This window comes from Amborella trichopoda, chromosome 13 (assembly GCF_054954075.1).
Source record: "Amborella trichopoda isolate Santa Cruz 75 chromosome 13, AtrichopodaSantaCruz75HAP2 v2.0, whole genome shotgun sequence".
NCBI lineage: Eukaryota > Viridiplantae > Streptophyta > Magnoliopsida > Amborellales > Amborellaceae > Amborella > Amborella trichopoda.
The window spans coordinates 17,052,465-17,124,553 of record NC_142348.1 but is presented as its reverse complement, the minus strand read 5'-3'; the positions used below and the strand labels follow the sequence as shown (position 1 = coordinate 17,124,553).

Below are 72,089 nucleotides of genomic sequence, written 5' to 3'. Positions count from 1 at the left end.
TCTGCACCGAGGGGAGCTAGGGAAAAGAAAGGACCCTTGTCTTCGGCAGAGAAGTCTTCCATGGTGTTCTTTTTTTTGCCTTGAGAACCAAGGGAAGTTTTGGATCGGTGCATGTGTGCACATTGCTTAGGTGTCCCTTGGGCAGGCGAGGGGATTGGCGCATGTGCGTCCTCTGTAGAAGGACTTCGGGCGACCTGATGGTCAACCGGAGCTCTAGTAGCATGTCCAACCTTAAGAGGCTCGGTGTCGTGAGCATGTGTGTGACAGAATGGCCATGTGACCATCCCTCATAGAGTGAACTGTCATGTGCTGAGAAGGCAGACTAGGAGGTTCCCCTTCGTGTGCTCGAGCAGGCGCAACAATAAAGCTGCCCCGAGGAGTGCAGTGCATATGCAAGGGGTGTGCAGGGCCTGGTCCAAGAAGAGCCCAACCCTGATAATGTTCGAGGTAACCTGAGGGTTGCCCCAAGGATGTGCAGGTGCAAGTCCAAGTCCAAGTAGACCCAAACCCAGAAAGTGTGCTGAGGTAACCTGAGGGTCGCCCCGAGTGGTGCAGTGTGCATGAAAAAGAGGTGCAGGGCCAAGTCTAAGAAGACCGGAACCCTGATCGTGTATCCGGGTAACCTGAGGGTTGCCCTGAGTGGTAGCTAGAATTGATGGTCCACTAGCTTTGATGGGTGTGTGTGAGATGGTGGCTTCCGAGCCACCTCCTCCTGATGTCGAGCCTCCTGTTACAAGGGCCTGTAGTGATAGAGAATGGGGGGTAGCCTCGCGGTGATCCGCAGAAACAACGACAAGTAAACAATCAGTCGTGGGATAGGGAAAGGAAACCTCCAAGCTGCCCCAAGCAATGAGACCGACAAGGGACTCTTTAGTAGCAGAGTGCACGCTGTGTGTGGTGGCGTGTATGCCACCAATGCAAGGTACGTTGGTGAAGGGTCCACTTTTACAAGGAGATAGGGAATGAAGGACTTATTGGTTCATCCTCACCTCTATCCAAGTGAAGACCTGGGAGCGTGACAACGCGACATAGGGTCGATGCTCAAGAGAAAGATCGGGAACGAGGTCCGCAGAACCTGTTGCTGATGAAGACTCACAAGTACAAGGATTATGAAACCTCCGACTTGGATGAAGGGATAAAATAACCCCAAAAATAAGTGTGTGTATAGTGAGCAGGAATAAAAAGAAAAGAAAGTTAAATAAGAACGATCCAATGATGGGGCAGCATGTCCCCGGTGGAGTCATCAAGCTAGCTAGGTGCCTCAATCTCGCCCTCCGGATCCTGGAGGATCAGATGGCGCGCATCTCGAGTTTTGAGGGAGACCCGGGATGTTTATGAGATCACTCTCTTGGGAACCTCGTTTGAAAATGGGGGCAGGTGTTACCAACCGGTGAGAGAGGAATTTTGAAGGTAGGTTCGAGACTTACTTGGGCTAACTCGTGTGGGTGCCCTCTTAGATCATAAAGAAAGCCCCCCAGTAATAAAACTGGTTCGGAATCGCTTCCCTTGGCTCGTATTCTTTTTATTTTCTGCTTTTCTGCAATCACACACGTATATTGCAAAGGTTATGGGACAGGTGGGTCAGACCTCACCCTTTTCCTCTCTAATTAGCGTACACAAGCATGCGCATTCAAAAAGAAGAAAGAAAGACGGAGGGATAGAAGAATTTTACCACACGAGAAGATCAGAGCAGTGGTTAGGTTTGTTGATAATTGGCCTAACGTGGTAGCAAAATGGGCTCGGTAACAAAGACCAGCTCATAGAATCACCACTAGATGTTATTACCAATATCGATCAGCTAAGCACGATGGTCGGTCTGTCATGGCAGTAAAGCAGGCCAAGTGATCCTAGCGCAACAACATTACGACTAAACGACAGGCTTGCCATGAGACGCTAACCTCAATTCCTCTTAGTCGAACGTAAGAGTAACAAAGGAATGCATAAAGAGAAGAAGGGATCAGATAGAAGGATAGAGAAAAAGGAAGAGAGGAGGGAGAAGAAGGGAGAGAAGATGCAGTTAGCGCTAGACATTGCCAACTATTTTAAGAGATGAGAGAGAGTAAGTTGTTGACGCTAAGTCTCATCAACTGACAAAAGAAGAAATAGAAAACCAGTCGGCGTTAGGTCTCACCGACTGACAAAGGAAGAGAGATAAAACCAATTGGTGTGAGGTCTCACCGACTAACAAAGGAAGAGAGAGAAAACCAGTCGACATTAGGTCTCACCAACTGACAGAGGAAATGAGAGAAAACCAATCGGTTCTAAGTTTTATCAACTGATAGAGGAAGTGAGAGACACCTAGTCAGTGGTAGGTCTCGTCGATTGATAGAGGAAGAGAGAGAAAACCAATCGACATTAGGTCTCATCAACTAACAGAGGAAGAGAGAGAAAACTAGTTGGTGCTAGGTCTCATCGACTAACAAAGGAAGATAGAGAAACCCAGTCGGTGCTGCATCCCGTCGACTAACAAAAGAAGAGAAAGAAAACCCGTCGGTGCTAGGTCTCATCCACTGACAGAGGAAGATAAAGAAAATAAATCGGTATTAGGTCTCAACAACTGACAGAGGAAGAGAAAGAAAACCAGTCGACGCTAAGTCTTACTGACTAACAGAGGAAGAGAGAGAACCCGATCGGCGTTAGGTCTCCTCGACTGACAATCGGTGCTGTGTCCTCTATTGCATCAGAAGGGGATAAATGGAGATAGAGATGGGGATAGAAGAAAGAGAAAAAGATAAAGAAGAGAGAGAGAAAGATAGAAGAGAGAGAAAAGAATGAGAGAGAGGGGAAAGAGAGGGAAAGAGAGAAGAGAGAGAAAAGAGTGAGAGAGAGGGGGAAGTGAGAGAAAGAGGGGGAAGCGAGAGAAAGAGAGAAGAGAGAGAAAAGAATAACAGAGAGAGGGAAGAGACAGAAAGAGAGAAGAGAGAGAAAAGAGAGAGAAAAGAAGGAGAGAGAAAGTGAGGAGAGAGAAAGTTGACTACCTGAAGGGTACCAACCCTTTTCTTCTCTCTCCTCTCTCTCTCCAAGATATACTCACAGGCTCAAGCAAGGAATCAAAATTTTAATTCAATCTTCAAACCATCAACTAAAGGCTAAGGGATCCCCTTACAATGAAGCAGTGCCTATTTATATATAATTATGCCCAAACCTGGATGGATTGATCAAAATTAGACTTAATTGTGAAAATTTAAGATTTAATTGAACTAAAAGAAATTTTAAAAATGGGTGCAAAAGGATTGTTTTGCCCCTCCCTATGTAGATTTTCGTAACAATCTCTACTGCTGCCCGAGAACTTGTGTGATCTTTTGTGGCTGACTTAGGGTTGCTTTGATGCCTTTTTTATCTAAAGATGAGTGCTTTCTTGTAGGGCTCGACAGAGCGATCGTTTTGATACCAATTTCGAGCCATGAATCATGTTTTTATGCCATGATCACGAGACTTGAAATTTGTTTGAATCTTAAAAACTTATGATCGATAGTACAATCGTTCCTTGATGTTTTTCCATAATTTTTTTGTTATAGTGCACTAAGAATGCCATCATGATCGCATGGGAGCAAACGGGACGCGATTTTGAGCCCGAATGAAGATTTTGTAACTTTTTACTTTTGGCCGAAATTTCTGTTACTTTGCCAGCTTCATGCATGAAATCCGATCGTCCATGGGAAGAGTGTGCGACCCCTCCTATGTCAATGTTTTTCTTATATCTTTATCATGGAGTGTCCGATTAAGACGAAACCTGGCCCATTGGTGTTTCCGATTGTGCTAGATCTAATGGCGATGGTCTCACAATGATTTGAGACACCAAAAATGTAGTTCCAATTGTAGGGTCCGTTTCAGGATGCTAGAAGCCATTTTTCCAAAAGCTGTTCCTTTTTGTTCACTGCCTTAGACATGTCAAAATGTAATGAAACTTGGCAGGTGGTCTTTTGGATTTCTAATGATGATCTTGACCAATTCTGATGCCATTTTGAGACTGTCAATAATTTTCACCCTTTTGTGGGCTTTATTGACTTGCTTCCAACCAGAGACCAAGGTGTTGAAAAATACGTTCGAACAATCAAGGTGCTGAAAAATACATTCAAATACATACAAGAGTCGAGTTCAGTCAGGGCATGCTGGCCCTCAACTGACTGACCTACCACGTGCTACCCGTCAAGTTCGCAAGCCTTCAGTTGCCACTAACATTGACTTCCATAGAGAAACGGTCAGCGTAATAGTTATAAGCGAGCCTGGTGATGCGCGGGAAGAGTGCATGAACAAATTTGAGGATATGGTGCATGTGATGATGGAAAATATCGATCGTATCAACATTGTATGCCAGTCGGCTAACCATGAGGTCAATTCCCATCACTCTGATGGCGCACCTGCACGGCAGCCCCCTCCCTCTACCTCACAGGACAATTATGTCCCTCATCCCGTATCTCAGATAGACATTGATGCTATGGTCACCCATAGCCTAAAGAACATAAAAATCTCAAGGATACAGGGTACGACACCTTATCAAAGGCCATACCCCTCATATATGGATCAGGTCCCATTTCCCTAAGATTATAAGAAAAGGAAGTTTCCTTTATTTAACAGAAGCACATCCCCAAATCAGCATATTGCCCAATTTTAGGCAACATGTCGTGAAACAGCGACTGACGGGAGACTTCTTCTCTGACAGTTCGTTGAGACCCTCGATGGCCCAGTATTTCAATAGTATGCTCGACTTCCTCCAAACTCAATCCATACATGGGAGGAGATGGAGAAACTATTCTATGAACTCTTCTATGAGGTCGAGAGAGAGGTTCAAACCATCGAACTTCTCATCCTGACGCAAGAACCCGATGCGCCCATGGATCAGTTCATATCAAGATGGAGAAACTTGCCTTCCCACCATTCTAATACTATACTTGAGAAGGAAGCAGTCCAAACTTGTATGCAGAACATGGTACCCGAGATCACTCTACATGTCGAGGCATCTAATCCGACCTCCATGTCAGAGTTGATCTCTAAATCAGTTCGCATGGAAAGTTTATCTTGCCATCATGGTGGGACACGACAATCATCGACAAGCTCAGAAAACAACCGAGGCAATGATATCTTTCGAAATAACACACGGGGCAGCCAACAGAAAGGGGTAATCAGTGCAGCCGTCATGGTCACTGATTCAGAGAAGGCTCCCTCCCAAACTTTGAACCTCACTAAAGGGGTAAGCACGACAAAGGTAACACCCCAGGCTGGCAAGCAACAATAGTTGTACAATTGGGTACCCCCACTAGCCAAACCTGATCGGGGTGATTATTTCATCATGCATCGGAACAAGGTCTATCCCTTTGGGAAGGAATGGGTCCCTACGCTGTTCTTGTTATTATTGGAACAAAATATAATCCAGCTTCTAGAAGCCAAGTCCCCCGAGCAACCTGGCCTTGACAGGCGAATTCTTCTGCTTACCATCAGTGGATCAATCATCCCACAAATGACTACTACATGCTGAAGGACATTATTGAGGCCCTGATTCAGAAGGTTCAGATAAAGCTTGAAGACTTAAAGAAGGCCTTTGGGGCAGCCGAGGCCTCCCATGTCGTAACCATCAAAGAGGAAGACGAAATGCCTAGTGTCCTTTATGCCTTCTTCATTATAATACTTCAAAAATGCATAATCACACTGAAGCAGGCAAGGCAAACCCGTCGCCTTGCTAAGGGGACTGAAGATTGTTGGTGCCCGTATCATCAGATAAGTGGCCATTACTTGTCAGAATGCACAAGTTTCCTTGATATATTCACAAAGAAAATGTGGGAGTGTCAGGAGTTTTACAATCTTCCCGTAAGTGATCCCTAAGTCATTCCTCTATCGGGGCAAGAAGAAGTCACAAAGCAGGACCTTCCTATCAATGACTCGGACTCCGTCGAATCGTTGACTTTCGAGCCATGGATAGTCTACCATGGCCAAAGCAGACTCAAGTCCTTAAGGAGAGAAGCAGTTCGTCAAGCTAGAATTGTACACAAGCTCAGTGAGACAAATCAAACATCACCTCAAAAAACCAGAAAGAGATAGCCATCAAGGGCTACTCGCAGAAGAAACAAGACCGCTCAACCCACAATCGAGCAGGAATTTCTCTGGCCCCTTCCTCCAATTCCAACTTTACAAGACTTCATCCCTAGCACAATCCTTCTTCCTTCTTCATCCTGTCAAGAAGACATTCCCGTTCCATCTCCCACTCAACATACGTCTAATGAGAGTGACGACGTCAAAAGCACTCCCCAATGCTCTAAGCAAGGGAAAGACCTAAAAGACTTGCTGCACCCCTCCAACCTTGGTAATGACGTAAATGCTGCCCAGATCGGTCTGATGAGGGGAACGACCTTAAAAGTCCCCCACCTTCTAACCCTTCTCCTCCTTCTTTTCCTGCTTCTCATTCTCCCTCTTCTACGTCCCCTGTAGATACAACCTTGATGTGCTCGGACTTCAAGGCTCTCGACTAAGAATTCGAAGGGATCAATACAAACAGGATGCAGTGGAAATGATTGAGAAAGACCATGGCACAGGAAGCAAGATTCTTAACAGTTGTTGATGCCTTGGTAGCTAAAGTCAAGGCAGGGCCACCTTCTCCAAAGAAGCACAAGAAGTCAAAGCCAAAGAAACCCCAGTGGCCCCTTGAGCTTGACTTCGAGCAGAGACTTAGAGAGTACCAGTCAGCACAGGTCAAACACTACAGATAGCTACTCAAATAACGTGTGATCTGCACTGGCACACTTCTTGCACTCCAATCGTTGAATCTTAAATTCGTTGTAATCCCCAAGTCGAACTCCTGCAATCCGAGAAACAATCTCTATTCCCCGAAGACCCTTCCATTCCTCAATTTGGGGATGTTGCAGAAATTATGATCCACTTTGGACCTTTGGCGAAGGCAGAAATGTCAGGATCATGGGTCTCTGCACTTGAGGTCAATCAAAAGTTCTCTGAAAACAATGATGAAGAGTTGTAAGGGGCTCCAGAAGAATGGGGAGAACGTGGTCAGGCCACTGCTGACGAACTCGAAGAAATAAATCTTGAAGATGAAGCGGACCTCAGACCCACTTTCATTTAAGCGAATATGTCTCCAGAAGAGAAAGAAGACTTCACTGGACGTCTTTGCTTGGCATTACCATGAGATGCCTGGTTTAGATCCTCTAATCGTTGTTCACCATCTCGGCATTGATCCAACTATCAAACCTGTCAAATAGAAATCAAGAAGGTTTAAGCCTGACCTTGAAATGCAGATTGATGCCAAGATAACCAAACTCAGACAAGCAGGTTTCATCTATGTAGTCAAGTTCCTGAAATGACTAGAAAATGTCATTCCGATCAAGAAGAAGAATGATCAAGTCAGGGTGTGTATTGATTTCATTATTTGAATACCGCCTGTCCCAAGGATGACTTCCCTTTGCCATTCACTGAGATGCTCATCGACTCTACTGCTCACTATCAAATATTTTCCTTCATCTGTCAAATATTTTCCTCCATGGATGGATACTCCAGGTATAATCAGATAAGAATGGCACTTGAAGATGAAGATGCCACTGCATTCTTAACTTCAAAAGGGGTCTTCTATTACACAATGATGCCTTTTGGATTAAATATTGTTGGCACTAAGTATGAGAGAGAAATGACTACCATTTTCAAAGACATGATGCACAAAGAGGTGGAGTGTTATGTAGATGACTCGGTGGTAAAATTCGAAGATAAGGATGCTCACATGAGAGACCCTGAAAAGGTATTTAAGTGATTACGCCTTCATCAACTTAAAATTAACCCATTGAAGTGTGCCTTTAGCGTACGTTGGAGAAAGTTCTTGGGGTTCATTGTCAGACATCTAGGGCTTGAAGTTGAGCCAGTCAAGATCAAGGTGATCTAGGAGATGCCATCACCAACTATACTTCGAGAGTTGCGCTCTCTCCAAGGGCAACTAGCATACATTCGTAGATTCATCTCGAACCTCTCAGGTCACTGTAAACCCTTAACACACCTGCTAAAGAAAGATACCCCATTCATCTGGGATGAAGCATATCATGCAGCCCTTGACGATATAAAGCATTATTTACTCAACCCTCCAGTGCTCTCTACACCAGTATTGGGAAAACCGCTCATTCTATACGGGACTGCTTTAGACAAGTCACTCGGAGCATTGTTGGAACAAAACAATGAAGAGAGAAAAGAGAATGCGCTATATTACCTCAGCCGCAGGATGCAAGGGGCTGAGAAAAATTATCCCCCTATTGAGAAGATGTGCTTGACCCTGATCTTCGCCGTATAAAAACTCCACCATTATTTTCTTGGTCCTGAAGTTTAACGTATATCGAAAGCTAATCCTGTAAAGTTTCTCATGACACGCCCATGTCTGTCGGGACACCTTGCTAAATGAGCATTATTGCTGATGGAGTTCGACATCATGTATGTCTCACAAAAGACCATCAAGGGCCAGGCCTTGGCTGACTTTCTCGCAGCGCATGAAGAAGTATTCTATGTTGACCTTGTTCATGTGTGGGAATTGAACTTTGATGTAGCCTTCCAATCAGATCGAGGAGGTGCCGGAGTAGTATTCTTAATCCCGAAACGAGGAATATGGCCACTTTATTTCTCCCTCACCCAAGCCGGTTCTCACAATGAGACAGAATATCAGGCCCTTATAATTGGACTCGAGATAACCTTCGACCTAGATTTGGGGCAGCTCAAGATCTATGGTGACTCTGAGTTGGTTATCCGACAACTCAAATGGATTTATGATGTAAGGAAAGACACTGTCAAGCCTTATCACGATACTGCAAAATTGTATGTGGCCCAATTTGAAAACGTATCCCTGAGTCACATCCCCAAGAGGCTAAACTCGCAGGCATATTCACTTGCGAAACTCGGCGCAACAATTCAGTTGTCCTCATCAGGACCCACGCTTGTTTGGGTGACAGAATGGAAATACATAGAACTAAGAACCGAGGCCGATGCGGATGACGAGAGAAATATCTTCCCCAAGTGCCCTCCTAATCCATTCGGTGCACTTCTATCAGCTAAAAAGGTAATCAAGACTGAACCAAAAATAGCACAGAGTCAAGGAGCTAAGTGTCAAAACCAAGAACCATAATTCTTTGACCCAATATGCATAGAAATTGAGCAGGTAGAAGATTGGAGAAAGCCCATTACTAGTTTCCTAAAACATGGAGGGCTCCATGAAAATCGCGCCAAACGTAATAGCATACGTCGAATGTCTACCAAGTATACCCTCCTTGAAGGCGACGATCTTTTCAGACGGTCATTTGACAGCATTCTACTTAGTTGTGTAGATATCCAAGAAGCAATAATGGTGTTAGAAGAAGTCCACTCAAGCATTTGTGGACTACACCAATCCCGTCCTAAGCTCTATGAATTAATATGCATGTTGGGATACTATTGGCCTTCCATGATTTCTGATTCCTTAAGCTACGCTAAAACTTCCAAGTACGTCAAATACACTTTAACTTATCCAGAGCCCTTACACCCTACGGTTGCATCATCGCCCTTCTCACAATGGGGTATAGACATCGTAGGGCCTATTGACCATCCTTTCACAATGGGCGATGTATTTATCCTAGTTGCAATAGATTATTTCTCTAAGTGGGATGAAGCGGTCCCCCTCAAGTACGTTACTGAGACAACGGTGGCCTACTTTTTTTGACATCATATCATAAATCGCTACAAAGTGCCTGACCGGATAATATCTGACAACGGTCCTCAATTTAGGAGTCATCACCTTGATCGCTTAGTTAACCAATTTGGTTTCGAATGGAGGTACTCAACTATGTACCACCCTCGGGCATATGGATTAGCTTAAGCTTTCAATAAGACTCTGTGCAACATTTTAAGAAAGTCAGTATCAAAAACAAGGAAGAACTAGCATGAGAAGCTTCTTGAAGCACTATGGGCTTATTGTATTACTATGTGAAATGCTTCTGATTCCACTCCTTATTCTCTGGTCTATGGGGGTGAAGCACTTTTACCTCTTGAAATATAAATCCCTTCACTGCGAGTCGTTATTCACCAAGGAATAACCAAAGATGAGAGAGTCAAGCTCCAGTATCAAGAGTTGGATGCACTCGATGGAAAGAGGCTAGAGGCTCAACAGAACCTTGAAATCAACCAAGGGACAATTAAGAGGGCTTTGACAGGTCTATCAAGATCAGCTCGTTCACCTATGGCGATTTAGCCTTAGTTGTTAAGAGGCCTATTGTTATGCATGGCTAGCATAAATGGAACTTTGAGCCTAACTGGGAAGGTCCCCTTAGAGTCAAAATGGTCTCGCTCAATAGAGCTTACTTACTGACACCTCCCGAAGGAGGGGAAGCAATGCCCCCTATCAATGGACTATACTTAAAGAAGTATTATCGTGATGCGTATTCAAAAGAAAGGGACTCAATGTGAAAATAAGCAAGATAGCCTAAACAAATTCTAACTCTTTTTATTACAATAAAAATGAGTTATAAGCTAAAGAAGCCCATTATTAGGGAGGTTACAAGTCTCTCGCATTTAACGATAAGAGGACAGTTAAAACCAAAACGTGTAGTTTCGCTCTTGCATCTAAGGATAAGAGGACGATAGGATAAAACAAATGCCTGCTCTATGAAGAAGAAGCGAAACCACTTGGAGAAGTTAGCTTCAGTTCATATGACGAGTAAGAGGGCGGTTACAGGCCAGAAGACGAAGCGAAACCACTCGAAGAAGGTAACTTCAGTTCATCAGACGTGTCTATCAAACATACAAGCAAAATATCTCATCTGACATGTATATCGAATATACAATGTTGGATTCATTCGACGTGTGTATCAAACATACAAGGAGGGCTAGACCTGACAAGGAACTTTCCTATGATGAAAAGCATACCATGTTGACAATGGATGCCCTTCCACAGAACAACATGGACCTCACTATTGTGCTGGAGGATTTGGCTTCCAACAGGTACTACAAGCCATGCCTTATCATCATTCACCACTTCTTGCCCTCCTATGAACATCACCACACGTAGCTCATCGCCAAACATCGCAAATCCCGCATGTGACATACTGCCACATGCGAGCATTACTCTCTGCATTATGACAGACCACACTGCTGAGCGCCATCTAAAGTAAGTGCCGGCTGTGTCTTCCAAAGGCTAACAACGGCGGAACTTCCAATGTCGGTTGCCTTTCTTGAGGATCAACGCCGGTTGTCTCAGCACAAGTTACACTTCTAAACCATCAGTGTCGATTGCCCTAGTGCAAGCTATACTGCTATTAGTGTCGGACCCGTCGTGACTGTTCGCTTCCCAAGACTCCTCATTTTTTAAGCTTAATTTTTGCATCTCCTTAATGGTCGCATGATTTTCTAGGGCAACCATCCACCTCCTGTAACCGTACACATTCCACGATGATCCACCTCCCGTGACCTGTCTCTCACCAGAACGTCTTCTACATGGCCGAAAACCCACTGAAAAACTTTCTCGCCTGTGTTTTTGACCGGGATGTCACCAAAACCTCACCAAAAACTTGTGTAAACTTTCCTAAGTCCTCGAAAACCTCTGCAACACCACTAACAACATCAGAAAGTTACCACAAACCTTAGGAAACCCCGTAAAACTCCCTTAAAAACTCCCAAGATGTGCGAAAATGCTCACTGGTCCACTTCCCGCCTCTTCTACAAAAAACAAAACTACAGTCGGAACCTCTTCTGTTTCCAAAAAACCTCCCTAAAGAACTCTCCTTTCCTGCTCCTTTCCTGTCAACTTCACTAAATTCTTGGCTAAGTTCGCTCACCGAAGGCCTTCCCTGTAAAACTACTTGGAGTCCCACTGTTTGCCGAAAACCTTCTCTGCCAAACGTTTGCTGGAGTCCCACTTCTTACCGGAACTTTAACTGAGCACCCTCTCCTCACTGTTAAGAAAATGTTTGCTTAAGTTTTTACCCTTGGTGAAAAGTGAAGAAAATGGGGTCTTACCCCTCTTATGTAGCCTGCACTACCCTGGAATGCCCCTCACAAACTAGGAATTCCAGTCACATCCAAGGGAAGCCAAGCGACGATGAGCCAGGTCGGGCTTTGACTCGTTGCCTGAGGTAACTCCTATTGATCCATGCCCAGTGCCGGGTGAATTCCAAACAACCCTAGTTTCAGTTGACTTGGCATCGGGTGAATTCCAAACAACCTTAGTGTCGGTCGACTTCGTGCCGAGTGAATTCAAAACATTCCTAGCATCGGTCAACTTAGCACTGGGTAAGTATTGAAACGACCCTAGCACCAGTTAACTTTGTGCCGGTTGTGTTCAAACAATATCACGGGTCGTTCATAGCACCAGCTGAGTTTTTAACAACCCAGCGCCAGTTCTGTTTTCGAAAACTCAGCACCGATTGAACACTCGCAACAAATAATTAATCACCACACTTGACGCCGGCTGCATTTCTAGTAGCCTATTGTCACCTACTCCAAGATGAAGCCTTGCGTGTCCTACCACTTTCCCCAGTAGAGTAGCATCCAAGTCGCGACTTGTCATCCCCAGTGGAGTTGCACGCAAGCCGTTACACGCAAGCCATGACTTATAATCCCTAGGTGCAGGCTGTTGCACCTAAATCGTGACCTATCATCCCCAATGAAGTAAGTAGATATCCCTCATCCCCATAGGAGTCACACCTAAACTGCAGCCCATTATCCCCAATGGAGTTAGGGTCATTCTTACCGCTTCAATTCTTGGTGGGTGTGTTTCACACTAAGCTATCTTATCCTTAGGGAGTCGGGCTACCTGTCATAAGCTAATTGTTCGTAAAATCCCATCTTTCACCTCAAGGAGGAAGCTTGTCCCCTTAATCCTCAGTGAAGTCCACTTCCATTCGCCATCCCTTGTTGAGCAACCATCTCCATCTGAGCCCTCTTCTTATGTATGGCCTTAACCATTTTATTCCTAAGGAGTTGGATTGCCACCCACAGACCTATTCCCCATGGAGCTTCACATACATGGTGACCCAAACAATGGTCTAGATACATGACCCTGAACTGTACGGTCCAAATTATAGAACCTTAAACTATAATAGAGGTCTAGTTGCATGACCTTAAATTGTACAGCTAGGTCTAGTTGCACAACCCTAAAACTGCATGATCCTAACTATATGACCTTAAACTATAGCAGAGGTCTAGTTGCACGACCTTAAACTGTCATGTCCTAGTTGCATGACTATAAACTACATAACTGCGGTCCAAACTATATGACATCAAATTGTAGCGGAGGTCTAGTTGCACGACCATAAACTGCATGGTCCTAGTTGTATGACTTTAAATTGCATAACCACAGTCCAGTTGTATGACCTTAAACCATAGTGCACATCCTAGCAGCATGACGATCAGTTGCACAGGTCCCATAGGTATGACTTTTAAAACTCGCCCCCACATACGCGCACGTGCCTTTACGTGCACTTTTGCGCACGCCTTCCCTGACTGACCCGTTAGTGTGCATGCGCCACCTTCATTACCTGCCTAGTGTGTCCATTCACTTCGTCATGCTACATAATTACTCAGTGAGTCTCACCCGCACTCACAAAATGGTGAACCATCCTGCCATCCATACTCGTTGTAAGATAGTGGGTCACCATTGTCCACCCACATTTCATACATCATCCATCTTTCATAGGTTGCATAATGCCATCTCCCCAAAAGTGAGTCAAACCAACACCATACTCACTCCATGGCCTCCACAGATTGTCATTTATCACTATCACAGTCCAGTTGTATGACCTTTAACTATAGTGCACGTCCTGGCCGCATGACGTTTAAAGGCATCGCATAGGTCCCGAAAGCATGACCTTAAACATGCCTTCACAAAACAAATGAATAATGGGCATGGTGTATACCTGAACAAGGGAACGTTATGAGTAAAAATGATGGACGGGAATGGTCATGAAACCATGAGTAAAAGAGTTCCGTGAATAAAACAAAACCGAGCACGATGAAACTCAAAAGGGCATCGTGAGTCAAAATAGAAAATATGGGTGGACATAGCTGAAAGGATATTGGTAAAAGAGCCCCAAAATAAAAAGAAGTTGGTGAAAATCGTATCTATGACACTGCTTCCCAAGTTTAAGAGAAAATCCACAAAGGATGCCTAGACCAATAAACAGGTTGATGCTGCACTCACCTCAACAAGAGGCTTCAGCCCTCATACAACAGAAGAAAATTCCTGGTAGCATAATACCAGGATCCAAAAATATGAGCTTCAAGGAAAGGTACAACCTGAGTCCAGTTGCAAAAGGACTCGAAATTCAGAAGCCTCAAGACAAGTCTCATGAGGAAAAACATTATTCCCACGAGGTCACAAGCATACTCTAAAAATAGATACTCCAAAGGTAAGAAACTGACAACGCCAGGGAGAAACCTGTCAGAGACTTCAGCTCGCCTAGCTGGCACGCCCAGACCTTTAGGATCGGCTAATAAACCTGCCCCGACTGGATTCGGTAGACGAGACCTACAATGGTACTCTGATAGTCAAAAGCAAACCTGGTGTAGCAGCAGACCATGCTATCCAAAAGCAAACAAATTAACCTAGACCAAATGGGAACAATGCCCTTCAACATAGCACTCAATTGCTAGATGGGCCTGATTTTGACTGGTGAGGTCCATACAAAATCCTCAGCTTCAGAATCAAAAGCAGTCCACATGAGGGTGAGGACTTGGACAAGATCTCTCAAAAATATATGTTCTCCCCCTAAAGTCTCCACGGACGGACTGCGAACAATGCATCCCTATGTCTGAGCATCCTAGTTACACCGTTTCATGAATCTCCCCGACATTCACGTGGTCCTATGGCTAGGAAGAAAATAAAATTAAAATTCTGAAGGAACTTTTTTGAATGATTGTCTTTCTTGCTTCTCTTAAAGCACAACATTCGAAGCGGCAAGCTGTTTGAACATATTATTCATCACCTTGGTCCCTGATAGAAAGCAGGTCAATAAAGCCTACAAAACAGTGATCTTCATCAGCACTTCAAAAGACCACCTGTCAAGTTTCATCACTATCAGACATGTCTAAGGCAGTGAACACAAAGAAACTATTTCAGCGAAATCGGTCTCTAGCACCCTGAATGTACCCCGTAACTAGAGCCATACTTTTGTTGGATCAAACAGCTATGGGCCCACTACCATTAGATTGGGACTGTAGAAAACCCTAATGGCTTAAGTTTTGGCTTAATCGGACACTCCAAAACAAAGTTATGGGTAAAATATCGAAAAGGGGTAGGCCGCACACTATTCCCGTTTGGCCACTCTGCATCAAAACACCATTAAAGGTGTTTGTTTTTACAGTCATGGATAGTCACTTTTGTGGCCTATAACTCACTCGTTTTAATTCAGATCACTCCCAAATTTTTTGAGTGTGTTCGTCTCATTAAGACGACTAATTCGATATGTGGTACGCCCGTGACGACGCCCGAGATGAGAGAAAAAATAAATGAAATCGCTGATCCGTGAAGGAAGTTACAGAAAATTCAGCAGCAGTACGCCTTCTTTGACCAGCTAGATCACGATGCTTGCATACCCATTCGGCATGAAACCAACTGTATTATGTGCGTGAGGTCTGAGGTTATCTGTAGTCCGAACCATGCGTGCGATGAAAATTTGGATTTCACACACAAAGGCGTCAAAGCTACTGTAAATTTCTGCTACCAGATTTCAAGATTTCGGTAAAAAACTCAAGACGAAAAAATCTTCATCTGGACACGAAATCAAGCTACGTTTGTTGCTACGTGATCGTGACAACATGCTCAGTGTGATTCAATGAAAAAGTCATGAAGAAATATCAAGGAACGAGCACACAATCGATCCGAAGTTTTCAAGATTCATCAAAAATTCAAGTCTCATGATCATGGCTTAAAAACATGATTCATGGCTCTTGGTTGGTATCAAAATGATTGCTACGCCGGCCCTACAAGAAAATAATAATATTTCGATCAAACGGGCATCAGAACGACCCCGGGTCAGCCACAAAAGATCACACAAGTTCTCAGGCAACAGTAAGGACTGGTCTAAAACTCCACACATTGTTAGGTAGGGGCAAAACAGTCCTTTTGTACCTATTTTTAGAATTCTTTAAATTCAATTAAATTGTAATTATCTTCAATTCAGGGTTGTTTTTGGGCGTGCACCCATGTTTTTGCCCAATTTTATATAAACAAGCACTGTCACATTATAAAAAAGGGAGGGATTCATTCTTGGATCAATCAATAAAATTCTGAATTTTGCTTAAGCTTGTGGGCATGTCTTGGAGAGAAAGAATGGAGAGAGAAGAAAAGGGCCGGTACCCTTCGAGTAGGTAACTTTCTCTTTCCTCCCCTCTTTCTCTCTCCTCCCCACTTTCTCATCTCTATCTCTTTCTCTCTCCTCCCTTATTTCTCATCTCTATCTTTATCTCTCTCGTCCCTCATCTCAACTCTATCTCTTTCCCTCTCTTCATCTTGTCTTTATCTCTTTCTCTCTTCTCCTCTCTTTCTTGTCTCTATCTCTTTCCCTCTCTTCATCTTGTCTCTATATATTTCCCTCTCTTCATCTTATCTCTCTCTCCTCTTCTTATGCAGTCAGCGAAGCCTTACATTGGCTGAATTTCTCTATCCTTCTCTTTTGTTGTAGTCAGTGAAGCCTAGCATCGACTAGATGTCTCTCTCCTTCTCTTTGATTGCAGTCGGTGAAGCCTAGTGCAGGCTGGATTTGTCTCTCTCCTTTTTTTTCGGTAAAGCTTAGCGCTAGCTTGATTTTTCTCTCTTTTGTAACAGTCGGTGAAGCCTAGCGCCAAATCGATCTTCCTCTCTTCCTTTTCTTCCAACACAACCAGCGTAAGCCTAGCACTGTTCAGGTCTCTCCCTTTCCTCTCTTCTAGCACAGTTGATGAAGCATAGCGTCGACTGCATCTTCTCTCTTTTCTTCTAACACGGTCGGTGAAGCCTAGGGCCGACTGTGTTATTTCTCTCTTCTTCTAGCACAGTCGGCGATGCCTAACTTCAACTGTGTTTTCTCTCTCTTATTTTGGCACAGTCATTGAAGCCTAGCGTTGACTGCATCTTCTCTCTCTTCTCCTCGATATAGCACAGAAGGTGAAGCCTGGCACCGACTCTGTTTTATCTCTCTTCCTTCTAACATAGTCAGCAATGCCTAGCACCGACTGTGTCTTTCTTCCCTCTCTCCCTTTTATTCTCTCGCCTTTGATACTCTTCTCTTCCTTTTTCCTCCCTCCTTCCTCCTGTTCCCTTCTTCTCTTATTTCATTTCTTATTCTTTCCTCATAACCATGATTCTATTATTCTGTCATTCGATTAAGAGGGATTGAGGTTAGCATGGTTGCCTTGTCGTCTAGCCGTAACGTTGTTATGCCAGGATTACTTGGCCCGCTTTATTACCATGACAGACTAACCATCGTGCCTAGCTAGTTGGTACTGGTAATGATGTCTAGTAGTAATCATGTGAGCTAGTCTTAGCTACTGAGCTCGTTTTGCTACCATGTCTGACCAATTATTCACCGCTCTGATCCTCCTGCTCAGTTGAATTCTTCTCTCCCCCGTCTTACTTCTCTCTTATGTCCCAAGGTTATGACATAAGAGAGAGAGAGAGAAGGAACACAAGCAACAATAGGCTTACACCAGCTGTGTCAGAAGAAAGAGGAGAGGTAAAGAACACAGGCTGCTATACGTTTCCACCGTCTGTGATAAAAGAACAAGGATGGAAAACATAGGCGGCGCTAGGCTTGCGCTGGCTATGACAGAAGAGAAGAAAGAGAGAGAAAGCACATGCAACGATAGGATTGCACCGTCTGTGATAGAAGAGAGAAAAGAAGATAATTTTGACAGAGGCCCGGGCCACCACTCGGGCTAAGACCCAACTCACTATTCATGTCTCATGAGCAAGAAGGCATCACACCAGATGATAGGTCTGCCATGCGTGAATGGAGAAAGAAAGAGGAGCAAGGAAAGAGAGACATGATAGACTAGAGGAGGAAGAGGGAGAAAGAGATACAGATGAAAACAAGAAAGAGAAAGGGAGAGATGCGAGAGAAAAGAAGAGAGAGAAAGTACGAGATAGAGATGAGAGAGAAAAGAGCAGGAAGAAAGAGAAAGATAGAGATGAGAGAGAAAAGAGGTGGAAGAAATAAAGAGATAGAGAAGAGAGAGAAAAGAGAAAGGGACAGATGAAAAAGAAAAGAAGAGAGAAAAGAGGAGGAAGAAAGAGAAATAGAGATGAGAGAGAAAAGAGGAGGAGAGAGAAAATTACCTTATCGAGGGTACTGACCCTTTTCTTCTCTCTTCTCTCTCTCTCTCTCTTCAAGATGCACCCATGAACTTAAGCAATAATTGAAATCTTTATTGACCAATGTGTAAAAATGAACGAACGTCGTTTACAATTAGGTTTTGCATGTTTGTATAGAATTGGGACTAAACATGGATGGATGCCAAAAACTAGCCTAATTGATGATGATTATAATTATTTTGAATTAAAAAAAATTAAGAAAATATGGTGCAAAAGGATTATTTTGTCCTTGCTTAACAATAGATGGAATTCCAAAATAGTCCCTATTACTGCCCTAGAACTTGAGTAATCTTCCGCGATTGATCTGGTTTTCTTTGATGCCCGTTTGATCAAAAGATGATTTTTTTCTTATAGAGCACGACATGATGATCAATTTAATATCAACTTCGAGTCATGAATCGTGTTTTTAGAGCACGATCATGAGACTTGAAATTTGCATGAATCTTGAAAGCTTTGAATCGATAGTGTGCTCGTTCCTTGATGTTTTTTTATAATTTAGCCATTGTAGTACATTGAGCATGCCGTCACGCTCGTGTGGCAACAAACGGGATGCTTTTTGGAGCCCAAACGAAGATTTCGCAACCTTAGGATTTTTGTCGGAATCTAGAATTTGACGGCTGGAATTTGTAGTCACTTCGTCGCCTTTGTGTGAAAAATCCAACCTTTCATCATGTACGGGGTTGGGACCAATGGTAGCCCTGGACCTTACGCACACGATGGAATTGATTTCATGTCAATCAGATACGCGAGCGTGATGGTTTGGCCACTCGAGCGAGGCGTGTCACTACTGAATTTTTTAAAACTTCTTCACAGATCAGCAACTTCTATCTAGCTTTCCTCCCCTCCCGGGTGTCTTCACAAGGTGTACCACATATCGAAAAGCTCATCTGAACACACTCACAAAATTTGAGCACAATTCTATTGGGGAAGGGTGAGATATGGGCCCCTAAAATCACTGTCCATGACTGCGAAAACAGTCACCTTTGATGGTGTTTTGGTGCAGGGTGGCCACACGGGAATAGTGTGTGGCTCCCCTTGTTTCAATGTTTTTCTCATAACATTATCTTGGAGTGTCTGATTAAGCCGAAACTTGACCCATTGGGGTTATCAATCGTATCAGATCCAATGACGGTGGTCCCACAGTTGTTTGACTCACGAAAAATATAGTTCTACAGGCCATTTTTCTTTTTCTAAAATTGTTTCTTTGTATGCCTTAGACATATTGGATTGTGCCAAAACTTAGCAGGTGGCCTTTTGGCGTACTTAGGAAGATCTTGACTAGTTTTGAGGCCACTCTGAAACTATCAAAATTTCCACTATATTGTCAAGCTTTATTGACCAGCTTCTTCTTTATTCCGCATCAGGGACCAAGGTGCTAAAAAATGTGTTCAAACATAAAGCATAGATGCAGCCACACTAGGATTGAAAAGATAAGAATGACCCTAACTCCTTTGGGATAATAGGCTGCAAAAGGGATGTGACTCCTACTGGGGATGAGGGACAGTGGCCTGTATGCAGCTCTATTGGGAACTGCAGTCGGGAGTAGAGGTGTAACCCCATTGGGGATAGTGACATTCATTTCAAGCTTAAAGTCATGTGAATGGACTATGCGTAACAATTTTAAAGTCTTGTAGCTTGGACCATGGCTATGCAGTCTAAAGTCTTGCAGCTAGGACCATGCAGTTGGAGGTTGTGCAACTAAACCTCCACTACAGTTTAAGGTCATGTAGTTTGGACCATGGTGTTAAGCCTTTTAACATCATGCGGTCAAGACATGTAGTACAGTTTAAGGTCATATAGCAGGACCATGGTTATGCAGTTTAGGGTCATGCAACGAGGACCATGCAGTTTAAGGTCATGCAACTAAACCTCCGTTATAGTTTAAGGTCGTATAGTTTAAACCATGCAGTTTAAGGTCGTGCACCTAGACCATATAAGTGGCAAGGGGATGTGACTCCACGGGGAATAGAACCTCGATTGGAGACTTGATTCCCTTAGGAGTGAGGACTGTGGTGCTGGGAATGAGCACCTTGGGATGCAGAACGATGGTCCCAAATGGGGGTGCCATAGCATGTGTTAGGTTTTGAATGACACACACGGTGTTAGACTCAGATGACGTGTGCACGGTGTTATGTGCTTGTGAAGGACACAACGATAGCCTCTAATGAAGCCTACGACGTTAGCTCCTTGGTGAGGCACACGGTGTTAGCCCCTGGTGAGGCGTACGACGATAGCTCCTTGATGAAGCGAGCGGTGATAGCCCCTTGACAAATCACGCGGCGATAGCCCCTTGACGAAGCGCGCTGATTGTCATGCTTTGAGTGTATTGCATGGCCAATGATGTATAATTGTCAACATGCTTTGAAATGTATTGTATTGTCCGACTTGTGATTAGCATGCTTTGAGTGTATTTGATGGCCAATGATTTATAATTTTCGAGATGCTTCGAGATGTATTGCATTGTCCGACTTGTGATTGGCATGCTTTGAGGGTATTGCATGGCCAATGATGTATAATTGTCAACATGCTTTGAGATGTATTACATTGTCCGACTTATGATTGACATGCTTTGAGTGTATTGCATGGCCAATGATGTATAATTGTCGACATGCTTTGAGATGTTTTGCATTGTCCGACTTGTGATTGACATGCTTTGAGTGTATTGCATGGCCAATGATGTATAATTGCCGACATGCTTTGAGATGTATTGCATTGTCCAACTTGTTATTGACATGCTTTAGGTGTATCGACATGCTTTGAGATGTATTGCATTGTCTGACTTGTGATTGACATGCTTTGAGTGTATTTCATGACCAAAGTTGTATAATTGTCAACATGCTTTGAGATGTATTGCATTGTCCTACTTGTGATTGGCATGCTTTTAGTGTGTTGCATGACCAATGATGTATAATTGTCAACATGCTCTGATATGTATTACATTGTCCGACTTGTGATTGGCATGCTTTGAGTGTATTGGATGGCCAATGATCTATAATTGTCGACATGCTTTGAGATGTATTGCATTGTCCTACTTGTGATTGGCATGCTTTGAGATGTATTGCATTGTCCGTCTTATGATTGGCACGCTTTGAGTGTATTGCATGGCCAATGATGTATAATTAGCGACATGCTTTGAGATGTATTCCATTGTCTGACTTGTGATTCGCATTGCATTGTCCGGCTTGTGATTGGCATGCTTTGAGTGTATTGCATGGCCAATGATGCATAATTGTCGACATGTGTTGAGATGTATTGCAATGTCCGACTTGTGATTGACATGCTTTGAGTGTATTGCATGGCCAATGATGTGTAACTGTCGGAATGGTTTGAGAGTATTGCACTGCCCGACATGTGACTGGCCCGCTTGGGGCATCTTTCATGGTCGATGATGTGTGACTGTCAGCATGTTTTGAGCGTATTGCATTGTCTTACTTATAATGTGAGATTTGAGTGGCATACCTTGAGTGTAATGTATTGCTTGATTTGTGATTCATGGTAATGAATTTTTGAGGAATCTCTTTAGTGTTTGACTCTGAATGACGTATTGTGTTTTTGTGCGCTAGAGTATTGCCTAAAGAATTCTACTCTCTTGAATGCTTAGGATTTTTTGACACCTTTCTAGGCGCAGGTTGGTTGTATGTGTTTACCTCAATGGATTGATTGGAAATAACTGCCATGGTTGAACCCCCTTTTATTTGATGATCAAGTATGCGATTTTGAGGACAAAATCGATTTTAGGGGGGGATGATGTGATCACCCAAACGTTTCCCGGCTAAGGAGAAGAGACCTTCTCCGGTTGGAGTTGTGTGAGAGGCCAGCGCCGGTTGGAGTTGTGTGAGAGACCAGTGCCGGTTGGAGTTGTGTGAGACGCCAGTGCCATTTTGAGTTGTGTGAGAGGCCAGTGCCATTTAGAGTTGTGCGAGAGGCCAGCACCGGTTGGAGTTGTGTGAGAGGCTAGCACCGGCTGGAGTTGTGTGAGAGGCCGCGCCGGTTGGAGTTGTGTGTGAGGCCAGCGCCAGTTGGAGTTGTGTGCGAGGTCAGTACCAGTTGAGTTGCCCAACGCCGGTTGTGTACCACCGTGCGTGAGTGGTTGAGTACATGGTAGTCTAGGGAGCTCTCTCTCTCTCTCTCATAATCATTTTGTTTCCCATGCTTGTTGTACCCCTCATCATTATGTCTCCATGCTCTCTCTCTCTCCTCATGCATATCATTTAGCTTTGCATGAATGACATTTGTCACTTGCTACCCTTTTCTCTTTTTAAATAGAACCTTTCTCAGCCCATTTCAAGAACTTTGCCCCCCTCTCTCCCATGTTTTTCTCTCTCTCTTTCTCTCTCTCTAAAACACTTAGAGTCACTTGTTTGGGAGCTGGGAGAAGTGGCTGTGTGCAAGAGTTTTGGAGCAAGTTTAGAGCTCAAGGTAAGTAGATCATGTTAATGTGTGTTTTAGTATGAAGCATGAATTGAAGCATGAATCTAAGAAGGTATGCAGAATGATTTGGGCATGAATAAGCGTGAAAGAAAGCATGATATTGTATAGAAATTTTTGTGGATGAATAGGATTTGTGTGTGTGTTTGTGCTCTGTTTTTCCAGAAATTTAGGTTCCTTTGTATAATATGATGTGCACTATCGTAATTTATTTTTTATCCTATAAATTGGTGGGTTTATTCTCTTGTGATTCTAGTTTAAGCTAGAAGTGGTTTCATGTGATTACCTTGTGTAGTTTAGAAGTTATGCTTTGTTCTTTGAGGTATATTACGGATGGACTGTGGAATTCCAGGGAGTATTGGGGTTTTTGTGTCCCGATGTTGACCTATCAAATGAAATAAGAATTGCATCAAATCAACTCCATTGGAAAGATTTATAAGTTTAGTTAGAGTTTTATGTTTATGTCTAAATGATATTCTTGATAGATTGGGAGATATGATGTGAAATGTACATGAATATCACTGTTAACAGACTGTGAAAATTTCAAGGAACATCGCTTCTTTTATACTGAGACATTTCTTGACCTATTGGAGTCCAAATGACATGAAATAATATCCATTTGAAAGATACATGAGTCTATTGTGATTTTTTTGTTTTGACCTTGCTCTGATTCTTTATTTATGTAAAGTTATACTTCAAAATATACCAGTAGATCACCATAGACAGTTTTAGTGAAAATACAGAACTGATGTTTTTGATGTCAAGAGTTTTGAACAACCAAATGAGGCTCAATTTATTCCAAACCACTGCCATTTGAAACAGTTTTGAATAATCTTGAGATCACATGTTTATCACTCTTCGAAATTCTCCATAATTTGAGAGTTATATGATTAAATGTAACAATATGTCACTATGGACAACTTTTACAAAACTCAGAATTTATGCCTCTGTCGCCATGGATTTTGACTAGCCAAAGGGGGTTCATTTTCTTCCAAGCCATTGCCATTTGAACGGTTCATGAGTAAGCTTTAATTCATATGTTGAGCACCTTTTGGAATTTCTTCTTAATTGTGAGTTATGAAGTAAATTTTAAAGACATGTTACTGCCTTCACTGCACAGTAGATTTCAGATAAAATATCTTCATTCTTTTGAACTTTTGAGGGGCCAAGAAAGGTCCAATTGTTTTCAAACTACCCTGATTTGAAAGATAGGAGGAAAATTTGTTTTAGAACTCTCTTAAAATTCTAAATGAATTGAAAAGCTATAGCTTTGTTTTGACTTGAGTGTCACTGCCTGAATTTTTAGAAAGCGTGACATCGATACTCTAATTGTTGTTATAAGAACTCTGATTCTATTATAAAAGCTCTAATTCTGTTATAAGAACTCTGATTATATTATACGAACTTTGATTCTGTTATAAGAACTGTGATTCTGACCATTACACATTGTATCCTCCATTGGTAATGAGCCCTCTGATTCTGTACGTGTGGGCATGGACTTGTCACTCAATGATATATATGTGATATTGCTACTATCATGATAAGATAATGATATCGTTATTATGTGATATGTGTATGGGTACCTACTGTGTGAGTTATGGTACCAACATACTGAGATATTGGCATACTTTGAGGGTATCGTACGACCAACTGTGACATGATGACATTTCTAGTGATGTGGGAATTTTTCTGCATGCCTTTAGCATATCGCATTGCCTGGGACATGTTACTTCTCATGAGGTGATAAGCTATGTGTGACTTCTTGGCATGCTTTGAGTGTATTGCATTGCCTGAGATATGTGACTATTCGATATTAGTGAGGTGCCTGCTTTGACAGTATTGCAAGGCCTGAATATGTGACCATACTGTGCTAAGTGACTGAGTGGTGTGCTTTGAGCGTATTGCATGACCTCGAGATAATAAGTGATTTCTTAGTATGCTTTAGGCATACTTCATTGACTGATACTATAATTCTGGCCACTACATATTGGATGCTCCATTGGTAGTGGATATTCTAATTTTGTTATATGAGTGGGCGTCGCTTTGAGAGTTATGTAGGGCCTGCTTATGTGTTTGATGCTAGTATGCTACATGCCTTGGAGTGTAATGCACTACTTGACTGTGTGAGTGCTTAGGGATGAAAATATGCTCCTTTGTGATAAGTATGTATATTGTAGAACATGTTCCGTTATAAATGAATGAGTAATATTGAGGAATGCATAAGATGATACCCTTGAGGAAAGGTCTTTCTGAACTACTAATTCATGTGATATCCATTATCTATACTGTGAATGTAAATGATAATTACTGCATTGAGCAAATGTGGATTCTGATATCTTATATTGTGTCTGCTCTACCTGAAAAGCATCATCCTATGATTGTGACATAATTGTGATGCATGACTCTTGTTTTATGAGCATGGTTTAGAATCTGGAATTTGTGTCATGTGATAATACTCATAGGCAGGGAAGCATAATATTGAGATCTACTTACTGGGATTTTTAGCTCATCCCTTGCATCACTCTTGTATATTGACTGCTACAAGTCGAGAGCGGAGGGACATGATCATGTTCGGTGGATGGAAAGCCCGCACTCGACGAGTGGATCCCTGTTCTTGTGTAGGTGTTTGTTGATCGTCAGTTCTTGCAGTTGTTGTTATTGAAGTTATGTATTTTAATGATAGGCCAGCAGTGCCTTGGATGATTGTAATATTCTTGATATTGTAGTTGACCTTGGAGACTGTTTATGGTTAGGAATGGTTTTAATTTACCTAGCTTTTGTTATGTTTTTGGTAGGAGTTATAGTTTTTCTTTTGTGGTTTGTTTCCGATCTTGCCTATCATTTATATTGAGCCACTCTCACCTGAGTGACATTCGCCACCTCTAAGATCACGATCCTGCACCCTGTCACCCTCCGGTATGGGACGGTAGGGGTCAGGGGGTGGGGTCGTGACAATACTACTCGAAATCAAGGCCGATAGAACTATCCTAATCTGGTGTGGCAGCAAGACGGACATGGTGCTTAGGACAAGCACGACGGCAATACTGCTCGACAGCCAGACCGCTATGGCAGTGTTAGACTGAGTCTACCCTCGGACAAGTCAGAAGAGAAGGCACGAGGCAGCGAAGAGATGGGGTCCCGACAGTGTTAGGCATCACCACTCACAGCCGATGAGCAATAGTGTTGCGGCCCTTGGATGGCGCTGGACATTGCTCCTCACGGCTAGAGTTTGAGCAGTGAGCTACAGAAGGCGCTAGGCATCGTCGTTGGCAACACGAGAAAGCATCACATCCCTTCGCAGGCAGCAATAGCCTCTTGTGAAGCGCGTTGTGGTAGCCTCTTATGAAGCACTCAGCGATAGCACCTTATGAAGCACATGGTGATAGGCGTGGGACACAAGAGAAACCTGTGGATGGCTATAAGCACCGAGTGCACGAAAGAAGCCTGCGGACGACGATATGCACCGAGTGCATGAAGGAAGCTCACGAACGGCGATAGGCACCGAGAGCACGAAGGAAGCTCACAGACGACGATAAGCACCTAGCGCACGAAGAAAGCTCACAGACGGCGATAAGGATCAAGTGCTCGAGGGACACTTGCGAATGGGGATAGGCATTGAGCTCACGAAGGAAGCTTGTGGACGACGATAGGTATCGTCGCGACTCTTCACGGGCGGCATTAGGTGTTGTCGTGACCCTTCGCGGGCGACGATAGGTGTTATCGTGACCCTTCGCGGGCGACGATAAGCATCGCCGTCTGCGATAGGCATGCAACAGGGGAAAACCCCTGCGGTCGGCAGTAGGCTTCGTCGTCTGTGCTCCCACGGGACACCAAGGGCACATCTTCGGATGGTGATGAGTAGCGCTGTCTGCGAACCTCGCTGAGAGATAAACGAAAGTATGGAGAAAGAAGCTCGCGCATGGCATGCGTGACCTGTGAAACCACAGAAGAGGAAAAAGAGAAAGAGGCATGCATGACACTGCCACTGTCGTGCATGACCTCTGAGAGAAGCTCAATTGAAGAAGAAGAAAGAGAAGAAGAGAGAGAAGAAAAGAGGAAAGAGAGAAAGAGATTTACCTTAGGTTTAGGGGTACCAACCTAAAAGTTTCTCTCTCCTTCCTTTTCTCTCAAGACGTGACCTAACAATGAGAAAAGATGGTGATTTTATTAAGCGAAAGTTTCATCATTGTACAATGGGAGTACGTGATATATATAGATTTTTACTCAAACATGAGGGGATTGATAAAAATTAAACCTAATTGCTTAAAATTAAGATTTAATTGAATTAAAGAAATTCTAAAAATGGGTGCAAAATGGCAGATTTTTCCCTTCCTAACAATTTGAAAAATTCTAGAACAGTCCTCGCTGTTACCTTAGATCGTTCGTGATCTTTCATGAATGATCCGAGGTTACTCTAGTACCCATTTTCTTTAAAGATAATTATTTTCTTGTAGGGCTCGGCATGGTGATCAATTTGATACCAACTTCAAGTCATGGATCGTGTTTTTAAGCCACGGCCATGCAACTTGAAATTTGGATGAATCTTGCAACCTTCAAGTCAATAGTGTGCTCGTTTCTTGATGTTTTTTCGTGATTTCTTGTTCCGATGAGACTGAGCATGCTGTCATGATCGTGTGGCAATGAACACAACTCGATTCTGTACCCGAACGAAGATTTCACAACTTTTGAGTTTTGGCCAGAATCTAGAATTTTAGCGCCATAATTTGTAGTCACTTTATTGGCTTCGTGTACGAAATTTTCCTATTCATCATGGACGGGGTTTGGACCAATGATAGCCATGCACCCTACACACACGATAGAATTGATCTTGCATCGATCGGGATCACGAGCGTCGTGATTTGACCGCTCGAGCGAGGCGTGTTGCTGTTGATTTTTCCTTTAACTTTCTTCACAGATCAACAACTTCTCTCTAGCTTTTCTTCACGCTCGGGCATTGTCACGGGGGGTGCCACATATCAAAACGCTCATCTTGATGAGACAAACACGCTCATGAAATTTGAACACGATCTGACTCGGGATGAGCGATTGTCCCTTGAATGGAGATTACTTGAAGGGTGGCCGCAGGGGAATAGTATGTGACTCCTCTTGTTTGGTCGTTTGCCCATAACTTGTCCTAGAGTGTCCGTTTAAGCTAAAATATGACCCCTGGGGGTTTTCAATTATGTCGGATCTAATGGCGATAGTCCCAAGGTCGCTTAATGCTCCAAAATTAGGGTTGTAGTTATAAGGGTCCATTTTCAAGGTGCTAGAGGATGATTCTATCGAAGCTGTTTCTTGGTCTGTACTGCGTTAGACATGTCACAATGTGACGAAACATGGCGAGAGAATTTTAGGAGTCTTTATGAAGATCTTAACTAGTTTTGGGGCCATTCTGAACTGTCAAAATTTTCACTATTTGTCAGGCTTTATTGACCGGTTTCTCTATTTTATTCTACATCGGGGACCCATGGTGCTGAAAAATGTCTTAAAAAACACTACATGATTAATTAAAAAGACAAGTGGGCCGAGGGACCCACCCTTGTCCTGGGGCAAACATGCATCGATGTGCACATTCGAATGGCAGAGAAGATGAGAAGTTATAGTGATGAAGAAGAGGACTTGAATAAGAGGAGAAAAGAGAAGAGGATTTCAGAAGGGGAGGAGACTAGCATGATAGCTAGACCAGTACAGTGACCAACTCAGAGTGGTAGGAAGATGGGTACGGTAACTCAGACCGACGCGACGGTAGTACTACTCAAAATCAAGGCTGATATGACCATCCTAATCTAGTGTGGCAATAAAGGTTTCATTCGGGATTAGGAGGGGCCAGTGTGACTCCATGGGGATAATGAATATCGGTGTGCATGGAACTCCGATAGGCCAGAGCATGGATGAACCCCCCCAGTGAGTTGAAGGAAGGATGTCTCTAACTCTCTAGAGATGATGGGGTGAGTATGACCCTCACATGCATCCAACTCCATTGGGGCCCAGTTACAGTTATGCGCATGGACCATTCGGTGCGTTCCGCGTTAAAGTTTTAGGGTCTTCTAGCTCGAACCATGGCTGTGCAGTTTAAAGTCATACAGCTAGAACCATGCAGTTTGTGGTCGTGCAACTAGACCTCTGCTACAGTTTAGGGTCATATAGTTTGGACCGTGGTGCTAAGCCTTTTAATGTCATGCAGCCAAGACGTGCACTATGGTTTAAAGTCACACAGCTAGACCATGGTCGTTAGTTTAAAGTCATGTGACAAGGACTTTACAGTTTGAGGTCATGCAACTAGACCTCTACTGTAGTTTAAGGTTGTCTAGTTTGGACCGTGGTCATACATTTTTGAGTCGTAAGATAAGGACTATGGCTATGCAATTTAAGGTCATGCAATGCGGACCATGGCGATGCAGTTTAAGGTCATGCACCACGGACCATGGCGAAGCAGTTTAAGATCATGCAGTGCGGACCATGGCGATAAAGTTTAAGGTCTTGCAGCACGGACTATGGCGATGCAGTTTAAGGTCATGCAACTCAGACCATGGCGATGCAATTTAAGGTCATGCAGCATGGACCATGGCGATGCAGTTTAAGGTCATGCAGCGCAGACCATGGCGATGAAGTTTAAGGTCATGTAGCGCGGACCATGGCGATGCAGTGCAGACCATGGCGATGCGAATCCATGGGGAATAGAGCCATTACTAGACACTAGGCTCTCTGAGGGGTGAGGTTGTGGTGTAGGGAATGAACTTCCTGAGGATATGAGCCGATGGTCTGGAAGGGAGCGTTAAGGCCTCCGTATGCAGCATTAGACCTGAATGATGGTGTCAGGTCCCATGGTGAAGTGTGCGGCAGTATCCCTTAGCCAAATGCAGAGCGACAACTCCTTGACGGGGCACATGGAAATAGCCTCTTGACGAAGCATTTGGTGGTAGTCCCTGAACGAGATGCGTGGCTACAATCTTTTGAACGAAGCACGTGGCGCTAGTCCCCTGGACGAAGTCTAGACGAGGCACGTGGTGATGCTGCTTCGGGTATCGGGCTTAGCTGCCCCAACCTGACCTTATCACCGTCAAGAGCTGGGGATTGGAGCATCATTCTGAGTTTGTCGGGGCCAGTCTCCGATACTGTGGGGAATAAAAGGAGGAGAAACCCCACATTACTGCTTTACTGAAGGGTAAAACAGTAGAAGGGCTTTTTAGAGAGAAGGAGTCAAAGCTCCTAGCGAGGGTTTTTGGTGAGAACATCTCGGCCATAACTTGTAGAGAAAGGTCTTTAGGGAGTTTTCTGACAAACTTCAAGAAGTGTAAAGCTTTGCAGCGTGCTTGTGAACAGTTTTCGGCCAACATCAAAGCTTTTTGAGCAAGGAAGAGGATCTCTTGGAGCCTTGGCAGAATTTGAAGAGGTGTCCTGCTGGAGTTCGAGTGCTTCTCTGGTCGTCCTACTGTTGAAGGGGAGGTTGCAAGGAGCTCAGAGGCCTCTGTCAGCTCTCTCGTTGTCGGAGGAGAAGGAGAGGGGCTGCATTGAGTTCACCAGAATTTTAGCAGAATTTTGATGAGCTTTAGTGGACTGCTAAAGTGGGAAACCAGAGAGAAGGGCAATCCGCAAGGTTGAAGGGAAGCTTTCAGGGATTTTCGATGGTTTTTGCCAGCTCCTGCAACAAGCAAGAGGTGGGAGAGGGTTTTCCTAGTGTTTTTCACAATATTTCTAGCCACCGAAAAACGGGAAAAACAGGTTTAGATGAGGTTCCTGTTGGGTGGAAAGGTATTTCTAACAGGGGGAAGCTACGCTGATAGGGGAAAGAGCAGGGTCAGCCGAGGGATCCCGACGGTCGGAGGTGTGTTTCCGACGAAGGCTAAAGGATTAGATGGAAGGTGAAGGGTCGTACAAAGGTGGATTGTCGGCATGGGCAGCAATTGGGGGAATCGAAGAGGCGTGGGAGTCAATGTCCCTCAGTAATCAGGAACAGCGAGAACCGAAGTACTTCAAAGTTGTGCATAACATTAAGTCACATGCGGCGTGGCCTTCACGTGTCCTTAGGCCACACATGATGATTGGCATGCTTGGGGGTATAAGGCTCGCGGCGATAGTCCCGTGCTATATTCGCCTGCCCGTGGTGATGATAGAACGCGGCATGGTGTTGTACACGGTGATGAACTCGGATGGCGATGTCTCGCGGGGTCAAGAATGATGGAATACAGGGTGGCCTTTTTACCATAGTGTGTTGGAAGCAAAGTTCTGTGGCATAGTTGTGAAATCCATGTTGTTTTGTGGAAGGGCATCCATTGTGAACAAGGTACGCTCTCCCTCATTGGCCAGTTCCTTACCCGAGAAGTCTACCTTGTATATTTGATATACTCGTCAAATGAATTGAAGCTAACACAAAAGTGGTTGGCTTGTTCTTTTGGCCTGTAACCGTTTTCCTTAGTGGGATCGAGACTAACTTCCCCAAGTGGCTTTGTCACTTCTTCATGGGGCCGGCATTTCTTCAGTCTTCTTTTGTACGAGAAGGGCATTTCTCTTGGCCTGTAACTGTCCTCTTATCCTCATATGTAAGAGCTTTGTAACTTCCCTGATAATGGGCCTTCGATTGTAACTTGCAACTTTTCCAAATTCAATGAAAGAAATGAATTTCCTTTGAGTTGGCTTGATGCTTCTCATCTTCATTTCTATCATTTTGTTGCACACACTGCGCTTTATTGCCTTGTTAGAGATAGTACTTCTTCAAATATCACCCATTGATAGGGGCATTGCCTCTTCTCCATCAGAGTTCGCTAGTACATGGGCCCCACTTGGTGTAACCTACTTGATTATGAATGGACCCTCCCACTTAGGCTCGAATTTTTCTTTGCGGCACCCGTGCATGAAGATCTGTCTCTTGATTGCTAAGATGAGGTCCCCACGAGCAAATGAACGAACGTTGATAGACTTGTGAAAGGCTCTCTTCATTCTTCCTTGATTGAGCTCGAGGTTGTGTTGGGCCTCTAGTCTCTTTTCATCAAGGGCATCCGACTCTTGGGAACGGAGCTTGACCGTCTCGTCTTCAGCTAGTCCTTGGTGTATAGCAACACAGAGTGAGGGTATTTGATATTTGAAGGGTAGGACCGCCTCACCCCCATAGACCAAGGAATAAGGGGTAGAGTTCGTAGCATTACGAGTGGTAGTGTGATAGGCCCATAGAGCCTCAGGCAGCTTCTCGTGCCAGTTCTTCTTTGACTTTCACACAAATTCTTGTTCTCGACTAACCTGTTGGTTTGAGGGTAGTACATAGCTGAGTACTTCCACTCAAAACCGAACTGGTTGACTAGGTGGTCAACTCGTTGGCTCTTGAACTGGGGGCCGTTGTCAAAAATTATTCGGTGTGGAACCTCGAACCGGTATATGATGTGGTGCTGCACGATGTTAGCCACAACAGTCCCCGAAAACTGTCTGAGAGGAATCGCCTCAGCCCATTTGGAAAAGTAATCCGTTGTCGCTAGGATGAAGGCATGACTTAAGGCAGAAGGAGGGTCAATGGGTCCTATAATGTCCACACTCCATTGGGAAATGGGCCATGATGCCACCGTAGGATGGAGAGGCTTTGGGGGCTGATGAATGAGGCTTGAGTGGATTTAGCACACCTGGCATCTTTTGCCGTTGTTTTGGGCGTCAGCTACCGTGGAGGGCCAGTAATAGTCGAGTCTGCGTATGCGCTCGTAGAGCTTGGGGCCAGACTGATGCAGTCCACAGATGCCTGAGTGTACTTCCTCGAGTACTTTGCTTGCCTCTTGTACGTCTACGCATCTAAGGAGGATGTTGTCAAATGACCGATGAAAGAGGACATCCCCATCAAGAAGGGTGTACTTAATAGACATTCGTCGTATGGCGTTGCACTCCGCTCAATCTTGAGGTAGGCTTCCATTCTTTACGAATTCCACAATGGGCTCCCTCCAGTCTTCTATTTGTTCAACCTCTGCACACATCGGGTCGAAGATTTTGGGCTCCTTCTCCCTGGCCTTGGCTTCTTTTCTTTCTTGTTCCGCCTTGACGACAACCCTAACCGCGAGGAGTGCCCTGAATGGGTAAGGCGGACACTCAGGGAAGACATCCCTCTCATCGTCTGCGTCACCTTCGGTTGTCAAGTCAACATGCCTCCATTCATTTAACCAAACTGAGTGGGCCTAGATGAAGACAATTGGATTGTGGCACTGAGCTTTGAGAGCGCATCAACCTACGCGTTTATCCTTCCAAGGATATGACTTACGGGGAATTCATCGAATTGGGTCATGTAAGTTTTGGTCGTGTCATGGTAAGGCTTAAGAGTATCTTTCCTTACGTCATAGATCTCCTTTAACTGCCTGATGACTAGCTCAGAATCGCTGAAGATGTTTAGATGTTCCAGGTCTAGCTCCTGAGTGATCTCATGTCCGATTACAAGGGCTTGATACTCATCTTCAGTATGAGAAACGCCTCTGCAAGTGAGAAGGATAGAGAAATCATTCCTCCATTGGGAGTCAGGAAGACAACTCTGGTGCCCCCTCTATCAAACTAGAACGCTCCGTCAAAGTACATCGCCCACGGCCGAGTTAGCACCGTACAGAAAACTTCCTCGTCCAGGAGATCGCTTGACAAGGAAGAATCTAAGGGGATTGGGTGAGCCGTAAGGAAGTCAGTTAAGGTTTCAACTTTAATTGCCTTCTGTGGTACATACATGATGTCAAACTCCATTAGCAATAATCCCCACTTGGCTAAATGTCCTGACAAGCATGGCTGGGTCATAAGGAACTTGACCAGGTCCGCCTTGGAGGTTAACTTGACCTCGTGACCGAGCAAGTAATGGCAGAGCTTCTATACCTCAAAGATAAGAGCTAAGCGCATCTTTTCAATCAGAGAGTAGTTCTTATTGGCCCCTTGCATTCTGCAGCTGAGATAATAGAGCGTCGTCTCTTTCCCTCCATCGTTGTTATGCGCCAGAAGTGCCCTGAGTGAGGGGCTCCCCAACACTGGCGTAGAGAGTACTAGTGGATTCAATAAGTACTGCTTGATGTCCTTGCGAGTAGCTTGGAAAGTTTCGTCCCATATGAAGGGAGTATCCTTCTTTAACAGGTGTGAAAGGGTTTGCATCGTCCTGAGAGGTTCGAAATGAACCTTCGAATGTAGGCAAGTTGTCCTTGGAGGGACTGCAGTTCATGGAGGGTTATAAGTGGTGGCATGTCATGAATTACCTTGATTTTGACTGGCTCAATCTCCAGCCCATGGTATCTCATGATAAACCTTAAGAATTTTCCTGAACGTAAGTCGAAGGTGCATTTCAAGGGGTTCATCATGAGCTGGTGACGTCGCAACCACTCAGACGCCTTTTTAAGGTCTTGCACGTGAGTGGCTTTGGTCTCAAACTTTACCACGAAGTCATCCACATAGCACTCGACCTCCTTGTGAATCATTTCCCTAAAGATGGTTATCATGGCTCGCTGGTACGTGGCACTGGCATTCTTTAGCCCAAAAGGTATCACAGTGTAGCAAAAGACACCTTTTGGAGTTAAGAACGTAGCGGCCTCTTCATCCTCTAGTGCCATCCTAATTTGGTTGTAACCAGAATAACCATCCGTAAAGGAGAAGATTTGGCCATGGGTCATGGAGTCAACCGGCATCTCGGTGAATGGCAAGGGGAAATCATCTTAGTTAAGAAAGTCGATGCAGACCCTGATTTGGTCATTCTTCTTCTTGATTGGAACGATATTCGCCAGCCATCTTGATTATTTAACTTCACGTATGAATCCAGCTTGCTTGAGCTTGTTCACCTCAGCATCGATCTGCATCTCGAGGTCAAGCCTAAACCTTCTTGACTTCTGCTTCATGGGTTTGATAATAGGATCAATGGGTAGCAATATGGGGGTCTAGACCAGGCTTCTCGTGATAATTTCAAGCGAAGACATCTCAATTTTATCTAAGGAGGGAGATATAACTTTCTTTCTCTTTCGAGGACATCTTTGTTGAGATGAAAGTTGGCCTTGGGTCACCTCATCCCCCAGGTTGATCTCTTTTAGTTCATCAGTTGTGGCTTGACCGCCCTCTTCCCACTCTTCGAGAGCTTCTTGAAGTTCCTCGTCGGGGGACTCACAAGGTGTGTTTGATCTCGAGTGTAACCAACCATGACCTTGACATCTCAAACTCTAGGAGGGGCACAATGTGGGGGAGAGTTGATCTTTGGTTAGTCCAGGGGATAGAAAGGTCAGCTTCAAGCGGGGGCTCCATAGCCTTGTGATGGGGCTCACTCGATGCTTGCCCCAAACTGGGCGACGCCTCGTGCACTTGGATTATGTGGCAGGCTTCGTGAAGGGAGAAGCCTGGGGATGCCTTGGCTTTGACTCGGGTTGCCAAGGCGTCGACGACTGTCGAGAATCTTGCCTCTTGGGTGAGCGTTTCTCTGAGGCATTCTTGATGTAGCATGGTGAGGATGGTGTCTTCGAACTCCCTATTTAGAGAGTCGAAGTCTGGGCATCACTGAACGGTACTTGTAGAAGGAATAGAGGAGAGGGAAGGAGAAAAAGGCCTAGAACGTTCCAAGCAGCTTTTTACGTTGTCGCCCGAGAGGGGTATTTAAGGTCTTACCCCGGCTTTGACCGTTGTGGGGTGCTTTTAAATTTGTCACCTGTTTCGGCCAGCTCTTGAGATATTGACGACTCAGGGCCGTCTGCTTGATTGGACGATAAGATGAGGCAAGCTGTGCCTGGGATGAAGTCCCGCAAGGTTGGTAGCGGAGGAAGGGGTCTGAGGAATGCTTCCTCGACTAGTGGCTGACGAAGATGATTCCTTTGGCAGGCCGACCTAGGTGTTCGTCTTCTCCTTTGGGATCCCTGAGGGGGTGTTTGGACCTCCCCATGAGGCTGGCGAGAGGTGGTGGCTTGGCGGACTCCTCGCGTCTCAGGGACTTGAGCCTGCTTCGCTCATGGTAGACTTCCTAGAGCTGAGAGCTCGAAGGCCTTGAGGAGTCCAGTGCATACTCATGGGGGGCCTGCAGCGTGGTTTCTCCCTGAACGAGAGCGAGGGCATGGACGTGTTCTGGAAGAATTACCCAGTTGATGCGACCTTGCTGAACTTTCTCCATGATAATGGCCTCGAACTCAGAGCAGCCATTGAGTTCGTGGCCCCAAAACTTGGTGATAGGGGCACCAAAGTTTTTCTGTGGCCCAGGCAAGGCATCTCTATTTGAACGTATTTTTCAGCACCTTGGTCCCTAATAGGAAGTAGGTCAATAAAGCCTACAAAACAGTGGAAATTCCTGACAATCTCAGAATGGCTCTAGGATTGGTCAAGATCTTCATCAATACTTCAAAAGACCACCTGCCAAGTTTCATCACGATCAGACATGTCTATGGCAGGGAACACCAAGAAACAATATCAATGAAATCGGTCTCTAGCACCCTGAAATGGACCCTGTACTAGAGTCATACTTTTGGTGCATTAAACAGCTGTGGGACCACTGCCACTCGATCCGGTAAGGTCGAACTCTTTATGGGTCAAGTTTCGACTTAATCGGACACACCAAGACAAAGTTATGGGTAAAATACTGAAAAGGGATAAGCTGCACACTATTCCCGTATGGCCACACTACATCAAAACATCATTAAAGGTGGTTGTTTTTACAGTCATGGGCAGTAATATTCAGGGCCTATATCTCACTCGTTCCAAGTCGGATCGCTCCCAAATTTGGTGAGCGTGTTGGTCTCATCAAGACGGGCAATTCAATATGTGGTACGCCCCCTGACGATGTCCAACCAGAGAGAAAAACTAAATGGAAGTCGCTGATCCGTGAAGGAAGTTGCAGAAAATTCAGCAGCAGCACGCCTTGTTCAAGCAGCCAGATCACAATCCTCGCATACCTGATTGGTGTGAAACCAATTGCATTATGTGCGTGAGATCTGAGGCTATCTCTGGTCCGAATCTCATGTACGATGAACGGTTGGATTTCACAAATGAAGGTGTCAAAGATATTGTAAATTCTGGCAGCTGGATATCAAGATTTCGATGAAAAACTCAAGACAACAAAATCTTCTTCCAGACACGAAATCAAGATACGTTCGTTGCAACGTGATCGTTACGGAATGGTCAGTGTGATTTATTGAAGAAATCATGAAGAAACATTAAGGAATGAGCACACCATCAATTCAAAGTTTTCAAGAATCATCTAAAATTCAAGTCTCATGATCATGGCTCAAAAACATGATTCATGGCTCGAAGTTGGTATCAAAATGATCGTCATGCCGATCCCTACAAGAAAACAATAATATTTCGATCAAAACCAAAACGATCTTGGGTCAGCCAGGGAAGATCACGCAAGTTCTCGAGCAGCAACAAGAACTGTTCTGAAGTTCTACACATTGTTAGGCACGGGCAAAACAGTCCTTTTGCGCCTATTTTAGAATTTCTTTAAATTCAATTAAATTGTCATTATCTTCAATTCTAGGTAGTTTTTGGGTGTACACCCATGTTTTAGCCCAATTCTATATAAACAGGCAATGCCTCATTGTACAAAGGACGGATTCATTCTTATAAGACAAATTCATTCCTCTTGGATCCATCAATAAAAATTCAGTTTTTTGCTTGAGCTTGTGCGTACGTCTTGAAGAGAGAGAGGAGAGAAAAGAAAGGGCTGGTACCCTTCGAGCAAGAAACTTTCTCTCTCCTCCCCTCTTTCTCTCTTTCCCCTCTTTGTCTCATCTTTATCTTTCTATCTCCTCCCCTCTTTCTCTCTCCCGCCTTTGTCTTGTCTCTCTCTCTCATCCCCTCTTTCTCTCTCCTCCCTTCTTTCTCTCTCCCCCTCTATCTTGTCTCTATCTCTCTCTCCCCCTTTATCTTGTCTTTATCTCTCTCTCCCCCTCTATCTTGTCTCTATCTCTCTCTCCCCTCTCTGCCTCGTCTTTATCTCTCTCTCCTCCCCTTTGTCTCATCTCTATCTCTCACTCTCCCATTGTCTCATCTCTATCTCACTCCCCTCTTTCTTGTCTCTATCTCTTTCTCTCTCCTCCCTTCTTTCTCATATCTATCTCTTTTCTCTCCTCTTCTTTCACTCCTAGCGTCGGGTGGGGTTTTTTCTCTCTTTTTCTTTCATTCTTAGCATCGGGTGGGGTTTTTTCTCTCCTCTTTTTCACTCACAACATTGGGTGAGGTTTTCTCTCTCCTCTTCTTTCATTCCCAGTGCTGGGGGGTTTCTCTCCCCTCCTCTTCTAAGCCAATCGGTGAAGCCCAAAGTCAGTTGGATTTCTCTCTCCTTCTCTTCTGAAGCCAGTCAGTGAAGCCTAGTGCCGGTTAAATTTCCCTATCGCCTTTTCTGTTACAGTCTGTGAAGCCTAACGCTGACTCAATCTCTCTTTCATGCTTCTTATCATGACCCCACCCCCTGACCCCTACCGTCCCATACCGGAGGGCGACAGGGTGCGGGATCGCGATCACAGAGGTCGCGAACGTCACTCAAGTGGAAGTGGCTCAATGCATAGGATAGGTGGAATCAGAAACAAACCACCAAAGAAAAACTAAAACTCCCACCAGAAGCATAACAGAATCTGGATAAATTAAAAACCATTCATATCCATAAACAGTCTCTAAGGAGAACTACAATATCCATAATATTACAATCGTCCAAGGCACTGCAGTCCCACCATCAAAATACATAACTTCAATAACAACAACTGCAAGACCGACGATCAACAAACACCTACACAAGAACTACACAAGAACAAGGATCCACTCGTCGAGTGCGGGCTTTCCATCCACCAAACATGATCACCTCCCACAACTCTCGACCTGTAGCAGTCAATCTACAAGGGTAGAAGCAAAGGGATGAGCTAAAAAGCCAAGTAAGTAGATCACAAGACTATGTTTCCCTGCCTAGTAGTATTATCACACAACACAGATTCAAGATTCTAAGCCATGCTCATAAAACAGGAGTCATGCATCACAATTATGTCACAATTATAGGAAAATGCTTTTCAGGTAGAGCACACACAATATAAGATATCAAAATCCGCATTTGTACAATGTTGTAATTATCCTTCACATTCACAGTATAGATAATGGATATCACATGAATTGGTAGTTCAGAAAGACCTTTCCTCAGGAATATCATCATATGCATTCCATAATATTACTCATTCATCTATAACTGAACATGTTCTACAGTATACACACTTATCACAAAGGAGTATATTTTTATCCCTTAGCACTTACAGAGTCAAGTAGTGCATTACACTCCAAGGCATGTACCTTACTGGCATCAAACACACAGGCAAGCCCTGCAAAACTCTTAAAGCGGTGCCCACTCATATAACAAAATTAGAATATCCACTACCAATGGACGACCCACTGTGTAGTGGCTAGAATTACAGTATCAGTCAATATAGTATGCCTAAAGTATACCGATAAATTACTTATTATCTCGTTGTCATGCAATACGCTCAAAGCACACCACTCAGTCACTTAACACAGTATGGTAACATAATCAGGCCCTGCAATACCCTCAAAGCAGGCACCTCACCAATATCAAACTGTTACATATCTCAGGCAATGCAATATGCTCAAAGCATGCCGAGAAGTCACACATAGCTTATCACCTCGTACGCACCTCATGAGAAGATACATGTCCCAAGCAATGCGATATGCACAAGGCATGCTGAGAAATTCCCATATCACTAGAAGTGTCATCATATCACAGCTGGTCGTGCGATACCCTCAAAGCACGCCAATATCTCAATATGCTGGTACCATCACTAACACAGTAGGTACCCATACATGTATCACATATCACATAATGACGATATCAGTATCTTGTCATGATTGTAGCAATATCACATATATATCATTATGCAGCCAATTCATGCTCACATGTACAGAATTAAGGGCTCATTACCAAGGGAGGATCTATTGTGTAGCGGTCAAAATTAAAGTTCTTATAACAGAATCAACTTTCATATAATAGAATCAGAGTTCTTATAACAGAATCAGAGTTCTTATAACAGAATCAGAGTTCTTATAACAGCAGTCAGAGTATCGATGTCACACTTTCTAAAAATTCATGCAATGACACCCAAGTCAAAACAAAGCTATAGATTTTTAGTTCATTTGTAATTTGAAGATAGTTTAAAAACCAATTTTCCTCCTATCTTTCAAATCTGGGTAGTTTGAAAACAATTGGACCTTGCTTGGCCCCTTAAAAGTTCAAAAGAATGAAGATATTTTATCTGAAATCTGTTGTGCAGTGAAGGCAGTGATATGTCTTTAAATTTACTTCGAAAATCACAATCAAGAAGAAATTCCAAAAGTTTCTCAACATGTGAATTTAATCTTGCTCATGAACCGTTCAAATAGCAGTGGTTTGGAAGAAAATTGAGTCGTTTTGACTAGTCAAATCTATGGCGACAGAGGCATAAATTCTGAGTTTTATAAAAGCTGTCCATAGTGACATATTGTTACAATTAATCATATAACTCTAAAATTAGGGAGAATTTCAAAAAGTTCAAAACATGTGATCTTAAGCTTATTCAAAAATATTTTAAACGGCAGTGGTTTGGAAGAAATCAAACTTCATTTGGTTGTTCAAAACTCTTGACATTCATGCACATTTTACAACATATCTTCTAATCTATAAAGAATATCATTTAGACATAAACATCAAACTCAAACTATACTCATAAAGTTTTCCAGTGGAGGTGATTTGAAGCAATTCTGAGAACATTTGGTCGACAAAGAGACACAAGAAACCCAATACTCCCTGAAATTCCACGGTCCAACCATAACATACCTCAAAGAACAAAGCATAAATTCTAAACTACACAAAGTAATCACATAAAACTAATTCTAGCTTAAACTAAAATAACAAGAGCATCAACCCACAAATTTACAGGCTCAACAGAAATCACAATAGTGCATATCATATTATATAAAGGAGCCTAAATTTCTGGAAAAACAGAGCACAAACACATACACACAAATCCTATTCTTCCACACAAATTTCTATACATTCTCATGCTAATCTCATGTCTACTTTCAAGCTTATTCATGCCCAAATCATTCTTCATACTTGCTTAAATTCATGCTTCATACTAAAATACACAATAACATGATCTACCTACCTTGAGCTCTGAACTTGCTCCAAAACTCTTGCACACAACCACTTCTCCAAGCTCCCAAACAAGAGACTCTAAGTGTTTTAGAGAGAGAGAAAGAGAGAGAGAAAAATGTGGGAGAGAGTGGGCCAAAGCACTTGAGAAGGGCTGAGAAAGGTTCAATTTAAAATGAGATTTAAAATGAGAAAAAGGTAGTAAGTGACAAGTGTCATTCATGCAAAACTAAATGACATGCATGAGGAGAGAGAGAGAGAAAGCATGGAGACATAATGATGAAGGGTACAACAAGCATGGGAAACAAAATGATTATTATAGAGAGAGAGAGAGAGCTCCCTAGACTACCATGGACTCAACGACTCACGCAAGGTGGTCTCCAACCGGTGCTGGCCTCTCACACAACTGCAACCGGTGCTGGCCTCTCACACAACTCCAACTGACACTGGCCTCTCACACAACTCCAATCGGCACTCACCTCTCACACAACTCCAACCGACGCTGACCTCTCACACAACTCCAACTGGTGCTGATCTCTTCTCCTCAGCTGGGAAAAGATTGGTGCATCACACTTCTCTTCCATCACAACCGACGTAAGCCTAGCGCCCGATGGGCTCTCCTCTCTTCGTTTGACACAGTCGGTGAAGACTAGTGCGAACTGCATTTTCTCTCTCTTCTTCTTATAATCGATGAAGCCTAGCGCCGACTGATTTTGTCTCTTCTTCTGAAACAGTCGTCGAAGCCTAGCACCGACTGTGACTTCTCTCTCCTCCTTTGTATAATACAGTCGGTGAAGCCTATCGTCGACTATATTTTCTCTCTCTTCTTCTGGAACAGTCGGCGAAGCCTATCGCCGACTACATCTTCCTTCCCTCTCTCTCTTTTATTCTCCTGCCTTTCATACTCGTCTCATCCCTTCTTTTCCCTCCTTCTTTATGTTCCCTTCTTCTCTTATTTCATCCTCATAACCATCATTTTGCTACTCTTTCGTTCGTCTAACCACAATGTTATTGTGCCAAGATTACTTGGCCCGCTTTATTACCACGGCAGACTAACCATCGTGCCTAGATAGTTGGTGCTAGTAATGACGTCTAGTAGTAATCCTGTGAGCCAATCTTTGTTACCGAGTCCTTTTTGGTACCACATCAGGCCAATTATTCGCCAGCTTAGACACCGCTCAGATCCTCTCGCTCAGTAGAATTCTTCTCTCCCCCATCTTTCTTCTCTTATGCTTTTTGAATGCGCATGCTGGTGTACGTTCATCAAAGAGGAAAAGGGTGAGGTCTGACCAACTTGTCATATAACCTTTTCCATATATGTGTGTGATTGCATAAAACAAGAAGAATACAAGCTAAGGGAGGCGATTCCGAACAAGTTTTATTACTGAGGGGCTTTCTTCATGATCTAAGATGGTGCCAACATGAGCCAGCTAGAGTAAGTCTCGAACCCACCTTAAATTCCTCTTTCACCAGTTGGTAACACCTTCCCCCGTTCTTGAGAGTGCGATCTCAAAAACGTCCTGGGTCTTCCCTCAAAACCCGATACGCATACCACCGGATCCCCAAAAGGATCTGGAGGGTGAGATCGAGACACCTAACCAGCTTGGCGACCCCATTGGGGACTTATTACCCCTTAGTCGGATTGTTCTTGTTAGGCTAGTTTTTTCTATAATTATCTGCTTTCATTGTCTTGTCACATTTTATATATGGCTTGTAGTTCCGTAACCCATTTATCCGGATCAGGGATTTTCTTATCTTTGTATTTGAGAGTGTCCCAAGGGAAAAATTTCCTTCAACTTCGTTCCCAACTATCCTCTTGAGCAAAGACCCCTTGTCTACCTTACAGGTCTTAACTTGGACAGGTGTGAGGTGGGACATAAAGGTCCCTCATTCCCCATCTCCTCACTCTGGTGGAAACTCCACCAAGGCGCCTTGCAATGGCAGCACTTTTGTTGCCCCACACAGCATGCACCCAGCCACCGGCAAGTCACTTGCCAGTTGTGTTCTTAAGGTACGTCAGAAGGCTGCCCAGTTCCTTTCTGCAAAAGGCAAACCAGTTGCCATTGCTTCTGTGGGTTACCATAAGGCTCCCCCCCACATTTTTGCACCATTGGTCTCTATTCCTAAAGGCTCAACATATCGAGGCAGAAACCCCATGGTCTGCACCCTCACACTCCCACAAGGCTCGTGGCTTACCCACTCGAGTCACACCTCGAGGCAACCCTTCTATTGCCTCGATTCTGTGTCCAAGATTGAACCTTCCAAGGCCAAGTTCTGTGCACGCTACTCATGTGCATCTCATTGCTCAGGCAACGTCACTGTTACACCAACCGGAGTGCACAGGAGATGACCCCCTTGTCCTCTTACTCTGCACACACAAGCGCACCTTGTAGGGGGCAGGCTTACACCTGTTCTCTTACAGACACCTGCTCATAGTTCTTGGCCTCCTTAGGCTATATCACTTGCACGAGCCCGGGCTGATCCCCAAGTCTCCCATAATACTTTATCAAGGGGCGCACACGCTTCGCCATCACAGACGTCCGCTCGCCCTAGACTAGGGCCTTCTCATGACTCAATCATGCTCGAGCTCACTCTTTTTCATAGAGCAAGCAGTTTTAGCCTTGGTACTAGAAGGTTTTCCCCAAGAGTACCATCTTGAATCAACCCCGTCATTTTGGCCATGTCCTTGGAGCCCACAAGAGAGCTTGGGTTAGTGACCTGATGGAAGATCGAGTCTTTCATCCTCCTCGGCCCAAGATGATTCCAGTTCCTACCCCTCATCCATTGTCACATCTGATGGAGACAGCTCTCTCATGTGCAAGAAGACTTGACCAACCTGACCTAGATCCCAGTTTTGGCACGAGGTCCAAGGAAACCTCAGGGCTAAACACCTGCAAAGTTTTACTCGAGAGGTGACCAACGCAGTCAAGACAACCAATTTTGATGACCCTCTTCACCTGAATCCCTTCTACCCCCTTCAGACAATGAAGCCTGAAGAAGAGCTCCATGAGCCCTGTGTTGCTCCATGAGCCCTGTGTTGTGGTTACTGTCATAGAAGAAGACCCAGCCACTCAGCAGCCACGGTCCCAAGACCGTCTTGAACCAGTCCAAATGATATCAGCGTACAAGAGTCGAGGTCAGTCAGTGCATGCTAGACCCCTACTGACTGACTTTCCACGTGCGACCCGTCAAGTTCGCAAGCCCTCAGTAAACACTAACGTTGACCTCCATAGAGAAATAGTCTGCATAATGGTTGTAAGCGAGCCCGGTGATGCACAGGAAAAGCGCAGGAACAAGTTTGAAGATATGGTGCACATCATGATAGAAAAGATCGATCATATCGACTTCGCACGCCAGTCCGCTAACCATGAGGACAATTCCCATCACTCTGATGATGCACTTTCACAACAGCCCCCTCCCTCTATCACACAAGAAAATTCTATCCCTCATCCCATCTCTCAAACAGACATTGACGTTATGGTCACCCATAGCCTAAAGAACAGACACATCCTAGGGGTATAGGGTGCGACGCCTTATCAAAGGCCATACCCCTCATATATTTTTCAAGTCCCGTTTCCCTCAGATTATAAGAAAGGGAAGTTTCCTTTATTCAACGGAAGAATGCCAGCATATTTCCCACTTCCAGGCAGCATGTCGAGAAACAGCAACTGACGGGAGACTTCTTCTCCGATAGTTCGTTGAGACCCTCGATGGCTCAGCATTTTAATGGTATGACCGACTTCCTTCAAACTCGGTCCATACATGAGAGGAGATGGAGAAACTATTCTATCAACGCTTCTATGAGGTCAAGAGAGAGGTTCAAACCATCAAACTTCTCACCTTGACTCAAGACCCCGATGAGCCCATGGATCAGTTCAGATCAAGATAGAGAAACTTGGCTTCACGCCATCCTAATCCTATGTCTGAGAAGGAAGCAGTCCAAACTTGCGTGCAGAACATACGACCCAAGATCGCTCTATATGTCGAGGCCTCTAATCCGACCTTCATGTCAGAGTTGATCTCTAAATCAGTTCGCATAGAAAGTTTATCATGCCATCATGGTGGGACACGACAACCATTTGCAAGTTCAACAAACAATCGGGGCAATGGTAGCTCTCGGAATAACACACGGGGCAGCCAACAATAAGGGGTAATCAGTGCAGTCGTCATGGTCATTGACTCAAAAAAGGCTTCCTCCTAAACTTTGGACCTCTCTAAAGGGGAAAGCACGGCAAAGGTAACACCTCAGGCTGGCAAGCAACAACAGTTGTACAATCGGATACCCCCACCAGCCAACCTTGATCGGGGTGATTATTTCACCAGGCATAGGAACAAGGTCTATCCCTTCAAGAAGGAATGGGTCCCCGTGCTATTCCGGTTATTATTGGAACATAATATGATCCAGCTTCCATAAGTCAAGTTCCCTAAGCAACCTGACCTTGACATTTAGGCAAATTATTATGCCTAACACCGGAGGATCAATCATCACACAAATGATTGCTACACGCTGAAGGATATTATCGAGGCCTTGATTCAGAAGGGTAGCTTGAAGACTTAAAGAAGGCCTTTGGGTCAGCCGAGGCCTCCCATGCCGTAATCACCCACGAGGAAGACGAAATGCCTGGTATCCTTTACGCCTTCTTCATTATAATGCTTCAGGAAGGCATAATCACACTGAAGCAGGCAAGGCAACCCCGTCGCCTTGCTAAGGGGACTGAATATCATTGGTGCTTGTACCATCAAATAAGAGGCCATTACGTGTCAGAATGCACAAGTTTCCTTGATACATTCGCACAAAAAATGCGGGAGTGCCAGGATTTTTACAATCTCCACGTAAGTGATCCCCAAGTCATTCCTCTATCGGGGCACGAAGAATTCACAAAGCAAGACCTTCCTATCAATGACTCGGACTCCGTCGAATCCTCGACTTCCCAGCCATGGATAGTCTATCATGGCCAAAGCTGACTCAAGTCCTTAAGGCGTGAAGCAGTTCGCCAAGCTAGAGTTGTTCTCAAGCCTAGTGAGACAAATCAAACATCATCTCAGAAAATCAAAAAGTGATGGGCACCAAGGGCTACTTACACAAGAAACAAGACCGCTCAACCCACAGTCGAGCAGAAACTTCTCAGGCCATTTCCTCAACTTCCAACTTTAGGACTTCATCCTCAGGCACGATCCTTCTTCCTTCTTCATCCTGTCAAGAAGACGTTCCTGTGCCATCTCCCACTCAGCATACGTCCAATGAGGGTAACGATGTTAAAAGCACTCCCCAACAGTCTATGTAAGGGACAGACCTAAAAGACCCCCTACACCCGTCCAACCCTGATGATGACGTAAAAAGCTATCCAAATCGGTCTGATAACCCTTCTCCATCTTCTTCTCTTACTTCTCATTCTCCTTCTTCTATCTCTTCTATAGGTACAATCTTGATATGTCCCGACTTCGAGCCTCTAAGCCGAGAACTTGCAGGATCCAACATAAGCAAGATGCACTGGAAACAATTGAGAAAGACCCTAGGACAAGCATTTGGATTCCTAACAATTGCTGATGCCCTGGCAAAGTCAAGGTAGAGCCACCTTTCTTCAAAGAAGCATAAGAAGTCGAAGCCAAAGAAACCCCAGTGGCCCCCTAAACCGGACTTTGAGCAGAGGCTGAGAGAATCTAGGGGGCAAAGATTTATTCTCAAGAGGCTTGCCATATGGTGCAAGTCTATGAAGCACAAGTCATTACGGATAAAGCACTGCACACATCTACGCAAGGACTGTGTAATTCATACGAACACACTTCACGCTCAACCTTTGCTGAACCCCAAAACAAGCTCCTGCAACCTGATTTGAGAATGGCACATAAATCATGACATGCTTTGGAACCCTATTGGAAGCAGAGATGTCAGGGTCATGGGTTTCCGCACATGAAGTTGGTGAAAAGGCCTTTGAGAACAATGAGGAAGAGTTGCAAGAGGCCCCAGAAGAATGGGAAGAAGGTGGTCAGGCCACAGCGGACGAACTCAAAGAAATAAATCTTGGAGATGAAGTAGATCCTAGACCCACTTTCATTTCAGTGAATATATCTCCAGAAGAGAAAGAGCATTTCACTACGTTCTTGCAAGCAAACCGTGACGTCTTTGATTGAAATTATCATGAGATGCCTCGTTTAGACCCTCAAGTAGCTATTCACCATCTCGGCATCGATCTGACTATCAAACCCATCAAACAAAAATCGAGAAGGCTCAAGCCTGACCTGACCTCGAGATGCAGATACACGCCGAGGTGACTAAACTCAAACAAGCAGGCTTTTTTCACGAAGTCAAGTACCCGAAATGGCTAGCAAATGTTGTTTCAGTAAATAAAGAAATGGCCAAATGAGGGTTTACATTGACTTTTGTGAGCTCAATACTGCCTGTCCCAAGGATGACTTCCCGTTGTCATTCACCGAGATGCTCATCGACTCAACAGCTCACTGTCAAATCTTTTCCTTCATGGATGGATACTCTGGGTATAATCAAGATAAGGATGGCGCCCGAAGATGAAGGGGCCATTCTGTTCTTAACTCCAAAAGGGGTCTTTTGTTACACAATGATGCCTTCTGGATTAAAGAATGCTAGCACCACATACCAGAGAGCAATGACGACCATTTTCAAAGACAAGATACACAAAGAGGTGGACTGTTATGTAGATGACTTGGTGGTAAAATTCGAAGAGAAGGATGATCACCTGAGAGATTTTGAAAAGGTGTTCAAGTGGTTGTGCCTTCATCAACTAAAAATGAACCCGCTAAAATGCGCTTTCGGCGTGCGCTCTGAAAAATTCTTGGGCTTCATCATCCAACATCGAAAGAAAGATACCCCATTCATCTGGGATGAAGCATGTCATGCAGCCCTTGACGATATCAAGCATTATTTACTCAACCCTCTAGCACTCTCTACACCAGTATTGGGAAAATCCCTCATTCTATATGTGACCGCTTTAAACGAGTTACTCGAAGCATTGTTGGCTCAAAACAATGAAGAGGGAAAAGAGATTGCGTTATATTACCTCAGCCACAGGATGCAAGGGGCCGAGAAGAATTATCCCCCTATTGAGAAGATGCGCTTGGGCTTCACAGTACAAAAACTCTGCCATTACTTGCCTGGTCATGATTCTAAACTTAAATCGAAAGCTGATTCTGTAAAGTTTCTTATGACATGCCCATGCTTGTCGGGACACCTTGCTAAGTGGGCATTATTGCTGATGGAGTTCGACATCATGTATGTCCCACAGAAGGCCATCAAGGCCCAGGCCTTCGCTGACTTTCTCATAGCACACCCCGTACCGACAGAATCTCCTCGATCAAGTGATCTCCCTGATGAAGAAGTATTTTGTGCTGACCTTGTTCATAAGTGGGAATTGTACTTTGACAGAGTATTCCAATCAAATCGAGGAGGCATTGGAGTAGTATTCCTGACTCAGAGAGGAGGAATATTGCCACTTTCTTTCTCTCTCGCTCAAGTCAGTTCTCATAATAAGGCAGAATATCAGGCCCTTATAATGAGACTAGAGATAGCCTTCGACCTCGACTTGGAGCAGCTCAAGATATATGGCGACTCTGAGTTGGTTATTCGACAGCTCAAAGGGATCTATGATGTGGAAAAGACACTTTCAAGACTTATCACGATACTACGAAATAGTATATGGCCCAATTTGAGGACGTATCCTTGAGTCACATCCTTAGAAAGTTAAACTCGCAGGCTGATGCATTTGCAAAACTCGACACTACAATTCAGTTGTCCACATCAGGACCAATGCTTGTTTGGGTGGCAGAATGGAGACACATCGAAGTAAGAACCGAGGTCGATGTGGATGACGAGAGAAATATCTTCCCCGAGTGCCCTCCTTATCCATTTGGAGCACTTCTATTAGCCAAAGAAGTAATCAAGACTGAACAAGAAATAGCACAATGTCAAGGAGCTAAGGGTTGAAATCAAGAACCAAAATTCTTTGACCCAATGTGTGCAGAAATTAAGCAAGTAGAAGATTGGAGCAAGCCAATCACCAGTTTCCTAAAACATAATAGGCTCCCGAAAGATTGTGCTGAACGCAACCGCATACGTCGAATGTCTACCAAGTATACCCTCCTTGAAGGATATGATCACTTCAGATGGTCGTTTGACGGCATTCTTCTTAGATGCGTCGATCCTTAAAAAGCAAATAAGGTGTTAGAAGAAGTCCACTCAGGCATTTGTGAATTACACCAGTCTGGTCCTAAGTTATATGAACGAATACATAGGTTGGGATACTACTGGCCTTCCATGATCGTTGATTCTTTAAGGTATGCTAAAAATTTCCAAGTATGCCAAACACACTCAAGCCTTGTTTACCAGCCTCTGGAGCCCTTACACCCTACGGTTGCATCATGGCCCTCTCACAATGGGGTATGGACATCGTAGGGCCTATGGACCCTCCTTCCGCAATGAGCCTTGTATTTATCCTAGATGCAATAGATTATTTCTCTAAGTGGGCTGAAGTCGTCCTGGGACAGAGGTGACCTACTTTGTTCTACATCATATCATATATCACTTTGGAGTGCCCGATCGGATTATATCTGACAATTTACGAGTCATCACATCGATTGTTTAGTTAACCAGTTCGGTTTCAAATGGAGGTACTCGATTATGTATCACCCTCAAGTGATGGATTAGTTGAGGCTTTCAATAAGACTCTGTGCAACAGTTTAAGAAAGTCAGTATCAAAAACAAGGAAGTACTGGCATGAGAAGCTTCCCGAAGCACTATCAGCTTATTGTATTACTACATGAAATGCCATTGATTCCACTCCTTATTCTCTAGTCTATGGGGGTTAAGCAGTTTTACCTCTCGAAATACAAATCCCTTCACTGCGAGTCGCTATTCACCAAGGAATAACCAAAGATGGGAGAGTCAAGCTTTGGTATCAAGAATTGGATGCACTCGATGGAAAGAGGCTAGAGCCTCAGCAGAACCTTGAACTCAAGTAAGGGAGCATGAAAAGGGCTTTTGACAAGTCTGTCAAGATCCTCTCATTCAGCAGTGGTGATCTAATCTTAGTTGTTAAGAGGTCTATTGTTATGAATGGCCGGCGTCAAGGGAAGTTTGAGCCTAAGTGAGAAGTTCCCTTTATAGTAAAAAAGGTCTCGCCCAACAGAGCCTACGTACTGGCACATCTCGAAGGAGTGAAAGCAATGCCCTCTATCGATGGACGATACTTAAAGAAGTACTACCCATAATGCATATTCAAGAAAAAGAGACTCGACATGAAAATAAGCAAGATAGTCCAAACAAGTTCCAACTCTTTTTGTCGCAGTAAAAACGAGTTACAAGTTACAAGCTAAGAGAAGCCCATTATCAAGGAGGTTACAAGTCTCTTGCACATGAGGATAAGAGGACAATTACAAACCCAAATCTATAGTTTTACTCTTGCATCTGAGGATAAGAGGATGGTTACAAGCCAAAACAAATGCCTGCCCCATGCGGAAAAAGTAAACCCACCAAAGAAAGGCCCTCCTCATGAAGAAGAAGTGAAACCACTTAGAGGGTTATCTTCAATTCATCTGACGAGTAAGAGGATGGTTACAGGCCAGAAGACGAAGAGAAACCACTCGAAGAAGTTAGCTTCAGTTCATCTGACATGTCTATCAAACATACAAGCCAGATATCTCGTTTGACCTGTATATCAAATATACAACGTAGGATTCATTCGATGTGTGTATCAAACATACAAAGTGGGCTAGACCTGGCAATGAACTTTCCTATGATGGAAGGCATACCCTGTTTGCTGTGGATGCCCTTCCACATAACACCATGGACCTCACTATTGTGCTGGAGGATTTGGCTTCCAACAGTTACTACAAGCGATGCTTTACCATCATTCACCACTTTTTGCCTACCCATGAACATTGTCGTACATAACTCATCGTCGAACATCACAAATTCTGCACGTGACTTACTGCCACATGCGAGCATTACTCTCCACATTATGACAGGCCACATTGCTGATGAGTGTCGTCTGAAGTTAATGTTGGGTGTGTCTTCTAAACGCTAACGCCGACTGAACTTTCAATGTTGATTGCCTTTCTTGAGAATCAACGCTGGTTGTCTCAGCGTCGGTTACACTTCTAAACCATCAGCGTTGGTTGCCCCAGCGTTGGCTACACTTCTATTAGCGCCGGCCCGTCATTACTATTCACTTCCCGAGGCTCCTCTTTTTGAAAGATTAAGTTTTTGTACCTCCTTAATGGTCGCACGATAAACGAAGTAACCGTACACTTTCCCTGCGATGGTTCACCTCCCACGACGGTTCACCTCCTGCAACCGTAAACCTTCCACGATGGTCCACCCCTAGTGACTGCTCGTCTCCCACCGGATCTTCTCCTACAGGACCGAAAACCCACTGAACAACTTTCCCACCTGCGTTTTTGGCTGGGATATCACCAAAACTTCACCAAAAACTTCTGCAAACTTTCCTTAAGTCCTCGAGAACCTCTGCAGCAGCACTAACAACGTTGGAGAGTTACCACAACTCTTGGGAAACCCCTTAAAACTCCCTGAAAATCTCCTAAGATGTGAAAAAATGCTCACTGGTTCACTTCCCGCCTCTTCTACCAAAACAAATGCAGTTAGAATCTCTTTTGTTTCGCCGAAAACTCCCCAAAGAACTTTCCTTCCTCGCAACTTCACCAAATTCTTGTCAAAGTCTGCTCACCGAAGGCCTTCCCTGCAAGACCACTAGAAATCCCACTGTCTGCCAAAAACCTTCCCTACTAAACTTTTGCTGGAGTCCCACTGCTTGCCAGAACTTCAACCGAGCACCCTCTCCTCACTGTTAAGAAAATTTTTCTTTAAGTTTTTTACCCTTGGTGAAAAGTGAGGGAAAACGAGATTTTACCCCCTTATATAGACACACTACCCTCAAATGCCCCTCACAAACTAAAAATACCAGTTGCATCCAAGGGAAGCCAAGCGACGATGAGTCGGGTCGGGATTTGACTCAAGGCTCGAGGTAACTCCCATCGATCCATGCCCAACGTCGGTTGATGTGGCATCAAATAAGTTCTAATCAACCCCAACATCGGTTGATGTGGCACCGGGTAAATTCCAAACAACCCTAATGACGGTTGACTTGGTGTTGGGTAAGTTTCGAAATGATGCTAATACCGATTGACTTAGTGTCAGTTGTGCTCAAACAATGTCACGGCTTGTTCACAGTGTTAAATGAGTTTTAACAACCCAACACCAATTGTGTTTTTGAGAAGTCAGCACCAATTGAACACTCACAAGAAACAATAATAGCCACACTTGGCGTCAGCTGTATTTTTCAGTAGCCTATTGTCATCTACTCCAGGCTGAAGCCTTGCCTATCCTACCACTATCCCTAGTGGAGTTTCACCCAAGCCGTTGCACCCAAGCCATGAGTTATAATCTGTAGTGGACTTACACCCGCACCGTTGCACCCAAATCGTGACCAATCATCCACAATGAAGTCAGGAGCTATCCCTCATCCCCATAGGAGTCACACCTCAACTATATCCCATTTTCCCCAGTAGAGTTAGGGTCATTCTTACTGCTTCAATTCCCAGTGGGTTTGTTTCACACCAAGTTATCCTATCCCTACGGAGTCAGGTTACCTATCATAAGCCACGTCTCCATAGAGTCTCATCTTTCACCCTAGGGAGCCACACATCGCCCCTAATCCCCAGTGAAGTCCGCTTTCGTTTTCCATCCTTCATCGGGTCACCATTTCCATCTGAGCCCTCAGTTTGTGAATGGTCTTAACCATTTTATCCCCAGGGAGTCGGATTGCCATCCACAAACCTATTCCTCATGGATCTCCACTTACATTGCGACCCACACAATGGTCTAGATGCACGACTCTAAAACTGCATGGTCCAAACTATATGACCTTAAACTGTAGCGAAGGTCTAGTCCCACAGCCTAAAACTGTACAGTCCTAGTTGTATGACTTTAAACTACATAACCACAGTCCAACTGTATGACCTTAAACCATAGTCTACGTTCTAGTCGCATGACAATAAAAGGCTCAGCACCATGGTCCGAACTATATGACTTTAAACTGTAGTGGAGGTCTAGTTGTAAAACCTTAAAATGCATGGTCCTAGTTGTATGACTTTAAACTACATAACCACGGTCCAGTTGTACGACCTTAAATCATAGTCTACGTTCTTGCCGCATGACGATAAAAGGCTCAGCACAATGGTTCAAACTATATGACCTTAAATTGTAGCGAAGGTCTAATTGTATGTCCTTAAACTGCACGGTCCTAGTTGTATGACTTTAAATTGCATAACCACGGTCTAAACTATATGACCATAAACTGTAACAGAGGTCTAGTTGCACGACCTTAAACCGCACGATCCTAGTTGCATGACTCTAAACTGCATAACCACAGTCCAAACTATAAGACCTTAAACTATAGCGGAGGTCTAGTTACACGAATTTAAATTGCATGGTCCTAGTTGTATGACTTTAAACTGCATAACCACGGTCTAGCTATATGACCTTAAACGATAGTGCACATTCTGGCCGCATGACGATAAACTGCTTTGCACAGGTCCAAGAGGCATGACTATAAACTCATCCCCACATACACGCACACGCCTTTACATGCACTTTCATGCATGCCTTTCCTAACCAACCTGTTAGTGTGCGCATGCCACCTTCATTACCTCCCCAGTGTGTCCATTCAATTCATCACCATACTTCATTCCCCAGTGATCCTCACCTGTGCTCCCAAAACGGCGAACCATCCCGCCATCCATACTCATTGTAAGTTAGTGGGTCACCATCGTCCACCCACATTTCAAACATCATCCATCTTTCATAAGTAGCCTAATTCCATTTCCCTAAGTGAGTCAAACCACCACCACACTCACTCCATGGCCTCCACAGACTACCATTCACCATGGTCCAGCTGTATGACCTTAAACCATAGTGCGGGTCTTGGCTGCATGATGTTAAACTGTTTCACACAGGTTCCGGAGGAGTGACCTTAAACACACCTTCGTAAAAAAAATAAAAAATGTTGAAATAACGGGCATGGTGTATACCTTAACAAGGGAACGCTATAAGTAAAAATGATGGATGGGCATGATCACGAAACCATAAGTAAAAGAGATTCGTGAATAAAAAAACCGGGCACGATGACAACGCGAAAGGGGATCATGAGAAAAAATGGATGAAAAGGGTGAACATGACCGAAAGGTCATCGGTAAAAGAGACCCAAAATAAAAAGAAGTTGGTGAAATCATCTCTACAGTACCGCTTCCCAAGTTCAAGTGAAAATCCACCAAGGACGCTTGAATCAATAAATAGGTTAATGCAACACTCGTCTCAACAGGCGGCTTCAGCCCTCACTCAAAAGAAGAAAATCCCTGGTAACATAATGTCAGGAATTCAAAAATACGAGCTTCAAGGAAAAGATTTCGACAGCCTGAGTCCAGTTGCAAAAGGACTCGAAAGACAGAAGACTCACCAAGACTGTAAGAAAGTCTCAAGAGGAAGAACATTTTTCCCACGAGGCCACAAACATACTCTAGAAACAAATACTCCAAAGGCAGGACACTGACAAAACCAGGGCAGAACCTACCAGAGACTTCAGCTCGCTTAGCTGGCACATCCAGACCTTCGGGATCGGCTAATAAACCTGCCCCCGACTGGACTCGGTAGACGAGACCTATAGTGGTGCTCTGATCGTCAAAAGAAAACCTGGTGTAGCAGCAAACAACAAGTACCAAAGCAAACAAATGAACCCAGACTAAATGGGAATATCACAAATAGTCCGTACGAGGGTGAGGAATTCGATAAGATGCCTCAAAAAACTCTCTTCTCCCCCTAAAGTCTCTATGGATGGACTCGTGAACAATGCATCCCTACGTTTGAGCAGCCTAGTTAGACCATTACGTGAATCTCCTTGATGTTCACATGGTCCTGTGGCTAAGAAGAAAAAAATTAAAAGTGGAAGGAAATTTTTAGAGTGATTGTCCTTCTCGCTTCTCTTGAAAAACAACATTCAGCGGGCCAAGCTGTTTGAATGTATTTTTCAACACCTTGGTCCCTGATATGAAGCAGGTCAATAAAGCCTAGAAAACAGTGGAAATTCTCGACAACCTCATAATGGCCCCAGAATTGGTCAAGATCTTCATCAGGACTTCAAAAGACCACCTACCAAGTTTCATTACGATCAAACATATCTAAAGCAGTGAACACAAAGAAGCAATTTCATCTAAATCAGTCTCTAACACCCTGAAATAGATCTGTAACTAGAGCATACTTTTGGTGAGTCAAATAGCTGTGGGACTACCGCCATTAGATCCAACACGGTTAAAAACCCCTATGGGTCTAGTTTCGGCTTAATCAAGCACTCCAATACAAAGTTATTGGTAAAATACTGAAAACAGGTTGCACACTATTCCCGTGTGGCCTCTCTACATCAAAACACCATTAAAAGTGGTTTCTTTTACAGTCAAGGGCAGTGAATTTTTGGGCTCATATCTCACTTGTTCTAAGTCGGATTGCTCCCAAATTTGGTGAGCGTGTTGGTCTCATCAAGATGAGCAATTGGATAAGTAGTACGGCCCGTGACGACGCCCTAGTAGAGAGAAAAACTAAATGGAAGTTGCTAATCTGTAAAGGAAGTTATAGAAAATTCAGCACCAGCACTCTTCATTCGAGCAGCCAGATCACGACGCTCACATACCCAATCTTCACGAAACCAATTGCATTATGTGCGTGAGGTCCAAGGCTATCTCTGATCCAAACATCGCGTACGATGAACATCTGGATTTCACACATGAAGGCATCAAAGCTGCTGTAAATTTCGACAATCGGATTTCAAGATTTCGGTCAAAAACTCAAGACGACAAAATCTTCATCCAAACACGAAATCAAGCTACATTCATTGCAACGTAATCGTGACGGCATGCTCAGTGTGATTCAATGAAGAAATCACAAAGAAACATCAAGGAACAAACACACAATCAATCTGAAGTTTTCAAGATTCATCTAAAATTCAAGTTTCAAGATCATAGCTCGAAAACATGATTCATGGCTCGAAGTTGGTATCAAAATGATTTCCATGCCAAGCCCTACAAGAAAAAAATAATCTAAAACAGGCATCAAAACGGGTCAACCATGGAAGATCATGCAAGTTCTCAAGCAGCAACAGGGACTATTTTGGAATTTCACACATTGTTATGTAAGGGCAAAACAGTCCTTTTGCTCTTATTTTTAGAGTTTCTTTAAATTCAATTAAATTGTAATTATCTTCAATTCTAGGTATTTTTTTGGTATACACCCATATTTTAGCTCAATTCTATATAAATAGGCAATGCCTCATTGTGCAAAGGACGGATTCATTCTTGGATCAATCAATAAAAATTCAGATTTTTACTTGAGCTTGTGGGTACATCTTAGAGAGATAGAGAAGAGAGAAGAAAAGGGCAAGTACCCTACGAATGGGTAAATTTCTCTCTCCTCCCCTCTTTCTCTCTCTCTCCCTCTATCTTATCTCTATCTTTCTCTCTCCTTCACTCTTTCTCTCTCCTCCCTCTATCTCATCTCTATCTCTCTCTCCCCCTTTGTCTCATCTCTATCTCTCTCTCTTTCCCTCTGTCTCGTCTCTATCTCTCTCTCCCCCTCTATCTCATCTTTATCTCTCTCTCCCCTCTTTCTCATCTCTATCTCTTTCTCTCTCCTCCCTTCTTTCTCATCTCTATCTCTCTTTTCTCTCTCCTCTTCTTTCATTCCTTACATAGATTGGGGTTTTCTCTCTCTTCTTCTTTCATTTCCAATATCAAGTGGGTTTCTTTCTCTCATGTTTTTTCATTCCCAGTGTTGGGTGGGGTTTTCTCTCTCCTCTTCTTTCATTCCCAATATCGAATGGGGATTTCCCCTCCTCTTCTAAGCCAATCGACAAAGCCCAACGCTGGTTGAATTTCTCTCTCTCCTTCTCTTCTGAAGCCAGTCTGTGAAGCCTAACGTCGGTTGGATTTCTCTCTCTGCTTTTCTATCACAATCGACAAAGCCTAGCACTGACTAAATCTCTCTCTCTTACTTCTCTTCCATCACAACCGGCGTAAGCCTAATGCCGGCTTGGTCTCTCCTTCTCTCTTCTTGCCTAATGCCGGCTTAGTCTCTCCTTCTCTCTTCTTCTGACATAGTCGATGAAGCTTAGCACCGACTGCATTTTCTCTCTCTTCTTCAGACAGTCAATAAAACCTAATGTCGACTGCATTTTCTCTCTCTTCTTCTGGAACAATCGATGAAGCCTAGTACAGATTGTATCTTCTCTCTCCTCCTCTGTATAATACAGTCGGTAAAGCTTAACATCGATTGCATTTTCTCTCTCTTCTTTTAGAATAGTTGACGAAGCCTAGCACCGACTACATCTTCCTTCCCTCTCACTCTTTTATTCTCCCGCCTTTCGTACTCTTCTCGTCCTTTCTTCTCCCTCCTTCTTTCTTTTCCCTTCTTCTCTTATTTCATCCTCATAACCATCATTCTGGTACTCTTTCATTTGACTAAGAGGGATTGAGGTTAGCCTCCCATGGTAGTCCTGTCGTCTAGCCATAATGTTGTACTGTCAGGATTACTTGGCCCGCTTTATTGCCACGACAGACTAACCATTGTGCCTGGCTAGTTGGTGCTGGTACTGACATCTAGTAGTAATCATGTGAGTCGATCTTAGTTGCTGAACCCATTTTGCTACCACGTCAGGCCAATTATTCACCAGCTTAGCCACCGCTCTGATCCTCTCGCTCATTCGAATTATTCTCTCCCTCGTCTTTCTTCTCTTTTTCTTTTTGAATGCGCATGCTTGTGTAGGTTCATCAAAGAGGAAAAAGGTGAGGTCTGACCCACCTGTCTTAAAACCTTTGCCATATATGTGTGTGATTGCAGAAAACAGGAAGAATACAAGCCGAGGGAGGCGATTTCGAACCAGTTTTATTATTGGGGGGCTTTTTTTGTGATCTAAGAGGGCACCCATGCGAGCCAGCCTGTGTAAGTCCCGAACCCACCTTAAATTCCTCTCTCACCAATTGGTGACACCTGCCCCCGTTCTCGAACGAGGTTCCCGAGAGAGCGATCTCAAAATGTCTCAGGTCTTCCCTTGAAACTCGAGACACGTGCCGCCAAATCCCCAAAAGGATCTGGAGGGTGAGATCACGGCACCTAACCAGTCTCAGCTGCCTGATGAGCTTGAGAGTGACGAGACCTTGGTGGAGCATCACTTCAAAGGGCACTTGGAGAGGGTCTTTCTCGGTGCTTCCTGGCTTGCGTTGAGAGGTCTTCTTATGCAGGCAGAAGAGGGACTTGAGGGTGTCTTGTCGGGTCGCCTTGAACTTCCTAGCACTGCTGCATCTTTTTGGCCAAGATCTTATGGAAGCCAGTGCACTCGCTGATTTCATGGCCATGTATCTGGTGATATGCGCACCAGAGATTCTCGTTCCCTGGAGACAAAAACTTAAGCTGCCTTGTCGGCTTTGGGATGGCGATTCCTTCTTCGAGTATTATGGAGAAGAATGCACGAAGGATAGGAGGTGCCCGTGCCTCGTCATCTTCTTGGATTGTGATTATGTGAGATGCCTTAGTTGCCCCGAATGCCTTTTTCAATTCTTCGAGTTATCTAATGCTTGTTGATAAGGGCTTTGATAGTGTTGTTGAGCTTATAGCAGTCGTGAGTGGGGTGGCAGACCCTCATGTGATAGGTGCAGTACCTCTCATTTGCTTCTTGCCCAGCCAACTCCACAGTATTGACCTTCGGCAACTGTATCATGTTTTGTTCTAGCAACAGTCGAAGCAGTGCAGGTGTCCACTCTATGTCAACGGGGTAAACCTTATTCTGGTGCTGGGCCAAGCAGTCTCTTCGCCCAGAGTTTTAGGAGGCGAGACGCTGTTGTAGACTACTGTTTGCCCCTGACCAGAGATGCTTGTTCCTTGGAGAGATCCATTATATGACTAGTGCAAGGTGACAAGTGATAAGGGGTAAGTGCCTAGTGATATGTGATTTATCGGCATGCTTTAAGTATGACCATATTATGCTTCGATAATGATAAAGTGGTATAAGTGACACTACACACAGGTAATCCATGGTAGTGTGATGGGATCTAATATGAAAGTGATTGCCGGTAGTGAACCGTGTCTTGCAAGGCAAGTACCTATCAAAAGCCCCAAAGCGCGCTAGGGACTGTGTGTATGAGTGTGAGGGAGGTACTGAATGGGGCATTCATTTTCATTACCCTCTCTCCCGAGGGATGGTAGAAGTCCCAAACAATGGGATTAGTTAGCCCTGATGAATAGGGCTTCTACTTCGGGAATAGGTGAATCTAAGGAGTGAGTGGTTAATGATTGGATGTGTAGATGTGATAGATAATAGTTTTGCTGATTATATGATAGCCATGCTATTCAATATGCCATCTGTGATGAATATATTGATAAGATTACTAAATTGAATGTTTTCCACCATGATTGCTTATAGTGAAAGGAATCATTCATGATGCCTGGATGGATATATCACTGATGCATAACAACTAGATCCTCTTACTGGGCTTTATAGCTCATTCTTATTCTTCCATCACTGTAGCATAGAAGCTGTAGGTCAAGAACAGCCAGTGGGGTCATCGATCTAGTCGACAAAGGCTTGTACCTGCCAAGGAGATCTTTTGCTTGTATGTGTTTTGCAGTCGTGGGCCATGTTTTTGTCTGTATTAAAGTTAGATGTTGTGTAACAGGCCATCAGTACCACTCCAAGTTGTTTGTGTAATAATATAAGTTTCAGTGTTATTTTGCTCAATTTCTTGTATGGTTGTGTTTGGAGTTTGTTTTATTCATTTCTCGTGGTTTTCTTTGATTCCGCATTTATAACACGTATTGATGCCACTTCCACCTAAGTGACGTACGCGACCTCCGGTCACAATCCCGTACTCTGTTGCCCTCCAGTTTGGGGCGGTCATGACATGTGATTATCCAAATTTAATTATCACTTTGACTTGTATGTCAATAGCAACTCCATCTATTGAAAATAAACTCATATTTAAATAAGGGTGTGGTTTCTACAAGGTTGCAACTTAAAACAATCAAATTAAGGTACACCTCCAAATTTATCATAACATGGAATTTTGGTGTAAAATATTCTTAGGATTATCTCAAAATCTATTTTTATATCTAATTATAAAACTTTAAACTCTAAAAACAGTTAAAATTAAGTAGATCTATAAACATATGAAAATCTTGAAAATGGAGGGTCTAGATAGTGTGTTACAAGATGCACTATTTTTGGGACTCAAAATTCTCTTTTTTCATATTTATACATCTTGTTGTCAAGATGATCAATTAGAGGGTTTTTCAATATTAAGACAATATTTTCCGATGGATTTTTGAGGTGCATATGTAATTCTACATTTTAAGGTTGCAACGTTATATAAACTTTTTTTTTAAAATAATACTTATTCGTCTCACTTTCCAATGTGGGATAAATAACACATCACTTGTTTTCCTTTTTTTTTTTTTTTTTTTAAGTTCATGGAGTAAAAGGGCCCCTACCCATTTTTCATAAGAAAAAAAATTACAACATACTATTTTACAACCCTATAGTAAGGCAATTCTACCACATCAAACATGAGACATACCATATATGAGCGCGGTGACGCTAACGATCACGCCATTAGACACTTACTACCCACCTCTTCTCTCCATACAAATAAAACAAACTCCACTTTCAGAACCAGATATTAGTTAGAAACAACAAAGTATGGTTCAAAGCAAAATACAACAAAAGAGAGAGAGAGTGAGATTTTACCTGAACTGGTTTGGGTTGAGAAAGAGAGAGAGAGAGAGAGAGAGAGATTTTATAGAAATTGACTTGGGTTGGGTGGACTTTGTACATCCAGCGTGCCATCAAGCATGGATACCACCTTCCTCATGGAAGGCCTCACGCTTGGATCCTCCTGCACACACCATAGCCCTACCATCACCATCCTCTGCAATCCCCTCATCTCAACTTCTTCTACCCCCACCAATTTCTTTAAATTTCTGGTCTCAAAGCAATTATAAACCCATTCAAAAAGGATGATTTCTTCCTCTGGAGCATCCATCTCGATTCTCTTTCTGCAACATATGATCTCCAACAACATGATCCCAAAGCTATACACATCAACTTTCACAGTGATCGGTAAATTCCTGTGCCATTCTGGAGCAACGTATCCCCTTGTGCCCCTCATATCTGTAAAAGTTCTCGTTTGATCTTCGCCCATGAGCTTTGCAAGTCCAAAATCTGATATTTTGGGTGTAAAATTATTATCCAAGAGTATGTTTTGGGGTTTAATGTCGCAATGTATTATTTGGGTCTCGCATTCTTCGTGCAAGTATAGCACACCTCTAGCAATGCCTAGAGAAATTTCCACTCTCTGTGCCCAATTTGGCCTTGTTTCTGGATTGAACATTACATTTGCAAGTGACCCATTGCTCATGAACTGGTAAACAAGAAGCCTATGGGACCCTTCATCACAGTAGCCAAGCAACTGTACTAAATTCTTATGGTGAGTCTTCCCAATGGTCGTCAACTCTGATCGAAACTCTCTCTCTCCATCTTCAATCAGCCCATGGAGCTTCTTCACTGCAATGTTAACACCGTTGGGTAGTTCTCCTTTGAAAACAGCTCCAAAAGAGCCTTTGCCTAAACTCTCGAGGAACCGACCTGTGGCGTCCTCGAGCTCCTCATAACTAAACAGTCGCAGACTGCTATCCTCTACATCAGAATTGCTCCTTGCCCTAAACTTTTTATATCTCGAGACCCTCGATTGAACACAAAGAAAGCCAATAATTAGTGTAAGAAGAAAAGAGCAAGCAGCAAGCACAATAGTAGCCCAGATTATAGGCTTCCTACGCGATGGAGTTGGATTAGAAGCAAAACTCCCAACTTTGACAAAAGTTTTTTGTGTCAAAGCTCCTGAACTCTGCTTCATGTATTTCAATGGAAGTGCCTGTTTCTTACACTGCATGTTAATGAATAGAACTAAAGCACAGGAGCAATCGTCTAAGCAAGCTTGTTTGCACCTCTCTTGGCTCAATGTCAAATTCTCGTAGGCATTATCGACCATCTCCAGGCTCTCCATCTCGGCAACGTTCAAATTCCCATTCCCTCTTTCTCTTCTGCATTCAGCTATAATGCTGAAGTTCCTCTCGCAACCTTGAGACATGTCTAGTGGATCTTTAGATTCAAAACCAGAAGGACACATGCAACTATAAGAGTTATCATTAGCCTTACAAAAGCTGTTCAGGCCACATCTTCCTTTAATTTGGCATGGGTTAGAATCAGGGATCCAACTCCATGGGTTCGAGTTCATGGTCATGGCACCATTTGGGTCCAAAGCATAAGAGAAACGGCGAAAATTCCCGTCAACTCCAAGAGTTGCTCTGTAAAGAACAGCACTAGAATCTGAACCAGTGAGTTCACCTTCTGAGGAATTAGATGAATCCGAGAAATGCAAGCGCCCATCTGGTTCAAGAATCAGTGTCAGATTGCTACGTACCCCTTGAAGTTGTGTGCTCCAATATGAGTCTCTAACGTCAAAATTAGTCATACTTCCATGCGCTAGGTAGTAGAGCTGAAGATCCGGCATATTAAGCATATATTTCCCTTTTGAATGGTTAGTCTCAGAGAAACTCGAGTAGAGCTGAGCATCGGTTTTAAGATTTTGGCCAGGTAGAATTGTATCAGTTGGAGAATCAAAGCTTTGCCATACAGTGCCATTAGAAGCATAGAGGACAAAGTTACCGTCATCTCTAATGGCCGCAAAGGATGTTGGAACTAAATTATCAGAGATAAGGGGGATAACTTGGGCTTGAGATTGTGGGCTTCTCAAAATGAGGCTCCCACTGGTGGTTAGGATGATGGAGTAGCCGGTAGAGAGAGGAGCAGAGTCTCTGTTTGCACACCAGACCAGGGTTTTTTCAGGGGTTTTATCAAGCCAGATTCCAACTAAGAATGTTTGGGTATTAGGGAGGGGGTATAAACCAAAGGCAAAGAAACCAGATGGGGAGAGCCAGTAGCTACGATTGTTACCGGATGGGTTTGTAGAGAGAGAAGAGCCTAAGCTTATGTTTTGTGCGGCAGGAGATTGAGCTCGTGTTACGGGGATCGCAACCAGCAAGAGGAACTGTACTAGTAGAATGGCAGCCATTAATTCCCTCCCAGGTAGGAAATACAAGTTGCTTAACTTCTACTCTCGAGAATCGAAAGAGAGAGGAATAGAAATGAGAAGTTTGTGGCTCTGTGCTTTGAAGCTTGGCATGAAAATGTTGCTTTTGAAGAAAGACCGTCGAGTATACAAATGATGAAATGAGATGGTCCTCAGCCGTGGCGGCTGTGACTCTGGACAGTGAGAATACTTTTCTTCCTTGCATGTGTGGTTGTTCAATTTTCAATTGGTTTACTTATTTATATTTTTAATTTCTTTTGTAGTTTGTGCTTTGTAGAAAGAGTCGTGGCCTATGAATGAAAGTCTAGATCTTATGTTTTGGTTTAAGCTGATTCTTGAATAAGTTATTCATTCCTTATATCCGAAACAGTGTTTTAAGATTTTTGGGTAATTAAATGACGTATACCACAAAAATGACGGTGAGGATTTAATCCCAAGTTTAACTTATGAAAACCGTAGAAAATTAAGTATGAGATGGAACGGGCCATAATGCTCATTTTATAGTTTTTGGGTAATGAAATAACATACAGCACAAAAATGATGAAGAGGATTTTGTTACAAAGTCTTACTCGTGGAAATTGTATAATAATGTAAAATATAGCAGGAACCAGCAACCAGTGTGCCGTTACACTCGGCCGAGTCGAAACGGGGCTAGAAGGCTTTAGAAAAAAAATTTAAAATAAAAACTATATACCAAAAGAAAGTTCAAACCTACAACACCTTCAAACAATTAGAAGGAGGTTAAAAAAGTAGAAAAGATATAGATTTAAAAAAACTCAATTTACAGTTTGGATATTTTAAGAATCTAAAAAAATAGAAAAATATGTTTATGGAAAAAAACAATCACCAATTTTGACCAAACAAATCTAACCAATCTTTGCTAAATATATCTAAATCATGTAAGAAAAATGCGCATAACATATCTTTATTTTTTATATTTTATATTTTTTCTATTCTTTTAAATGCCCCGAGTTGTACATACAACTCGGGCCGGCCAAGTCCCGAATAGGGTTGCACTGCCTCTTGATCCAGGGCATGGCTCGAGAAGCCCTATATCTAGGGTCGGGGTTGGCATGTCCTCTACTACTTGCTCTCGTCTAGCACCTCCTGCACCCCTTGTGACGTCAGTTCCAGCTGTTTCAAAGCTACGCAGCAGGAGATGGGTGCTTCGAGATTTCGCCCTTCCAACTCATCAGTGGTGCAGTCTTCAGGTTCTCATGCTTCAGGGGGGCCCGTGGCAAGCTCTCATATTGGGTCTCGCGTTGCTACAAGGGTTATGATGCCTCCTGACTCCAAGGTCCCTGCGCTTGATGTGCCGCCTCGGGATGTGATTGGTTTCCCTGTCGCTCCGTAGTCATCTTCGAGCTTCAAAGGGTCGATGGTGAGGGGGATGCTCTGTTCAGGCCTTCAAGGATTGAGGGGGTGTCCCTTATTGGAGCTCAGGGATCAGATGAAGGTTTTTAAGGCTTGTGTGGACAGTCTGAGGAGCGTGGGCCCCCGACCGTCTTGATGAGTTGTCACAGGATTTGAGTGACTGGGGCACCGAAGCCCTTTCATTTGAGGATGCGGCACAAGCCTCTTTTGAGAAGCGTTTGGATGCCTTGGAGAAGGACTTGGCTGATCGGCAAGGTCTCGTGCTACAGTGTGGATAAGAACACGCCCTGCTCATTTCAGAGCGAGACTCCTTTTCGATGGAGGTTGCGAACCTTTTTGGGGAGCTTGAGGTGGTGAAGGCTGAGATGGAAGAATTGCAAGTTGGGGTGGCTTCGTTAAGCGCTCGTCGAGACACTAGCTGGGAAGCGCTGCATCAGCGGTTGCGCTAGTTAGAGCAGCTGGACTCTGACTTTGCGGCAGTCACCTCCTTGCTAATGCGACTTCTTAGGAGATTTCTCACCTCTAGGAAGAGAAGCAGACCCTGTTGCGACACACGTAGGAGTTAAAAGAGACGATCTAGGATTCTCTTGATCGCTTCTGAATGTGCGAGGCTTTCTCCCTTCTCTTTTTTTTTTTGTGGACTTTTTCCTTGAGCCTTTTTAGCTCGAGCCCTCCTTTTGTAACCTTTCTAGTTTGTAATTGAACTAGTAGTTGTTTTCTTCTATCTGATGATACTAATTTTTTTTTCCATTTTTTTTTTTTTTTTGGAAGGCAAATTTAAGGTCCTGCCCTCGGGACAGATTGGGTCCTTCTCAAGTCTTCAGATTCTCCTCACTAATAAAGATCAGGGGCTGAGTTATCAGTTGAAAATCATTTAAAGGAACTGCTAGAGTTGATTTGGATCCTTGTTGGGAGGAAGCCTGTTCCTTCTGGTTTTCTTGTGGTGATGAAGGTTGTCCATCAGTTAAATCTATCAGACCGATTTGGATGTAGTTCTTTAAGAAAGAGTGGAACGCCTTGCAGTTGGCCAAGTCATGGCACCTTTGTTGATGGTATTTGCATCAAGGGTTTTGGCCTTTTTGCATGCTTAATTCTTGTCTTTTAGGAACGCAGGGCGCTATCATCTCATGCTGGAACATCATGTCGAATAGGACAGAAAGTCGCTTGGGAGGTAGCTTGGGTGGAGGAGAGTCGCTGATGGATCCCTTATGCACCGTGACCATGTGGGAAGTTTTTGGGGTCTCGAAAGCCTTTTTGAGGCCTTCTAGGTCGATCTGTCCTTTTCGGATCAGGGCTTCCATGTGTTCTTTTAACTGAATGCAATCCTAGACTAGGTGTCCCACACTCCAATGGTAGGCACAATATTTGGGGTAATCAATGAGCTCTGCTTGCTCTAGCTTCTTGGCGTCAGGGGGTACCAACATCTCTTGGTCAAGGAACATTTCCATGAGGGTGGGGACCCACTCTTTATTGAAGCTATATTTATGATTCAGTCTGCACAAGAATTCCTCAGTTTGATGGTATTTTTACGGCGGCGGCACGTTATTGTAATTCTGCTTCTGAGGGGCTTGTAGTTGCGCATCCATCTTGGCTTTAATCAGTATCCCTCGTGACATGTCTAAGGTCAGAACCATTTGGCCACAAGTTTAGAGTCGAGGGGCGCAGTTGTGATGGTTGCACTTATTACATTCTTGGGTCGATTGGTGCGGGGGTTCGACATGTTGCCCCCGGCGTTACGATCCTGACTAGTTTTTTAACTTTGGAGTCGATCTCCTCCATGGTGTTTTAATTAGCTCTCAATCTTGGCAGCCTTTGTGATCATGTCAGAGAAGGTGTTAGGGTTGGATGCCTCAACGTGTAGGGCAATCTCTCGTTTCATGTTTCTCACACATGTTTTCATGGATTTTATCTCTCTCATAGGGTTTCTCAGACACATGGCGAGGTCACGCCACCTCTAGATATATATTTCCTACTAACTCGTTTGGTTCTCGCGACATGGTGAGGAGCTCTATAGTTAAGACTTCCAATTCGGCTTCAAAGAAGCATTTGTAAAAGAGTTGTTCAATTTCTTCCCACGAGTGGATTGAATTTGGTGGTAGACATGCATACCATTTGAATGTGGGTCCCTCGAGTGTTTCGACGAACTGTCGTAAGAGTAGTCTGGTGTCTGCGGCTGACTCCTGGCATGCGGACGTGAAGGAGGCTATGTGTTGTTGTGGTGACCTTGTGCCATTGAAGGTCGGTAGTTTCCCTTTTTGGTGTCTAGTGGGGAAGGGGACTTGGTCAATTGAAGGCAAGTAAGGCTTTTTGTATTGGGGAGTCTTGGACAATTTCGACACCTGGAGGCCTTGGATGCTCTTGTTAATCATTGCTTGGACGTCTTCTTGGGTGAAGGTTATTGAGGCGACCTGGAAGACTGTGTTATGTTAGTCTTGGAAGGAGGCAGATGATCGCCGTGTACTGATGTCTGGCCCACTTGAGGTGGCTGTGTTGGGTTCCTCTTGTCATTTTGGGGTATGTGGGGAGAACTCACCTCCTAGTGGAGAGACACCATGGTGCAAATGTCCTCCAATCTTTTGATCATGGTGAGGATATCTCTTAGGATGATTTCAATGCCTGGAGGTGGATCTTCCTTTTCTCCTTCCTCGTGGTTCACCACCATCACTTTGACTCGTTCACCGGGGCTCAACGATTCAGCTTGTGGGGCAATCTTGAGCCTCTTGGTGCCTCGATCTGGGACACCGGTTAGAAGAGGCTGAGCCTGTCCTCCCTGAGCCTGAGATTGCCTCACAGCCCGGGTGAGTACAGGTCCTGGGCGGCCTGGAGCACGAGGTTTTGTCGAGCGTGGTGTTTTGAGGCTTTGAGGTCGTTGCTCGTCCTTGTTGAGCGTGTGACAATCCTGAGGGCATATCTCTTTAACTTGATCGTGCTCTGCTCAGCTTTGTAGTTCAGGCGGGTTGGATTCGTCTTCACGTATCTCGACGACATGACATTCAACGACGTCGTCCATCACGAGAAGATATGTGTCGTGCAACAAGTAGAATTGGTTGCTCTTCAATAGGCCTTATGTGGTTGAATGTTCAACTCGAACCCCTTCTTAGGCTACTTGAGTCTACCTTGCCTGCTCTTGTTGAGGGAGCAGGTTGGTCTTCATAGTGGACAATCCTGCGTTTTCTTTTCGCAGCGGTCATGTTTACTAACAAGGGATGAGTCGGCAGGTTGCTTATGGACATGGCTCGCCCCGTGCTCTATTTTGGAAGGGCTCCTGCGAGCATAGCGTAGGTGGGGTCGAAAGGACAGTGCTTGCAGGGAACTTCTTCGAAAGCCAAGAGGTGGCCATAACCTGGTCACTGTCTTGGGTTTCCGATATCCCCTTCTTCATGGTAGTGAGACGTTCACCCCTGTACGGGTGTGTGCAAGCTGTCGGAGTATTTGAGATGGGCCTAGGTCCATCCCTTTGTGCTTCATAAGACTAGGCACTTGGGATGCCTACCTGTCGGGTTTGGTGGGCCTTATGGCTTTCGACATATATGTGAAGGGGTTCTTGTGACCTTCGATTGATCTGAAGGCCATGTGCCTACATGAGTCTACCGTGTGGATTGCCCCGAGCAGCACATTTGTTATGTGGCATGGAGGCGCTCAGCGGACCGCGGGTGATGAATTCGGGTCTGGAGGGACCCGAAGTGGGTGAAGGGATTGAGAAGGGTTGCCCCCTACCCCGACTTGTCATAGCGATGGTTAGACCATCGGCTGCGACAAGAGTGGGCGTGAAAGAGGACGGTCCTGCGAGTGTGGTGCGTGGGACAAACTGTTGTTCTTTACTGATGCCGGTGGAGGCAGCAGCCCTGTTAGGGTCCATCGAGTGGCGGGGAAGCCCAAATCTAGGTTTACGACTGACTAGCTGCCAGACGTGAAGGTGTGGAAGAGCAACCGTGACGCAGTCCTTGGAGGTAACCCTAACGAGTTCCCTCCAGTCAAGGGTGGAGGAAGGAGTAGCAGCATGGATGTCCGTACTCCGTGTTACCCTAGATCAGACAAGGGTAGCAGGGTCAGTCAATCCACTCATAGAAGAATGAGTCACCGATATGGGGATGAGAAAATCCCCAATTTGAAAGAGATAAGAAGAGTAGGAATCCATCAAGGTTTTAAAAAGAGAGGAAAAGAGAATTTTTGTCTAAAAATAGTCTGAACCAACTATAAGGTGGCCTGTCCCCAGTGGAGTCGCCAGTTGATCGAGGCCTGATTTTTTCTGGTTCCCTCACGTGGGGGCACAAGGAGAAAATCCTTTCTCAAACAACTGCCAAAGGCTCACGTGCATGGCGCATCTGGTAATGCCGGTGCGCTAGCTTTCTAGAGTGCGAATAGGCTACCAACAAAGAAAGATTTTACGACGGGGAAGGGATAATTCGCTTACCTCGTCGTTGCGGGTTTGTGGGACATGTTCGGGCTGCTCGCCCTCTTACATCAGTTACGAAAGCCCTGCGGCCGTTCACCAATGCGTTTTGGTCAGAGACTCTCTTCAAACGCTACGACCCTCTTCTATCCTCTCAAGTTTAAGTTTCGATGGATGTCTAGATTCTTCAATCTGGAGTTGGCTTTCTTTTCATTGATCGAACAAGCGAGTGGGGAACTGTGTCATTCTTATCAGGCTGTCGAAGCGAGGGAGGGGGATTAGATGTGGATGCGCGTTGGTTCGAACCATTTTCAGTTTGCTCGGATGGCACAGTCTTGTACATGCGTGGGATTACGTGTGTGGGAGAAGGAAAGAGAAAGATTCGAAAGTGATAAATATCTGCAAGAAGAGGGAAGTGCGCACCTGCGCAGTCGGGGGTATTTTCCTCTCTTAAGAAAGTTTTCTCTCTCCTCTCCTTGGGACGTTAGTGCTAAGAGAAAAGACAAGCAGAATCAAGCGTAATGCCTCTTCTTTATTGAATTGAAATCCCCTTTTACAATTGACTTATGCCTCTTTATAGAGAGTTTTCCACAAATTGTGGTGGATACTAAAAAACTAAGCCTAAATACAATTAAAAGTAATTAAAATAAATTTCCAAAATTGGATATAATGACCAAAATTCCCTTTAGGTTCTTTTGCGTGAATGATACACTCATCCTTTCCTGAGAAGCCTACCGCCATTATGGAACTTTGAGAGCCCTTTCTGGGGGATTGCAGCATGAGTTTGGTTGATCTTTTGTTGTATTCTGGTTGTTTGTTTTCTTGTGATCGTTTTGATGTCTTTTGATCATGTTGTAGCAATCCATTTTGTGAGGGAAGAAGCCTGATCAGTTTTTTGGGTTCGTTTGATGACTTCTTTCTTGATCCGCAGCATCTCAGTGAATCTGAAAAAGGTTTTCTTCGAGTGTTTTTCTTTGCAAAAGGTTTTTAATATGTTTTGCGTTGTTCTTGGACTTTCGGTGGATCGTCGGAAAAGGGATTTTCGGCTATGCGGGTTTTCTTGCTTTTATTGCCATGACCTTGAATTTCATGCCTTTTCTCTGTTTTGCTTTGAATACTGCTTGTTGCGTTTGTCTTGAGTGTTTTCTTCCAGGAAATATTCTTTTTTATTTTTTATTTTTTTTTTGCAGCCGAGTTTCTCTTTTGCGAGGGTCAAGATGTCCTTCTGAAGATTCCAATTTTTCCTTCTTCACACCGAGGAGACTTGTCTTCGCGTTTGTTCATATTTCTAGAGAGAGGAATGTCATTGAAGCTCTATGGGTGTCTGAGGCCTTGGCTGCTCCTCTTCTATAGGGAAGGAGTTGCGAGCTCATCAAGGAGTGGCTGAAAATCGCCACGGTTGTCGACTAGTTCGATGAGGCCGTACAATGGAAGGCGTGCCTCTACCCTACTTCACGATGGTCTGGGCTTAGGGTCGTTGGGTTGGTCCGTTTTAGCCTGGGCCTACTTCCTTTTTCTTTGGAAGAAGACGATGTTCATTGTGCATGCTTATCTGGCTCCTATACACGCGGTCGCGGGGATAGCGCTTCGACTTTTTGATCATGTAGGCATCTTTTCCTTGGTCATCTTTATTCGAGGCTTATTTGATAGCTGCTATGTAGCTAACTCTCTTCCTTTATTTGATAGAAGGGTTGAGGTGCATCAAAATGATGTATAGCAATGTTTATTGTCTTCGATCAATAGGTTTTTTCTTGATCACCGGCACAACTCAATCTTCGAGGGGTAGACCTTGCTAAGATTTTCCCTTAACCGGGGGACGAACAAAGTGGCTTCTAGTGGTCTGGTACCCTGTTGAGGGGATTTCTCTAGGTCCCACTAGAATCCCTTTTTTTTTGGGGAGATCACCTTGATATTCTACCATTAGTAGGCTTACAACTTCTCAACATGAACTCCCAGTTTTCCTATCAGTGGGGGCCCTTCTTGTGAGCTTTATTCCATTCTGGTCAGGGAGGTCCTGACCTTCCATTTGGCTGGTGCCCTTCTTGTGAGCTTTATCTCTATCTGAATAGAAACGTCAAGAGCAAACAAGGTACCTCTTGGCTTACATTCTAAAGGTCCAGTTGGGGGTCTCTCGAATTACTCAAACATGAAAGGAGGATGGGGTCGAATTGTTTTATAAAGGTACAGGGGCCAGAGTATTGTTTTTTAGAAGGCACAGGGGCCGGAAGGAGGAGGTTTGATCCAAAGATCACAAGGAGACTCGGTCTTGGCTCCCTTTGAGGGTTTTCACCTGAACTGAGGGGATATGGCACCAGTAGTGTGTTTTTCACCATATCCTTTATTGGGGCGTTTTTCCCCATTACTTCGAGAACACGTCCACTCGTTGATTTTCGCTCTTACTCATGGCACCCTTTGTGGGTTTTCGCCATGCCCAAATTTTCTCATAACTCATTTACTCATAGCTTCGTGGCCATGCCCGCCAGTCATTTTTACTCATGCTGCCCTTTGCAGGTTTTCACCATGCCCTTGATTTTTTTCTTGGCTTACCCATAGCTCTTTTTTGCTAGCCTGAAGCTCTTTTACTTTTACTCATGATGGTTTGCATCACGCCAGGCTTCTTTTTGTTTTTTTTTTTTTTTGAAGGGGAGAGAAAGGTTCACCTGTGTAGTGGACCTTAGCGGAGGAGTCTTGAGACTGTGACCCTACCCCAGGTCGATTATAGCGACTGGTAGCTAAGGCAGGGTGTCTTCTCCTCTTTTTTGAGCATTGCCTCGAAGAGTAGCTTTATTGTGACCCTGGAGGTTTGTGCCCGCGCAGGGTCGATGATGGTGGTGTCTGCGGGAGGCGTTGGATGGTACCCGTGGTGCTAGTGTTGGAAGCACCTGAGGGGATGAAATAAAGATGGCACCAGCGGGGGTGGAGTGAAGAGGGTACCTGCGGGGGATGAAGTGAAGAAGGTACCCGTGGGGGGTGGAGTGAAGAAGGCACCCGTGGGGGTGAAATGAAGATGGCACCCACGGGGGGTGGAGTGAAGTGGCACCCACGGGGGGATGGAGTGAAGAAGGTACCCGTGGGGAGTGAAATGAAGATGGCACCCACAGGGGATGGAGCGAAGAAGGTACCCACGGGGGGTGGAATGAAGCAGGCATCTGCGGGGGAGTGACGTGAAGAAGATACCCCCTGGGGGTGGAGTGAAGACGGCACCCACGGGGGGTGGAATGATGGGTTACCTCAAAGGAAGCATGCTTAAAGAGGTGATGCTCAATTGTCGAGGTGCCTACATGCTGGGGCAAGGT

The 72,089-nt window shown here is 44.2% G+C and overlaps 1 protein-coding gene across 2 annotated transcripts; it reads right to left on the bottom strand.

Moving 5' to 3' along the window:
* Positions 1-38,252: 38,252 nt before the first annotated feature.
* LOC18433889 (G-type lectin S-receptor-like serine/threonine-protein kinase LECRK2) lies at positions 38,253-63,350 on the bottom strand. Of its 2 annotated transcripts, XR_016048150.1 has the most exons (3): positions 60,626-63,350; positions 39,306-39,450; positions 38,253-38,502 (listed from the first exon to the last, which is right to left on the bottom strand). XR_016048150.1 is itself a non-coding variant. In XM_006843967.4 (2 exons), the coding sequence occupies exon 1, from the start codon at positions 63,006-63,008 to the stop codon at positions 60,675-60,677; it is 2,334 nt and encodes a 777-aa protein (XP_006844030.1). In that variant the 5' UTR covers positions 63,009-63,350; the 3' UTR covers positions 38,253-38,502; positions 60,626-60,674. The 2 variants fall into 2 exon arrangements, 1 of the variants encoding a protein (XP_006844030.1); XM_006843967.4 differs by lacking the exon at positions 39,306-39,450.
* Positions 63,351-72,089: the final 8,739 nt, after the last annotated feature.

What these genes read in the sequence shown, in the direction of transcription:
- LOC18433889 (XM_006843967.4), bottom strand. Translation starts at nt 63,008, where the DNA reads ATGGCTGCCATTCTACTAGTACAGTTCCTCTTGCTGGTTGCGATCCCC.